The 72,089-nt window shown below is 32.5% G+C and overlaps 1 protein-coding gene across 1 annotated transcript; it reads left to right on the forward strand.

Moving 5' to 3' along the window:
* The first annotated feature begins 14,736 nt into the window (after nucleotides 1–14,736).
* LOC134686046 (dual specificity protein phosphatase 14-like) lies at nucleotides 14,737–15,510 on the forward strand. The gene has a single exon (XM_063545741.1). It carries the CDS (start codon nucleotides 14,780–14,782, stop codon nucleotides 15,305–15,307), a length of 528 nt encoding a protein of 175 aa, XP_063401811.1. The 5' UTR covers nucleotides 14,737–14,779; the 3' UTR covers nucleotides 15,308–15,510.
* Nucleotides 15,511–72,089: the final 56,579 nt, after the last annotated feature.

Genomic DNA, 72,089 nt, shown 5'->3' on the forward strand with positions numbered 1-72,089 from the left:
TGTAAGGCGTCAAAGGCTAGCTATTATATTTTTTTTTACATCGTCGATGAAAGGCGTCAAAGAAAAAAATTATAATAGCCTTCCAAGACGTCATAATTATTTGGACTAGGTTTGCCTTGACTGGAAGAATATATTTACAGATAGCTATAGTATAGATGAAGCAGCTGTATTTAGACATGGCATTTACCTGGGAATTCCCAAAATACAATGCTGACATGGAATTTACCATCAATTTGGAATAAGCATGATAGTCATACTGTCATACACATCAATATTTCTTTTTTTAAACCAATATTTATTTATATTAAATGCATAGAGTATGAAATGTATATAGTTTAGCAATGATTGTGTATGTACAAATGTATCCCTCCTGTAAATGTGCTTTAAATTTTGGTGTATCTATTTGGTATTATTCATTTATTTAAAAACATGATTTTATCATATTTTACAGAAACGTATCCTACAATTGTCATTTTTTTTGTTTATCTGTCTGTTTTGGTGTGATAAAATGGCAGCTCATAAATTGCCATGTTCAGTCATGCAGGGGACTTACTGAAATAAGTGATTTTTAAATCACTTTTTTAGTAGAAAATTCAATTTGCAAGGTTTAGTCACAAATTGGGATTTTGTAGTTTTTCAAAACTTAAAACAAATAGATTTAAATGATATTTTTTATTTAGTACATGTACATTAAAAAAAAAAAAAAAAAAACTTTTTGCTACTATTAAGAAGCAAGGTGTATGCCTTTGATGCTATCATTTAGCTGCATGAAAATTCTATTTTAGTTGAAAAAATGCTATAATAATGGCTTTACATATTGAACTGATACTTTTTTAAATGATTTTTCCCAGCATGGGAGTATTTTTCCTGTGAAGTTCAAGGTTTCATCTTTCAGATTATGTAATAAAATTCTACTGTTTGCGATAAAAATATTCACTGTTTAGGGGTGTTGAAATTAGGTCTTACATAGTTGATGCGTATCCGATCCGTGATTTGTATATATTTCAATGGTGCTCTCGGTAAGGCCAAAAAAATATATGTTTGTTTACGGGTACCTGACCGATCCTATTTTGAGCACCCACCCTAAGCCATTTTATTGCCGTCGTAAGAAATAATCCAATCATTATAAATAGGGGAACTCTCGCCCCATGGACAACTCGGACCATGCAAGACGGACCACACAATTCAAAATCATGGCGCAAAAAATAAAATGGACAAAATAATAAAAAGAATATACGACCCTACATATTTTGATGATGTAACCTTAAAAAGACATGTTAGTTTTCTCGTTTGAATTGTTTTACATTGTCTTATCAGGGCCTTTTATAGCTGACTGACGTATGGGCTTTGCTCATTGTAACATGTACAACAATCAAACATCAACCCACACTAAACTGAATGTAAATGAAAGACATCTAAAGGTTGATATCAGAGGTGGATTTAGGGGAGGGGGGGGCGTGCCCCTGCTTTTTGAGAAAAAATTTGGTTGCTTATATAGGGAATCACTGAATCGTGACTGGAGCGAGCCCCCTCTTAGGTCAGTCAGTGGGCCCCCACTTTAGAAAATTTCTGGATCCGCCACTGGATATACAGTATCGAACAGAAGATAAAAAAGGGAACAATATGGTGAATTTTAGAGATTAATATTTTATTTCATGTACATGTACATGCATTTGAAATATTTAAGATATATTGTTTCGATTTTTTAAAGCAATTGCTTTCATGCCGTCGCGTATGGCCATCTTTGTGACCCAGATCAGAGACTCCGCCCAGATCAAGCCATAGTATTTTGTTAAACAGGCTCCTGGTCTGTCATTCTTAAACACCTGTGTATGTTTTCTAATGCAATACATAGCTTGAAACTTTTGAAAAACGTTAGTGGATTTAAGAAGTTTCAGCATACGTTCTTGTAGATGTATTTTTGTATTTAGGGGGACAACCGTTTGACTATCAAAAAACATAGACGTCCGAGTGAAAAAAAAATGCATTTTTATACTTGCGATTCCGTTTTCCGTTCGTACGATGTTTCAACAAAATATGGAATCATTTCAGTTGTTGATTTAGTATTGAAAATTTGACTGAATTATCTTTTATAATATACGGTTTTATATGTTTAATTGGTGTTCTTTTAAGAAAGAGGTCAGGTGCTCTTGTTCATTCATAAAATTGTCGTTCATTCATAAATTTATCGTAAAATCAAAATTACTACACAGGTTATCAGGTTATACGTAGTGTCAAATAATTACCTGTAATCTAAAAATAGACAAAGTTAACTGACCTACTTTGTTGATTTGTTTGCGCAAATAATTTAGAGGAACGAAACCCTTGATAAAAACACACAACAATAAGTTTGTTTTCCTTTTTTGCCATAACTCTGTAAGATTTATCGATCACCTTACTAATGAAATGGACCCGTCCAAACGTGATAGATGCCAAGTCCAGATGAAGAGATATTTACAATTTGGAATTTTCTAGTTTCATAGATTAAAAAAAGTACATCCTTTTTGGATATCATATTCAAAACTGGGTATGCATGACAAATGATGAAACCATTATCCTAGTCTTTCCAATGAACGAGTCTACTACGTTTGTTGACCCTCTACGGTCCACCGTGTTTGCAATTTTATTTCACATGAATTCGAAATATTGAAGATCATTTTCACAATGTTTCCTGAAAATTGGATAAATATCAAAGCAACTTAGAGCTGTTTGTTCTTGTTCGTATAATGACGATTTAATGTCATGTTTGTCTGTGATGGCCCCTCTTTTCGGGATTGCACGATAATTATAGTTATCTCGTACCCCATGAGGATGACACATATCAACTGAGCAATAATGTTTGGGACTTAGTTTTTAAGAAATGATGACAAAGTAACATTATGAAAATATTTTTAGTCAGCTGAAATATATATTTATTTTTTACATGTTTATGCCTTGTAAAATATTTTGTTTCTTTCCAGTTTTTCAACATTTGCGTCTGGAAAGTTGAAATGTTTTAACTGAAGTGTTAAATTTAAATTAATTATGAAAATTAAATCAATAAAGGAAATTATTGTCCAGTTACAAACACTACTAGGGGATAATCCATAATAATTTCTCTTGGAGTTATATGTTTCAGCACATGTATATTTGACCCCAACTTTAGCCTGGTAAACGTCTCCTTGTGAAATATAAAACATATTAAAAATGACTTTCTGCTTAAGTCTTTAATTGATATAAAGTTAAAACCTTCTTAATTCTCACTAGAAAACACTCCTGTCATGTTTAATTCTTAAATATATGTGGATGAAAAAAAAGTCCCCAAAACATAAACATGGCAGCAATTGCTTTTACAGCCTTTCAGGCTTTGATTTAGTTCTAGGTTCCACGGTGACCTAGCTTCCATTTTCGAAAACTGTGATTTAAATGCTTGTCTATTAGAGGGATATTTCCTTTTCATTGGTTGTAGATATGGAATCTTATTTTACCATGAAGTCAGATTTGAAAATGACTTTGGGAATGAAGATATCATAAAGACTGAATGTCAGTTTTAGTCTTATATATGTACTTTATAATTTTAGTCTTGCATGTACATATATCACTGATTCAGTGGCAATGGTAAATAGACACTGACAAGTCTTAGATAATATTTTATAGTTTTGAATGTTTTGTCCGTTGACTAAAATTAGGTGGAGGTTTGTGTGTTCTTATTTCCAACAGAGGTAAACTCAACACATATCAATATGTGCATGAAGCAAATTGATACATGCTACATGTAGATAGGGAATGATTGTACCACAAGAAAGTTTTAACCTGTGTATATACTTAAAATATGATAAAAAAAATCATGTCTTTTTCAGGACTTCTGAATCCAACCATGTAGTATGGAATGTTTTTGAGATGTGGTTTTGGTCAATGGATGTTAATGAAGGACCTGTAGTACAAAGTATATCACTGAATTTAGCTCTTTGTCTAAGTGTATTATTGAATACTTTGCTTTGAGCTCAGTTCATTGTTATGCAAATCATTCTTTGTGAAATAAAGATTTGACAGAAAACTCTCATGTACAAGGATTTGTCAAAGTAGTATCACCTCTATTTACATACAACGTAAGTATTAGGGAGATAAAAGCATTCTATTTTGATTTGAACCAAACATATTATAAAAAAAAGAACAAATTTACCCGAAAATGCTACTACCACTACTAGCAATATGATGCTAGGTTGTTTTAATACATCTGTACTAGCTGCCTACTGTTGACTCGGTTCTGAGTGTAAATTAAATGGTCCTTCAACTATGCGGGGGAAAATTATAAGGCATATCTAGGCTTATCAATTTCTAAAACAATATTTCATTGTACATGTTTGAAATTTTTAAACAACCACAGAAATTTTTGCAGTTTAAATACATGTACATGTAGGTATCCTGTCGTCGTCTTCACAAGAAGGATGGTTTCCAGATAATAAATTCAGTATAAGTAAAAAGGAAGCCTTAAAATTATAACATACTGTGGATTCATTTATTTTCGTGGGTACCAATTTTCGTGGATTAAAGAAAATTTGCATTTTCGTGGATATTTAATTTCGTGGTTTTGCCGAAGTCTGCATACAAGCCGGTATAGAAAATTTGTTAATCGTTGAACATTTTATTTCGTGGATAGACTCTACCCACGAAAGCCTCGAAAATTGGTATCCAAAGAATAATAATGAATCCACAGTAATATTTATAATCATAAAAGGAAGCTTGGGATTGTTTGGGGGGGGGGGAGGGGGTATATATATAGTCTCTAAGGTTTAGGAATGAGGGTTCCAAAGGTGACCAAAACAAGCATTAATCTAGTGTCCATTCAAAAAGTCGTGTATAAGTATTTCAATTGTTCTGAAATTGTACCATAATATTGAATACCATAAGTTGAAAGTTGAGGTCTATTTCGTGGGTTATGGGGCAAACAGTCTAGGAATTAAGGGCCAAAAACAAACATTTTTGTAGATTCCAGACAATAAATTGGAGTTATTTCTTTGTCCAGAATGGTTGCTGAATTACCTAAAACCAATGCTTTATGAAATCTTCTTTAAAAATTGGAGTTTAGATTTCTCTGTCCAGAATAGTAGTTGAATCAACTTAAAATAATGCTATACATGTATATACAATATACAATGCAAAATTCACTTTACTACCAACTGATAAATTTAAGCAGTCTTTAATAGCCATTCAGTGATTACAAGCACTTTGATTATCATTCTAGGGTTATGCCCTTTCACAAATGGAAAAATTTCTCAAGTTTGTCTCAACTAAATTTAGTGAAATGTGTATATAATGCTTATTACCTCTTAACTCAGTTTAAGTTCAATTTTTGGCAGCTTCACTTTATGTACCTTTTTAACGTTATATGTTAGCGGGGGGCATCATCACCATGACTATGACATTTATATTTTAATACTTTATGTTTTATTAAAATGAGTAGTTGAATAATTATTGTTGCAAACTCCATTAGAAATTTGATTTGAGATCATTTTTATACGACCGCAAAAATGGAAAACTTTTTGGTTGCACATTGGTATCACGTTGGCGTCACCGTCTTCATCCAAAGACATTTGGTTTTCACACTCTAACTTAAGTAAAAGTCAATAGAAATATATGAAATTTAGACACAAGGTTTATGACCATGAAAGGAAGGCTGGGATTGATTTTGGGTATTTTGGTCTACAGTTTAGGAAAAAGGGCCCAAATTAGCATTGTTCTTGGTTTTTGCTCTATAACTCAAGTATAAGTAAACAGAAATCTATGATATTTTAACATAAGGTCTATGGCCACACAAGGAGGGTTGGAATAGATTTTGGTAGTTTTAGTCCCAACAGTGTAGGATTTAGGAACCAAAAAGAGGTCCCAAATAAGCATTTTTCTTGGTTTTTTTTAACAATACCTTTAGCATAAGTTAATAGAAATCTATTAAGGTTTATGACCACAAAAGGAAGGTTTGGATTATTTTTGGGAGTTTTGGTCCCAAGGAATAAGGGACCAAAATTAAACTTTGTTTGCTTTCATTAAAGAAATGAATAATTGTGCTTCTTTGATATGCCAAATCTAACCATGTTAAGATTCTTAATTTTTGGTCCTGTTTTTAAATTGATCTACATTAAGGTCCAAAGGGTCCAAAATTAAAATTAGCTTGATTTTAACAAAAAATGATTTTTTGAGGTTCTTTGATATGGTGAGTCTTAATATGTATTTAGATTTTTGATTATGGGCCCAGTTTTCAAGTTGGTCCCAATCGGGTTCAAAAATTATTTTACTAATAGTAAGTATTGTGCAATAGCAAGAAATTTTCAATTGCACAGTATTCTGCAATAGCAAGAAATCTTTTATTGCACAGTATTGTTCAATAGCAAGACATGCTCAATTGCACAGTATTGCACAATAGCGTGAAATCTCCAATTGCACAGTATTGTGCAATAGCAAGAAATTTGTAATTGCACTGAATTGCACAATAGTAAGAAATATCTAATAGTAAGTATTGCGCAATAGCAAGAAATTTTCAATTGCACAGTATTGCCAATAGCCAGGAATATTCAATTGCACTGTATTGTCCTGTTTTCAAATTGGTCTACATTAAGATCCAAAGGGTCAAAAATTGAACTTTGTTTCTTTTCAACAAACATTGAATATATGGGGTTCTTCAATATGCCGAATCTAACCGTGTATTTAGATTTTTAATATTTGGGCCCGGTTATCAAATTGGTCCACATGGAGGTCTAAAGGGTCTAAAATTAAACATTATTTGATTTCATTAAAAATTGAATTCTTCGGGTTCTATGATATTCTGAATTTAACCATGTATTTAGATTTTGGATATTGGACCAAAATAGGTAAATGTCCAATTTAAATTTTTTAAGTTGAAGTTCTAATAGACCACGTTCAATCTGTGTCAGAAACCTATGTTGTGTCAACTATTTAACCACAATCCAAATTCAGAGCTGTATCAGCCCCAACTGTTCAGGTTTCCACCTCTGCAGTCGTATAAAGCAGCACCCTGCGGAGTATCTGTTCCATTCATTTGTTATTTCTTAATTTGTGTGAATTAACATTGTTACAGTAAATGTTAATTACTACACTTGCATACCACAACAAATACTGTATTGGTACATGTATCACTTATATTTGTATCCATATAACAACAAAAAATGAAAAGGAATAATTTTGCAATACCTTTTGAGTACTAAATAGCTTTTTAGGTATTTGGACATATTAAGACTTATTAAGTAGATGTTGATGATATCTGCTTGACAATTTGACATGTTTCAAATTCGATCGGATTACTTTTGGAGCAGTTATGAGTCTTTGAAGCATGCTCACAAAGGTTCTTTTGGTGAAATCATTTTTATATTGGTCAAAACTTGTCTTTGCTTCGACCAGCTTTGGAGGAGATATAAAGAATTGAAATAAATCAGCACAGAGGTTCTTCCTATCTCATTTAGCCCCAATAATCATGTCAGACATAAGCCATTGTCATAACTTAAAACCAATAAATGTATTCTAATCTGAGGAAGAAATTCGACATTTTAACAAAATAATTTACTAATGATACTGACGATCCACCACAAAGTAATGTAAATAGAACCATACCAATAGTAAGCAAATACATAGAAAAAAGATGAGGTATGATTGCCAATGAGACAATTCTCCACAAGAGACCAAATCGACACAGAAATTAACAATTGCTCTCCCAGCTACAAAATGTATCCAAAACCAAAGATGTAGAACATGTTCTATCATAATCATTTGGTAACTAATGTAATTACTGTCTCCCCATGTCTGTATTGAACATAAAACAAATTTCAAATAAATAACACTTCTAATGCTCAGATCGGTTGTCACCCTGCAACACAGTTATTAACACAATATAGGAAAAACATAGAACTTTATTGTCATAAGACACTGTCAAACATCCAAACATACTATCCACACTCATCTGTGTCCACACTTGTATATAATTATAAAAAAAACCTGCCATTTCAAAATGCAAGATTTCACAAAGTAAGCTTGCATATATATGTGCAAGTCATATGTAGACGAAGACTATTTAAATTACCAGATTTGTTATAACATGAGCAACACGACGGGTGCCACATGTGGAGCAGGCCCTTCCGGAGCTCGTGAGATCACCACAAGTTTTTGGTGGGGTTCGTGTTGCTTATTCTTTAGTTTTCTATACATGTTGTGTCATGTTAATGGTTTGTCTGTCTGTCTGTTTGGTTTTTTTATTTTTATTTTTAGCCATGGCGTTGTCAGTTTATTCGATTTATGGGTTTGACTGTCCCTCTTGTATCGTTCGTCCCTCTTTTTTGTGTCATTGTCAGTTTTATAAAAATGAAAGAGATAAACCCAAAATCTACTGGAAACGTCACGGGGCTCGGGGACGAAAATATGTTGCTCGACTAGAACGTACAACTGTCGTACGACAGACAATCAATGTTGTGCGAGCATCGTACGAAATTTGATATTCGTGAGAAAATCGTGCGACTGTCTTGCGACAGTCGTGAGGTTGTCGTACGATAGTCGTACGATTGTTAAATATTAAAATGGTTTATTTTGGTACCCACAACAAAGTGTTTATCGCGCGACAGTCCCACGGCTGTGGTAAGACACTCTCACGACAGCCACAAGACAGTGACACAACAAAAAATCGTAGAACAAAAAAGGTGCATATCTAATTTTCGTCCCACGACACACGACAGCGCCACGATGCTCAAAATATCGTGCGACTGGCGTACGAAAATCACAGATGACTGACGATTTGACAAAAATTCCTGTCGTGGCGCTGCATAGATGTGTCGTGGATTTGTTGTGACCAGGGCTTAATAAATCAAAATTATCGTTCAATAGTGGGTCTTAACAAATACAAGATGTGTTCTGCATACATCAAGTTTTGATATATATTTATTAAGTTAGAAATGATCATTTACAAAGCTATTAATTATATATTTAATCCCTTTTCTTGTCTACAACCTATTGATAAATAGTTGTCGGTCATGTACTTTATTTTAATGTAATATCCTTTGTATTTAGCCTCTACCGATTTTAACCATTATTCCCGGACTGAAATGTATACTATCTGGATATTTTCCGCTTGGAATGATTTTCTATTGACACACTTAATGTTTTGATCGGCTTTCCTACAGAACAGTATTATTTATTATGTAAAGTGACAAAGTTAAAGGTAAGATTTGAACATTTATATTAATTGAAGTTTTACTTAGTTCTTACAGAATTATGAACCGTTTCACTTTGGTGCTTACAGATCAAGCAGTTCATTACATTATTTTTGTTTGATTATGTTACTGCGGTGTTGTACAGGTATAACGTCACTAAAATAGCACTGCAATACCAAATGAAAAATTATTATGAAAATCTAAAGGAGTATAACCTGTCGTAATGATTATGATTAAATATAATAATTTCATGATATGAAGTGAACATGGTATACTTTCTGATTCTTCTTATATTGTTTATATATATGTATTCATTGTTTTATTACTAGCTATACTATATTAAATATGAGAAAAAAAGTCTCGAGAATAAAGTATTTATTTTAAATTTTCACATATTCTTTATTAATTTTGCTGTGTCCAGTTTTCATTATGGAAAAAAAAAACCAGAACGTTGACAAAGTTGTAACACTGGAACTTCGAGACTACATGATGTTAGTATACTTGTAAGTCAACACAACTCGTAAACAAGTCATAAAATAAATGCCAAAAATAGCTCAGACTAAACGCGTTTTACAACCATAGGTTCTTTTTTTCATATTTTATTGGGATACAAAAAAATAATTGAAAAATACCGAAGTCCAAAACAATTCAAAAATGTTTCTACAAAAACTGACAAAATCTAACGTTAGATATTATCAACCAACGGAAGGAATGGGAAATAGGCCGATAACGTTCGGGATAAAATCTCGAAGGCCATGTAAAAATTTCCAACAAATCTATGGATCGTATGAATTATTTCTTCCAATTTTGCACAAATAGGAAAATGAGTCTAAATACTTTCGAAACCATACTTATAAAAAAAAATTATAAACACAGTCATACAAACCGAAAATAAGATGAAGGATGTTGTATTAAAAAATATTTCGGAACACCAAATGTCTTCGTCGCAGTAAATCTTTTCAAAATGCAACACTACAAATCAAAACAAAATTGTGTTGTCATGAATGTTGTAATATATTTGCTATGTAATAATACGGCATAATGTATTTTATGGAGTGGAGTGTTGGAGTGGAGTATTGGAGTGTCCAGTGTTGGAGTGAGATTTTGGAGTGAAATTTTTGGAGTGAGATTTTGGAGTGAAATTTTTGGTGTGAGATTTTGGAGTGATTTTTTTTGGTGAAATTTTAGAGTATATAGCTTTTCTTTGCTGCTAACCCGAAAAAAAAGCTATACTTTTTCAAACTGTCATTCGTTTTAAACCATGAAAATTGTGCAGTGGTATGAAAAGTAACAAATGACAGTTAATTTAAATTTTATGATTGTGGTGCAAATTTTAACATATTTTTGTTAACCCAGTTTAACAAAAATCTAAGGATCTTTGTTTTAAACAGAGTTACAGGGTGTCTGGTTGTAGCAGGGTCGACATATGACTAAAAGTTATCTTGCGCCATTTTCTGTGTCGTCGTCCTGCTTATTAGTCATATTTTTGGTTATCCGCAAGCTCTGTCTGAACTACCTGGTAAAAAAAAGGGTTGGAAATAATAGGATCAATATTTATTTTTGGCCAGTGAGGAGTTAAAACACATTTTCCAAAAAGCCCCAGATAATGAAATGGTTGGTGCTATATTTTATTTTTTTTATTTCGTTTCCCGTAGTCAAACATTGCCTTGAAAATGAGGCAGGGTCTGCAATTAACTAAATTTGTTCAATAAAGTCTACCATGATATATGATTACATCATCCAGTAACAGATACTATGCCCATTATCTTCTGAACTGCTATGAAAAAAGAGGGACAATAGAAAACAAACTTTTTGTTTTGTTCGACAGTCAAAATGTTGTTGGCTGATATGTTGAGAAGAGATCACTTGTTATGTTATTTTATTAACAAATAACCAAATCTGATAAGTTGATTATTGTAAAATATGAGATAATGACACTTTCCCCATTTTGCTGTTTTTATAACAAGAGAAAGATAAACTTTTTTTGTTACTTTCATTTAAATCCGATGTACATGTAAACCTCTCATATCTTCAGGGTTAACAACCCTCAGATATGAGACAGAGAGGCTTACATCTTTTAAAATAATCTGTGGGTGGGGTGGATAATAAAGAATGGAAATGGGGACTAAACTTAATACACGAGCATGTAAAATTCTCTTAATGAGGATGCTGCCAGATTTTTAAGAGATTGGGAAATCACAATGCTAAATAATTATAGAACTCTTAGTTATGCATTAGTAGATCAGGAGAATTTGAAATTGTTTATAAAGGACTGTTGATATGAGGTCGTTCACATTATTATTCGTAACATTATTATTCGAATACTTCACTGCATGCATTTTATTATTTCTATTTCAGTATAGTTTGTTTTTAAATTATTCACTACAAAATTTTTCATCAAATTTCACTCCAAAATCTCACTCCAAAAATTTCACTCCAAAATCTCACTCCAAAAATTTCACTCCAAAATCTCACTCCAAAAGTTCACTCCAACACTCCACTCCAATACTCCACTCCAACACTCCACTCCATACAATACATTATGCCTAATAATACAATCCAGTTTCTATAACTAATTTATTAACCAGTACATCGTTTGATGGTCAGACTACAGATCGAATGACAACATGTGTATAAGAACTTCAATTGATCTATTTAATTACATGTTTATCTAAGAATGTGCAGACATGTGAGATTTGCTGATCTGTCAATTATAATTACTGTAACAGATGATACGGTAATAAAGTGAGGTGAACTTTATAACAAATGTGAAGTTAGATGTCCCACAGACCTAAATGTGCATGCAAATATACGAGAATACAACTATCTATCATATGACCGGTACCATGTATATGTATTAAACAGTAGCTGTTTCTATAACATATAATTCCCCCCTACTGGGTATTTTAATTGAAATTAGGGGTCAAAATTATCTATTTTTTTTGGTGACTATATTCTGCCAAATTTGTTCTTCTTTGATTAAATTTTATACAATTATGCACTTCCCTAGGCATACAAATGTTTGCACCTGTCCTAAGTCAGGAATCTGATGTATAGTAGTCGTCTGTTAATGTAGTTCATAAGTGTTTCTCGTTTCTCGTTTTAATATAGATTAGGCCGTAGGTTTCCCCGTTTGAATGGTTTTACATTAGTAATTTTTGGGTCCCCTTTATAGCTTGCTGTTCGGTGTGAGCCAAGGCTCCGTGTTGAAGGCAGTACCTTGACCTATATTGGTTTACTTTTATAAATTGTTATTTGGATGGAGAGTTGTCTCATTGAAACTCATACCACATCTTCCTAAATCTACATAAAATATTTACACAATTTCAGAACCGTATAATAATTTTTAAGTTGTTACTAGCTTTTATAATTCTCTCTATCTTCCTGGAAAATTGAAATTTGAGTCAGATTTTCGATACAAGGTAGAATATTTTGCCCCATACCCATTTATCTTTTCATAAAAGGTAATTTGCCAACATTTTAGCAGCTTCTTGATTTCTTTTCTTTTGATTTGAGACCCTATTAATACCAATGCAAATATAAGGTTAAAGTTTGAGTCAGCTTTTCCCCGCCATATTTTAAAAATCAAATATATCGAAGGAGCTTTATAACCTATTGATATTTTCAGCTTATTTTGTTTCTTTACTAATGCTCTTCCGACTTATAGTATCACTTTTGAATTCTTGATTTTTAGCTCACCTGGCCAAAAGGCCAAGTGAGCTTTTCTCATCACTTGGCGTCCGGCGTCCGTCGTCCGTCGTCGTCCTGCGTCTGTCGTCGTCGTCGTCCTGCGTCCGTCGTCGTTAACTTTTACAAAAAGCTTCTCCTCTGAAACCACTTGGCCAAATTAAACCAAACTTGGCCACAATCATCATTGATGTATCTAGTTCAAAAATTGTTTTTTTTTTACCTGAACAACCAACGTAGATGGCCGCCACGGCTAAAAATAGAACATGGAGGTTAAATGCAGTTTTTGGTTATTACTCAAAAACCAAAGCATTTAGAGCAAATCTGACATTAAGTAAAATTGTTTATCTGGTCAAGATCTATCTGCCCTGAAATTTTTAGATGAATCGGACAACTCGTTGTTAGGTTGCTGACCCTAAATTGGTAATTTTAAGGAAATTTTGCTGTTTTTGGTTATTATCTTGAATATCTATATCTATAATACTAAAATTACGAGGTCCAATTTGTCAGCCGTCATCACGTAAAAACGACGAATCAAATAATTCAACTTTATATATAACTAATATTGTACAAAGGTGTAGATTAAAAATTACACCACTCCAGGCCCTTTTGTTTTCCACGTAATTAATATTGCCAATAATTAAGAAGTTCCGGGTCGAGTCCGATACCGATACCAATAGTATATTCATCTGTTACCTATTACCTTATCTGTATACGTTCCGCATCTGACAGGCGCACCGCACCACCAAATGGTGTATTCAGGATATGCTATATACACGGGTCATAATCACAGGGTTGACACTACCAAATTGTCAAATTGTTACCTATTGTAGTATTTTAATCAGTAAGACTTTATAAGATAACAATACGAATACTAAAAATAATTTGTTAGCGGGCATGACGTAAAACAGCGAATCAAAGAATTCAACTTTATTTATAACTAATCTAGGACAATGCTGTTGATTAAAAAAATACTCCATCCCAGGACCTTTTGTTTTCCAAACAATTAATATTACCAATAATTGAGAAGTTCCAGTTAGACGGGTTCAAACAGAAAGATTTGAAAGCAGAGAAAACTGTGATAACTATCTTATAATCGCCATGACTTTATCAGATGACAATACTAATACAAAAATAAGTCTTGCGCATAGTTCTATACTTTAATTCAGTCACGGACCCGCGATATCAAGGGTGTGTTCTAGTTATTATAGATAGAGATAAACTGTAAACAGCAATAACGTACAGCAATTTAAGACTCAAAAATAAGTTAAAATGACCAAAATGGTCAATTGACCCCTAAGAAGTTATTGTCCTTTATAATCAATTTTTAACAATTTTCATAAAATTTGTAAATTTTTACTAACATTTTCCACTGAAACTACACGGACAAGTTCATTATAGATAGAGATAATTGTAAGCAGCAAGAAGGTTCAGTAAAGTAAGATGTACAAACACATCACAATCACCTAAACACAATTTTGTCATGAACTGTCTGCTTCCTTTGTTTAATTCACATATACCAAGGTGAGCGACACAGACTCTTTAGAGCCTCTAGTTTATTATTTCACCAAAGTATATCCTTAAGTTAAAATTTGTTGACACTTATTATATCAAGCAAGTTTGCAGTTGCTGTTGCACCAGAAGCCATTTTCTATTACCAGTAAACAAAAGTAGTTTTTAATTGAAGTATTGTGAAACTGCACTTAGCAGGTGCGTATAGCTACGTTTACGTCAAAACGACCGGACATGCAACTGGACTTTGGAAGAAGAAAAAATGATCTAAAAAGACCAAAGGAATTGGTTAACTGGCACACGAGTCTCAAATAATTTTAATGACATCTTCATTGTTTTACAGAGGTTAACCAGTGTTTACAGATGAAGATACAACGTATTTCTGACAAGACATGCCGTTTTTAGCTAACCTAGCAAAGATTACCGAATGGTTGTATTTATGTGGAGCCAGTGGAGTTACAAACGAAAAATTAAGAGACGCCGGAATCACTGAAGTAATAAACTGTACTCTAGATGTTCCGAATGTTGACTTACCAGAAATAAAGACGACTCGAATAAAAATCGACGATTCGCCGCACGCTCCATTGCAAAAACATTTTGAAAGTGTGGCAGACCATATTGACTCTGTAAGGTCTAATGGCGGGAAAATTCTTGTCCATTGTGTGGCTGGGGTCAGTAGGTCAGTGACATTATGCATAGCTTACTTAATGAAATTCCAGAAATTGACTTTGGTCCAAGCACACAAAGAAGTTATTAACAGAAGGCCGATTATAAGACCAAACATGGGTTTCTGGAAACAGCTGATCGAATACGAGAAGATTTTACATGGAAAGAATACGGTGGAAATGGTACCATCGCCTATTGGTTTCATTCCGGATATTTATCAAGATCAAACGAGAAACATGTGGTCATTCATCTAACTGATAAGCGAATAATTATGGTGCAGATATATTTATTGGTGAATAATAATTCAGATTGCAATGTGCAAATGTTTTGAAAAGTTAATGAACAAAGACTATTGTCTGTTGAAAAAGATATATGTAATTTATTTTGTTAAGAGACCGTGTTTTGGTGTGCAATAGACAAGTTTGAATATGACCATGATTGAAATTATGCCCGAAAAGTTTCTAATCTCGATTTCGTGAAAAATGCCATCAACCTATATCTAGATATTTATATCTTTATTTTAGCATGTTTAAAGAACTTTGTTATTCTATATTAGGTATCCCCTAGAACACAGTGACAATGATGCTTCTTAATAGGTATCAAAGGTTTCTTATTCTTTTCTTTTTTTTTAGCTTACCAGATCCAAAGGGTTTGATCACTCTTTCGTCCGTCATTAACTTTTCATATTTTCTTATAAAATAACTGGCTAAATGTACTCAAACTTTGCCCCAAGTATCATTAGGGTATCTAGTTTTTAGAAATATGTCCGACGACCGCCCTTGCCAACCAATATGGTCAGCACGGCTAAAAATGACCATAGGGGAGGGATGCAAGTTTTGTCTATTCTCTCAATTACCGCTAGCCTACACTTTTAGAATATTGACATCTATCTGTTGTCCATTCACATCAAAACTGATAGACGACTTCTTATAGGACGACTTGCCCTTAAAATTTTTAATGTGTTGCCTGTAATCCTGAACATTATAAGATATAAGTAGAAAGAAACACCCAACAGAAAAACGGACCAATAAGACGAGATATATATCTGAAAAGAATACCATATTAGAAAGAAACATTAATAAGCAAAAATCATCAGCAAACTGTAAAATAACAAAAATACCGTACGAGTTATATGTTATAGTTATATGTGACATCATTAGGGTGTATGAAGGCAGTTTTTGTCTTGCCGGCGACGATCGTCAGAAGGCAGGATACAGGAGTGATAGGGAACATCAACACCAAAATTAGGATGGTGTATCCCGTTTTCAATAAGTTTTATAGGTACCCGAACTTCCAAATGTTTGCATCTTTGAAATAATTTTGAAATAATTTATATTTATCAAGATCAGACGAGAAACATGTGGGCGTTCACCTAACTGGTACATGAATTAACATGATGCAGACATATTATTGGTGATTCTGTTATGCACATATTTGGAGAAGTTAGTAAATAAGACTTTTAAAAGAAAAATATGTAAAAAAGGTTTTCAAAAAATTTACGGTTGTGATTGAAAATGTTGATAGCTGAACATCAGATTTGTGAATATGTCCATGACCATGACAGAAAAATAGTGTTCCGGAATCGTACATTTATTTCGGATACAATTACACCATTTTTAGTTTTGATTGAGTATCATGAAACAAGGAGAAAGGTGGGGATGAATGACCAGTCACTTTACTAATAGGTCTGTTAACAATTGATGGGAATTTTTCAGTACAATTTGATTAATAAAAGAGTATTGTATGGAACGCCACAACTGTAACACCAAAATATGTGGAACTCTGATATTACTTTATGTTGTTTGTCTTTACTTAATATGGTTTTGACATTACGTAATGACGTTTAAATATAACTCAATATGGAATAGTCATTACTTTTAAATGATATTTCGATATTACACGATATGGTTCCGTTTTGACTTGGTATAGTTTTGGCTTTTTTAAAACTTTTTTTTGGATTCGAGCGTCACTGATGAGTCTTTTGTAGACGAAACGCGCGCATGGCGTATATATAAAATTTAGTCCTGGTATCTATGATGAGTTTATTTGTCATTACTCAATATGGTTTTGTCATTACTCGATGTGGTTTCACCATTATTTAATATGGTTGTGTCATTAGTCAATCTGGTTTTAACATTACTTGATGTGTATGTGACTTAACGTAATGTAGTTGTTTCATTACACGATGTGGTTTTGTTATTTCGTAATGATGATTTGTCTATTCTTTATATGGTTTTAACATTACGTAATGATGTTTCAAAATTTGACGATTTTACGCTACTTGATGTGTTTGTTTCATCATTTGATGTGATCTTGTCATTCTTTAATGTGGTCCTGTCATTCTTTGATGTGGTTATCCCATTACTTGATGAGGTAAAACCACGTGACCAAATCGGAAAAAAACTGTTCTATTTTCAGATAGATTTTACATGTTGTATGTGCCTTGAATGATCTAATTAGTGTTCAAATTAAAGTTCGGGTTACTGTTTGAATTACACTTTTAGTTAGTTTTCGAATTCAAGTCATGCTTAGAATTAAAGTTCTAGTTAGCATTGAGTTTCGAGTTGGACTTCGAGAGTTTGAGTCACATTTAAAGACAGAGTTCTAGTTACAACTTTAAGTCAGTTCTGGAGGCAGAGTTTGAGTAAGATTGGAATGTAAAACTCATTTAGATTAATTAAGATTTTTAGTTGAAAATTGAGCTATTTTATATGTCTTTTTGAGTTCGTAATTACATTTTCTTTCGCGGAACAAGGGCTTTTGTCAACACTCCGTATAGTCAGCTACAAAAGGCCACCATGCACTATGTGAACAAAAAAATCTTTTTTTTAACAGATTTCAATATGTCGTTTGTGGAAAGTGCATTGGATGGGTATCACCAAAGTTAAAGTTCAAATAAAACTTCGAGTGGTTGTTCAGAGTTATTTGGTATGAAAAAGGGGAACGGCAGACAATAATAAAAAAATGAAATCCTGGTATTTCGGACATAATTGGAATATCCACTTGGTCCTGTTATTTGATCCGAAGTTCTCAAATAGAAGCAGCACTATAATAAATTTGTAAAATAGTCCACGGAACGCTGTGTCTCGCCTGATATTGCTGCTTTCAGTGTAAAAGCGTAAAGTTGATCGGCTGTTCATTCTTCGGTAAAACAAAATAATTAAAAAATGTTTTTATGTAGATGTTTTTTCTTGATATTGAGGGAAAACTCCTGAACAAGTTTTAAAACACTTCATGCAGGTAATAAATGTATCTTGTCAAAACAGTTTAATTCGGTTTTATTTAACTAAAACAAAGCTGTTTGGTTTTTAACAATGAGCAAAACCCATACCCGATAGTAAGCTATAAAAGGTCCCGAAATGACGCCACTTTCGACGACGTTATTGTGTCTCACTGCTGCTACATTGATGTCGCAGGCTCGACACAAATCAAAAGACTTATACTTTTTTGTTAACAAATGAGACACTAAAAATCAACTCACACTTAAGTCACAGGAAAATCGGGGGAGGGGGACTCGGACTAAGCGACAAAGCATCAATACTATAAAATAAGAATTCTCCGATTTATTTTTTAGCGTTAATGATCATTTGAACATATATACGAATATCAATCTTTTACTTTTAATTGATTGAATTCTCTGATCTACCTGGAATATCTGTTGCACCTGTGATGACGAACATGTTCCAGTTGTCGTAACCATAATACCTTCATCTTTTACTCGAATGTGAACTTCCAAATAAAACCAAATCATTCGGTTTGTAATTTCGCGAATAACACGACGGGTGCCACACGTTGAGCAGAACTTTACCGCAACTGAAAGTTGGGGGCATAGTGTTTAACTTCTGTCCGTCCGTCGGTCTTTACGTCCCATTATGGTTATATAGTTATTCCGAATAACTCCTCCAACAGTTTGAATCATAAGAAGTTTTCTCTTTACTTTCTGTTTGTACATATATTGAAGGTGTGCTGCATGTGGTCAGGGTTTAATTTTTATTTATATGTGCTCTTTTGGGAGAAAGTTGAACTTTGTCATTTTGTGGAAATTTACTTGCATAAGTAGGGCGTTTCCAGATAACTCCTCCTACAGTTTGAATGCTAGGAATTTATCACTCTTCTAGCTGTTTGTACATGTATCGAAGGTGTACATATGGTCAGGGTTTTTTCTTTTTATTATTTTCCTCCTTTTGGAGAAAATTTGAACTTTGTCCTTTTTGGGGTATAAGCGGTTAAATGAGTGGAGTGCCACTTTGTCTAGTTTACATTTTTTCTCGTGTTGTGCTGTTACACTACTGTTACAGTCCGATGTTCGATGTCCGATGTTAAACTCCGCCCCGTGCACTTTCTTTATGTTCCTCAAGTCGGGAGCATGAAGTTCAATTGTTATCGTTGTACACATATGTGTCATATGTTTTTTTTTTGTAAAATAGACCGGTAGTTTTTTCGTTTGATTTTTTTTTCACATGGTACATGTTGGCCTTCTGTAGCTGACTATGCGGAGTGTTGAAGGCTGTACGGTTGCCTATTTATAATTTCTTACACCCCCTGCATTTAAACTCTGGTTGATAGTTGACTCATTGGCATCACACCACATCTAACTTTATTTCAAATCATATGTTACGTTTTGTATACTGCAACATTGTTAATTTAGTACGCATATCCCGGATCCCTCTTTTCGGAAGCCCGAGCAAAAGCCCTTGTTCCGCGATAGAAAATTTAATTACGAACTCAAAAAGACATATAAAATAGCTCGATTTTCAACACTAAATCTTAATTAATCTAAATGAGACTTAAATTCGAATCTTTAATAGTCAAACTCTACCTCAAAAACTGACTCAAAACTCAAAGTTGTAACTAGAACTCTACCTTTAAATGTGACTCAAACTCGAAGTCGAACTCGAAACTCAATGCTAACTAGAACTTTTATTCTAAGCATGACTTAAGTTCGAAAACTAACTCAAGGTTTAACTCAAACAGTTACCCGAACTTTAATTTAAACACTAATCAGATGGATGGCCACACGCATTCAAGGCACATACAACATGGAAATCTATCTAGGACAGGTTTTTTTTCGATTTGGTCACGTGGTTTTACCTCATCAAGTAATGGGATAACCACATCAAAGAATGACAGGACCACATTAAAGAATGACAAGACCACATCAAATGATGAAACAAACACATCGAGTAGTGTAAAATCGTCAAATTTTGAAACATCATTACGTAATGTTAAAACCATATAAAGAATAAACAAATCATCATTACGAAATAGCAAAACCACATCATGTAATGAAACAACAACATTACGTTAAGTCACATACACATCAAGTAATGTGAAAACCATATTGACTAATGACACAACCATATTAAATAATGGTGAAACCACATCGAGTAATGATAAAACCATATTGAGTAATGACAAAACTATATCAAATCAATACGAAACCATATCGTGTAATATCGAAATATCATAAAGTAATGACTATTCCATATTGAGTTATATTAAAACATCATTACGTAATGTCAAAACCATATTTAGAAAAGACAAAATATCATTGAGTAATAATAAAACAACATAAAGTAATATCAGAGTTCCACATAAGACAGCTGTGTCGTTCCATAGTATTGTGTTATTTTATGATATTGTTATTTAGTGGTGATTTTGTTTTGGAACACTATTATTGTGATGCCATTGAATAGGTATCGAAGTTCGATCATTAATGAAAGTGAAATAGTGAAATAATAATTCGGCTTTAGCAACCATTATGGAAAATGGTTGTCAAAATAAGCTAAGAAAAATCGAAAATGAATTATTCACTTGCAAGTGAATTATTCGACATTATTGAATCCGTATTCATGTGAACCTCAGTTTAATCCCTTAGCTAGAGATGGGTAATGCATGAAGTACGCGTGTTCAATTTATTTAAAGGAAAAGAATGCCAACATTGAAAGTGAAACAAGGTTAAACTTGTTGATTGACTGATTCGAGCTACAAAGACTCACTCTTATACAGGTAAAAAGTATAAACACAAAAACACTGAACTCCGAGGAAAATTCAAAAGGGAAAGTCCCAAATCAAATGGCAAAATCAAAAGTTGACAGGTAAAAGCGATGATTAACAAATCATATATTTTTAACCTAAAATATCAAATCAAACAGACCGTGGGCCTACAAAAATCAAAAGTGCAAGAGTTCGTTATCTATTTATATCTATATTTCTGTTTATATCGGGTTATATGACCGTCGGCAGTCTTCAGAGGTCACTTCGATGGTTAATTAGAAGGCGTCTAGACTAAAATACACATGAAATGCTAATACATATTATCGAGCATATGCATTGTAAATTGTTTATTTTAGACTTTTTATAATTAAAATATATACGTTTAAGTATGTTAAACGAGTATGTAAAAAAGTTGTGATATATACACATCGTAAGATTGTGTCAAAAGGAACAAAGGCGTCCAAAAAAGGAAAATTAACAATTGAGAACGAAAAAATGTCCCTTTTGTGGTTAATTTTTGTGTCCAGTTTATCGTGTAAATCTGAAAACATCTAAAGCTCTTTAAAGTAAGTTCCTTTGTGTAATTTTCGAATATATACTCAGAGAATTATTGATCATTTAACGAAAAAGTATTATCAAGATAACGCAAAGGTTTGTTTTACGCCGAGTACAAAAAAGTTGATATTTTTCTGACATTGACCTAATATTGTATATTTTTAACTCAAACCTTTTCAGCAGCTAATTTGGAAATGCTATAATAAATATTTTAAATTTAGCAATATGTTTTAATAAAACATGTCAATGTTATTTTATTATTATCAATCCAGTATATCTTATTATAATCCTTCGAAATAAATTCGATTTTTCATGTGCAAAATATTTGGAGCTGATATATTCAGTGAAGGATAAATATTTCTTGTTAAAAAAGTTGTTATGGAATACTTTTTTCAGCATTTATTTTAATATTTTTTTTGAAATTCTCACTTGCAAGCTTGTAGTATATTTATTGTGTTTGTATTTTTAGAATAGAAATCAAGATTTGGTCTGTGCTTCTTATAATACTAAAGGAGGTGTTTTGGTTATGGTCATGTGAACCTAGACCTATCATCATCAGGTATCATTAACCTGTATGTTTCCAGGACCAATCCATATAATTATATATATATACAGTGTATATATATTCTGCATTTTTAGGTCAAAATATAACAAAATTCTATTCACGTGCAAATGTGGAGTGGACCCCCCCTCCTTTCCTTTTTATTTTCCACTGAATAGAGGGCAATGTGTATTATTGTTATATCGCATTAAAAACAGTGAGATCAAACGCTTAAAATAAGAGAAAATAAGTTGAACTTAATATGAAATAAAATTGAGAATGGAAATGGGGAATGTGTCAGAGACAACAACCCGACAAAAAAGCAGAAAACAGACGAAGGCCACCAATGAGTCTTCAACACAGCGAAAAAATCAAGCACTTGGAAATGTTTTAAAATGAAAAATAAACACAACAAGAATGTGTCGACAGTACACGGACTATCATTCGCTTAAAAGGGGAGGGGTGTTCTTACCCTAAATTGTCTTTGCTTCATGAATATTTTATTAAAAAATGTGTTCAAATATCAAGGAGATTTTGTTTTATCATTAAATAAAATTTATCCCAAAAATGTGAAAATTATAAGGTATATTCACTTCTTATCAAATTATTCTTCAAAATGACAACAATTATCAATCTATTCTACATTAAAAAAAAAATAAAAAAAATATTCATAACTTTATTTTATATTCCTTTAACTGTATATATCTGAACATGATTGATAAAAAAAACAGTGACTTGATTGTCAAAATCTTATGAGGAGTATTCATACATAGATAATATTACATGTAGTAGAAATATTTATTTTTCAAATAGAGACAGAAAATGCCAAAATGTTGACTTTCTTATCAGATAATCTATGTGTAACATCTGTGGTCAGTTTATTGGGAAGATAATAAGAATAAGAAATTTATTAGTTTAAAAACCATACAATAGGATTGTTACTAAATAAACAAAACAAAACTAAACAAACAAACAGATAGACAGGCATATTAATTACGAAACGATAGACATTAAACACTTCAAACATGTAGCATTGAGAAAAATAAAGATTATTAATATTAATTATAATACTATTTTTGACAGTATGCCTCCTCTTTAAAATTATCTATTCAAATATTATGATTACATATAACATTATAAGTTAAGCCACCAGTCACACACAGTTCATATATTGACATTATAATTGTTTCTCTTATTAAACATTTCACTTATATTGTTAACAATGATAAGTAAAATATCACATTCTTCACAGGAAAATATAAAATCAAATTTGTGTTCCTTACTCATTGAGTTAAAACTGGGGACAATACTAGAAATTTCATTAAACATTTTTGTCCTAGTTTTATTAATTTTTGAACATGTTATGATAACATGGAATTCATCTTTCACCTTTTTATGGCATAAAGGACATATTCTATTTTCCAAAGTCCATTTTGTATGAAGCGCCGAAGCGCTTCATTCTAAAAATGAGCGCACGATCAACGCTTTTACAACCCTATGAAGTTACAAAAAGAAGCATTCAATACTTATAATTACATTTTTTTAGCTAGGATCATGAAAACACGATTTTTATCAAGTTTTTATTTAATTTACCTGTGCACTTTATTGTAGGACCTCGTGTCATCAAGAATAATGAATTTTATTGTGTAATGGAATTGCTTAAGGAAAACGCGAGAATGCAGAGTAGCCAATCAGAATCACGAATTATAATGAAACATACATCTAATGTAATTATTTCATAAATATAATTAATTTTTCAAAGTAACATTGAATACTTTACACAAACCAGTATCAGTAAGCACCATTAGACGGTTGTTCTTTTTATCAAAATATACTGCGCTTGGAGTTAAATGCTGTGACTATGGAAATATCAAGTGTCGTTGTTTTCCGTTGTTCGATATAACTATGATATTTTTATACCTATCACTTAGTATATAACAATGACCCTAATTATCTACTGATATTTGTATACCAGTATCTGGTCTGCCGATACTCATATTATCTTGCCATAGTAGCTCACCATTCAGATTAAAACAACTAGCTACTGTTGATAAACATAAAATATTATTCGTATGAACAACAAATGATCTGTTACCTTGAACTTCAATTTCTAGATTAATGTTTTTTACCAAATGACCATCCATATTCAGCACAGCAATGTTTAAGTCTGAAGTTAAAAGATATAGTAATTCGTCACAACTAGATGATTTTAAATGTCTTTGAAATGAGAAATGCAGATTCTTTTTTATGTATTCTACACGAGTCGTTTTCAAATTAACACTTAAAATGTCATTTGTTCTCAAAACAGCAACACAGTTCTCATTAATAATCGTAACATCCTTAATCGTAACATCCTTAATCGAATTCGATCCTTTACCTAGGTTTAATGGACGGAAGAAGTTTACTGAAATATCAATGTTTTGTTCAAAAGAACCACTATTGATATTGTATAAACTAAGTTTTGTTCCTTGGATATCATAAATTATTGCCTTGTAAATGCTACTTCTAAACGGCAAAATGAATGAGCATAAATTAAACTTTACACTCAAATGTTAAACGATCTCTGTTTACGTACACAAAGAAATAAAATCCCGATCCAATATGCGGGATGTATACTTTTATGAGTTAGCTAACAGCTTCATTAAACTTCATATGACCTTAAACTATAACTTTATCACGAAAAATTGTCAACAGTTCAACATTTTAACAAATCTTTCATAGCAACAAGGAGCTCTAAATAAATTGAACACAAATACATTGAATATGCAAAAATTGTTAGAGTATATTAATCTAAGTTGGCTTTAAGAACCTGTTTATGAACTTTTAAGTAATTAACATGTATATAAAGACCTCTAAATAAACTACTTAGATCTGGTGCATAATATATTATGTTAGTATACTATATTATGAAATCGTGAAATAAAATGTACAACTAATACAATATGGTGTATTCTATTTTATATAATTTGACAGTAAGTGCTTGTATAATTAATTCTCTAAAGTAACATTAAATACTTTGCAAAAATCAACATCAGTTAGCACAATTAGACGGTTGTTCTTTTTATCAAAATATAATGCCCTTGGATCTAAATGTTGTGACTCTGGAAATATCAATTTTCGTTGTTTTCCGTCGTGTGATATAACAATGATATTTTTATTACCATCACTTGGAATATAACAATTACCCCAGTTATCTACTGCCATTTGTATACCAACATCTTGTCTGCCGATACTCATATCATTTTGCCATAGAAGCTTACCATTCAGATTAAAACAACTAGCTACTTTTGATAAACATAAAATCTTATTACTGTGAACAACAAATGATCTGATACCTTGAACATCAATTTCGAAATTAATGTTTTTTACCAAATCACCATCCATATTCAGCACATCAATGTTTGAGTCTGAAGTTAAAAGATATAGTAACTCGTCGAAACTAGATAATCTTAAATGTCTCTTAAATGAGGAATGCAGATTTGTTTTTATAAATTCTACATTATTCGTTTTCAGATTAACACTTACAATGTCATTTGTTCTCAAAACGGCAACACAGTTCTCGTTTATAATCGCAAAATCTTTTATCGAAACCGATAAATCTTTAGTTGAGGCGAATGCATGTGTGCGCCTTATTAAAATATCAATTTCTAGTTCATAAGAACCACTATTAATATTGTATAAAATAAGTCCTGTTCCTTGGGTATTAGAAATTATTAATTTCTCATTTACACATACAAAATTGGCACATGTCATATATAAATTATGTCTATCTCTTAAGGTAAAGGTAAATTCATTTGACAGCCTTATTTGATTAATATTGCCAACTTGAGCTGGAACTTGAACTTGAACTGGAACTTGAGCCTGTTTATTTTTTTCACTTTGAAACATAAAAGGTTCGGTATTCAATACGATTTTGAGTTTTTCTATTTTATCACCTTGAACGTAATTTTGTTCACCTGATTCACAATGCAGAAGTACTATTTTCATATCACTTAACGATGTTCTAAATGTTTTATCTGCCTTCATTATCCCTTTGACAACATCGTGCATGAACATGAACGCTTTTCGTTCAGAACAATATTCGTTAACTTGGTGTATCTGTATGTTAATTTCAGAAATATTCAATCTAATCGTTTCCATTTTTGATACATTCTTTTTTATTTCATTAATGCATTTTTCGTATTCTAATTTTAGATCATTTAATGTAGTATTCATGACTTTATTGCTTGTAGGAACCCCTCTATACGTATTTATTATTGCAGTTTTTATTCGAGTGTTTTCAAGCTCAATGTTTGATGACGTATTTCCTAGATCTGATAGAACGTGATTAACTTTATAAATCAGCTCTTGTGCGTTTGATACTAAATTTTCAAATATGATTGACGATGAAGTATTTATAGCAGCAAAACTAGGAGTAACAATGTCATCGCATTTAGTGTGATCCACCCTGACGCACTCAACGCAAATTATTTGTTGATGTGTTTTGCAATAGAAATTCAAATCGAAACTGTGTTCATTGCATTTGATTGTTTGTGAAATATTCGGTGGAAAATATTCCAGACTATTGTTTACCGATAATAGTGTGTGATTAACAAAGTTTGTGGTAGCAGAATGGTACATGGAACATGTATTGCAGTAAAGTTCCTCACAGTCTTTGCACCACTTTTCTGCTCCAGTAGTCAGGTGTCTATTACTACATGTTCGACAGGACCCAAAAGTGAAATCTTCTGAAACTTCTGTTCCTAGGGGAAAAAATGTAAGGAAGACTTAAAATGTTAACTGTTTGGCATAAAAAGTATGAACATCATATGGATTTTTGTAAAATTGTGTAAACATAACCTGATATTTATTCTTAAGAATACTATTGATTGAAAAAATTCTTTAGCAACATAGTTGTTGAAACTGTTGAATGGAGTGTTTAGAAAAGTATCAAATATATCTATTTGGTATGACATAATTTGTTTGATGCAAGTTATATGCATAGCTTTGATTTCTACCCTTGTCTGACTTAATTTTTGGTCCATTTTGGATTTGTCCGCTCTTTGTATTTTCAAAAATATGGTCGCGAAAATCACTGAGGGGACTTTATTTGTCAAAATGCCGTTTCTTTTATAATATCTATGTTTCTGTTGTTAATTATTCCATTGCTTATTAGAAATTTACGGAAAGTCTTGGTTCCAACTGTTGACTCCGACTCTGACAGCAAAAATTACCAGGGTCGTCTCAAACAATAATTTAGCGGCGCACTTGATTCATAAGGAGTAAACAAAAAGGAGCATACTATAATCACTCCACCGACAATAACAGCATATTTCAATCGGATAGTCGTCAAGCACATATACATGTATATGAAGCCAGATACGCTATTCATTCATCTATAATGTCGTAGTAATATGTAAATGTATGTACGCTTATCTCTGATAACAAATGCATTCTGTCATCTCAATCTTTCAATTGAAAACCTTTACACATTTAGAGTTTCAAAATTTTCTAACAATGCTTGTTACATTAGATTTTAGCAAGAGAAATTTATGTATTACTGAAAAATTTTTACACCAGGGTTTACGATATCACAAACTAGTCAACACAATAACTAAATTTTATCATCGGTACAAGGAAAAAATTCGTAAATATAACTCAACATTCAGACATCTTACACGTTCAGGTATTTCACATCCAATTTTTTATGGTAATATTCTTTACAAAGCACAAAAATATCAGTACTCATCCCAAAAGCTAACAAAACCTCTAAACAGACTTATTAAGGAGGGATATACTTACGATACTGTTGTCAGGTCATTATAAATTTCATATTTTGGGTTTAATATTGATTCACTTATAGGGTGTTTGCATCGGAATTAAACACATTTATTCTAAAACCAGTTGTTGGCATGACACGTATTATGTTCTTCTAATATATTTCATGATGGTAAAATACTAAACCCCTAACAGAAGGCATTGTGTCTGATATTCTAATCTTTTTTCTTTTGTTTCATATTCTGAAATCGGACTCGGACTTCTCTTAAACTGAGTTTTACTGTGCATATTGTTGTGCGTTTGTTTTTATACATTGGCTAGAGGTATAGGGGGAGGGTTGAGATCTTAAAAAACATGTTTAACCCCTCCGCAATTTTGCGCCTGTCCCAAGTCAGGAGTCTCTGGCCTTTGTTAGTCTGTTATGATTTTTAATATTAGTTTCTTGTGTATAATTCGGAGTTTAGTATGACGTCCATTATCACTGAACTAGTATGCATATTTGTTAAGGGACCAACCGAAGGACGCCTCTGGGTGCGGGAGTTTCTCTCTACATCGAAGATCCATTGGTGGCCTTCGGCTGTTGTCTGCTCTATGGTCGGGTTGTTGTCGCTTTGACACATTCCCCAATTCCATTCTCAATTTTATTAGATACAATAATTGTGAAAAAGATATTAAATAAGTTTCCTTTATCTGAATTACAAAAATATGACTTTACCAGAGACACAGTCTTCCATATTGATGATTAAGAGCGATAACACGGGGAAATGAATATTATAGATTTTTCAAGAGGCTCGATTATCATTCCTGATCTATGAAAACTAAAAACAAATCAAGTGGGCAAAAACAATATTTATATTATTTTTGGTAAATCATATTTCCAAAGGTTCAAAGCAAAATAGCATTTCCATAAGCTCGATTCGATTTTCGATTTTTAAAATTAAATTAACAGAAAAAGGAGCAGAGGCGGACTAAAAATGGGACCAGTGTGCCCAGGTCCCGTTGTCTGAAATTAAACAGATCTATCCCCTTTGAGAACAAACAAATATAGCCGGCCTTTTTTTTTCAAAATCCTTGATCCTTTATTCTAAAGTTAATTTCCATCATTTTGTTTGAGAACAATTGATCCTGTTAGAAAACAAATGTTTCTTGAGATTTTGTTGAGTTTTAAATCTTCACTCTCCAAATTCAACGGAGTATCTTCAACAAGTTCATTCTGTTAGTTATACGTCCTTCTTCGGATCCTTTAATGGATAAAATTTATCCAAATCAACACCCCATAATTAAGCCATTTACGTTTACAGAAACCCTGATTACCAGAAACGCAAGATTCTAAAGTTTAAAAGAATTATTGCAAAATATAGCATTCTTGTCTAACATGACATGGTGACCTTAAAAATTATAAAGTGATGAATACTTTGTGGGTGCACAAAAAAAAATAAAAAAAAAAAAAATTGTGGAGACTTGTGCAGGTTTTCTTAACATAAGACTTTATTTTATTAAATAAATCTTCGTGTAAAATTTAATGTATTTGAACAGCGGTATATTACTGTTGGCTTTATTTATAGTGCCTTTCATTATTTTGAGACGACCATCTTCATTTAACCTGTCAAAGTCGGTTCGTGCCAGAGGGTATCACCAGCCTAGTAGTCAGCACTTCGTTGTTGACATGAATATCAACTATATGGTCATTTTAATAAATTTCTTGTAACAAAACTTTGAATTTTCTGAAAAAATTGGGGCCTTTCTTAGCTAGACGTATTTGGCACAACCTTTTTCAACTTTTGATCCTCAGTGATGTACTTTTTTTTACCTTCGAACTTTTATATTTGGGCGTCACTTGTAAGTCTTGTGTAGACGAGGCGCGTTTTAGGCGTATTGAATTTTAAACCTGATGCCTTTGTTATCTATTATTCATGTGTTTCTTTGTCTAATATTTGCTCCTATTTATTTGTATTGTAGACCTGTAATATAATGTTGTCATTTTAATGTTATATTTAACATTGCCATTAAAGTGCGAGGTTTGGCATGCCACAAAACCAGGTTACACCCACCTTTTTTTCTTTAAAAAATGTCCTGTACCAAGTCAGAAAATGGCCATTGTTATATTATAGTTCGTTTCTGTGTGTGTAACATTTTAACGCTGTGTTTCCGTTGTATCGTTTGTTTTCTTTTATATTTCAGTGTGAATTCACATTACTATAAGACGTGTCTCGGTACTTTTCTATCCCAAATTCATGTATTTGGTTTTGAAGTTATATTTGTTATTCTCATCGGATTTTGTCTAATGCTTACTCCGTTTCTGATGTGTTTCATTTTAATTTTGTTTCGTTGTTCTCTTCTTATATGTAATGCGTTTCCCTCAGTTTTAGTTTGTTACCCCAATTTTGTTTTTTGTCCATAGATTTGCGAGTTTTGAACAGCGGTATACTACTGTTGCCTTTATTTATCCCATGAATAGATTACCTTAGCCGTATTTGGCATAACATTTTGGAATTTTTGGTCCTCAATGCTCTTCAACTTTGTACTTGATTGGCTTTATACCTATTTTGATCTGAGTTTCACTGATGGGTCTCATTTAGACGAAACGCGCGTCCGGCGTATTAAATTATAATCCTGGTACCTGATAACTATAAAATTTAACGGACGTCATTACGAGTTGGTTGACCGTGATGGAATAACCGTTTCACAAATGATATCGGATATGTTCCTTACGTCGTAACTACAATCCCCTTCCCTTTAAAAGAGGGACGAAAGACACCAAAGGGACAGTCAAACTCGCAAATCCAAAACAAACTGACAACGCCATGGCTAAAAATGAAAAAGACAAACAGAAAAACAATAGTACACATGACACAACATAGAAAACTAAAGAATAAACAACACGAACCCCACCAAAAACTAGGGGTGATCTCAGGTGCTCCGGAAGGGTAAGCAGATCCTGCTCCACATGCGGCACCCGTCGTGTTGCTTATGTGATTACAAATCCGGTACATAGTCTAATTCGGTATGTCAAATTCATGAAATGGAAGGGGATTGTAGTTACGACGTAAGGAACATATCCGATATCATTTGTGAAACGGTTATTCCCTAACGGTCAACCAACTCGTGATGGCGTCCGTAAAATTTACGAAGGGATGATTTCAACTTCACCATTTGGAACTCTTGGTTTAATAGCTTCCTTGTGAGCAGTAACCCTCTATCAAGAAAATCATGATAGGAAATGCAAGCACGGGAATATCGTATCAATTGGGAGATATATACCCCGTATACAGGTGCTGCTGGAATGTTGCTACTTAGAAATGGAAAGTTCACAATTGGAAAGCTGAAATCATCTCTTTTGTCGTAAAGTTTTGTCTTCAACCGAATATGGATGTGACCTACCGAATTAGACTATTTACCGGATTTGTAATCACATATGCAACACGACGGGTGCCCCATGTTGAACAGGATCTGCTTACCCTTCCGGAGCACCTGATATCACCCCTAGTTTTTGGTGGGGTACGTATTGTTCATTTTTTAGTTTTCTATGTTGTGTCATGTGAACTATGTTTGTCTGTTTGTCTTTTTCACTTTTAGCCATGGCTTTGTCAGATTATTTTCGATTTATGAGTTTGACTGTCTCTGTGGTATCTTTCGTCCCTCTTTTAAGGATGAACTCCTCTGAGGAGCCAACAATTCTAGAATTGAACTTTTTTTCTTTACCTGATCTTTGGGTTTATATGACTAAAAAAAGATAATTGGTGAAGAAAAATCATAAGGTGGTTCACTTCTTTTTTTTTGCAACGGCCCTTTGAAAGTACCCAATTTTGATGATTTTTCCATTTTTCATCAATTTTTAACCATATTTCAGCAATTATCGTGAAAAAATCACAGTTTCACAATTGAACTTTTTTTGATACTTTCAATAAGGATGATGTGGACCAATCAAAATAAATGTAACTTAAAAAGGTAGGGGCTAATATAAGAAAGATTTTTCATGTTTTGATGCTTTTTCGTGTCAAATTTACCATGCTGTCAATTTTGTAAATTTGTTATTGTCTCTGTTTTAAGAACAAAATATTATTTCAACTTTTTTGTTATAAATGATTGCAAAAATACATTTAAATTTAAAAGAAAAAAAATGATATGGGATGTACATGTTCCTTGTATAATCCTTTCTTGTATCTCTCACCCATTTTTACAAAATTTTGGCATTAAAGACTGACTTGATTGTATAGAAAACAAATAAAAAAATGACTCAAAAACTGTTAATTGTAAATATGTAATTTTTTCACAGAGTTTAGTTTGGATTCGAGCGTCACTGATGAGTCTTTTGTAGACGAAACGCGCGTTTAGCATTAATATGAAATTTAATCCTGGTATCTTCGATGAGTTTATTTGATTATAACATTTTTAAGAGTCGTTGTTATTTTCCACTTGTATCACATGTTTCGGAAATTATTCCAGAACGAGATTTCAACGATACAGAACCTTCAGAAGAATACATCCTTAAAAGTCGTTACCGAGAATTTCCGTAAATGTCTATTATCAACATGATTTATTTATTGATTAAAACTAGCCAATATGTTTCTTTTATGCTTTCAAGATAAGCAATACCCGTATTTCATCTATACAAAAAACTTCTGATGCCTTTTCTGAACTGATTAAATTGCACGTTCTTCTTAAATATGTTTCGGTATCTAATACTGTAAGTGTCGACCAAGTTTACCTTATAGACTGGCGAAAAAAAAAAAAATTCTTTCAATAAAGTAAATTGCCTTTGGTTAAGATTAACGATAGTGTTTTAAATTAAGAGAATTTTTTTTAGCTAAAAATTACAAAAAATAAAATATCGGAGGATTCAACTAAATTTGAAAATATTTATTTTAGGTGTCCTATAAGCGCGGTTTACCTTCTAGTATCAATAATTTCAGTATGAGGTCACTTAAAAAGGAACCACTAGTCAATATTAGCATCAGAATATCTAATTCCCAAAATATTAATTGATCCTGTCCCCTTAGAACTGCCCAATTTTCTGACTTATGAATTTCTTAAATAGGATGCGTATAAAAGTATGTAATCAGACACTTACAACTTTCAGAAGAACCATTTATATTAAGTCATTGAGATTCATTAGGAATATGTTTTAGCATTTGCCCGTCTCATTTCCACAAAGAATGATTGGCAACCCTCAACCATGGTCCTTCAGCTATGCAACTTTCACATAGTTTACATGTTTAAGTATTGCAAACTTGATGACACCATTTGTATTTTTAAAACTATCGAAATTACACACCGACGGGACATTTATTTGTGTCAACGGTATAAGGTAGATTCGACTCTCCCGAACAAAAAGATAATATCAACTATGTTGGGATACAAAATTACAAATGTCGAAATTAATCTTATACTATGCATATGCAAATTTACCAAAAGATACTTTCAAATCAATTGGGCTCAAATTATAAAATACGATATTTGTAAACGTCAAATCATAATCTGCAAAAAAAAAAATACAGATTAGAAAACAACAAGTAATACAAAAAGCAGCCTTTACCAGCCGACACAAATAATGTATGGAATTTTAAACATTCAGTGGCACAAATTTCAATTTAAGAATTTATATTTATGAAAACATAGTGTTTAACACAATAGCGTACCCAATCAAAATGCTCGAGATGCACGTTTCGACAGTAAATTTTTCTCAATTATTTGATAATCCAAAACCTAGTACAATCGCTTTAAATAAAAATGAAGAATATAGTGTAAAGGATGGAGAAGTCACACTTTTAAATGAAAGAAGAGGTGTTTTTACTTTGACATACTTTAAAAGTTTTTCCATCTTTATCCCTTTTGGTAATATATCTTTTCAGCTGCTTTGGTTTTATACAATCTTTGCCCTAATATTTGTCTTAAGCGTTCCTGATGAATGTAAATCCAGAAAAGCGCTTTAGAGACATTACATTTATAACGTGTCGTTTTTATTTTTTATCGTAAGATAAACAAATAAAATAAGTGTTTGACGGACAACATTATTTTTGCTGTTGTTCTCAAGTCTGGATTTCAATGTGTATTGAAAACGTCTTTTATATTTAAAGTGATCGATGAAAAATTGGCAGATTTATAACTGGGGTATCCAGGGGAATAAAAGAAGATAACGTTTCTTCGTCTAAGGTTGAAATTCAAAGGACAGTACAATTTGCATGAAGCAGATAAACTAATGTTTTGACACTAAAACCTATATATTTTTTTGGAATTTAGCATAATGGGCAGCAATATATTTTTCAATGGAGTATGTCAGATGTCCTGAACATGTTCTTTAAAGATGCATCTTGCAAGAGTCTGCATATAATCGTTACGTTTGCGTAAATTAATGTTTGGTTTAAATTCACTTACCCATATACGGTACAAAAGATGCTAAAATATTTACATCAACGCTATAAGAAACTGTGGTATCAATCTCACATAACCGAACAAAACTCCGTAGAAATTCTAGGGAAGCTATACTAAATCTCTCCGGAACTGTGATCATAACCATGGACACTGACGTGTCTATTATGAGTGATCCGGTATACACAAATTCAATTGTAAAGTTTGTTAATTCTGTTACGGATTTGAGCTTCCGTTTGATATCTTCAACACACCAGCTACTTGGAGTTGAAAGTGTCCATCGAACAAAGCACTTTGTAGAATCTTCTAAAGTAGAAAATGATATCTAATAATTTTAGATTAGAACTATGTAGACAATGGTGGATAGCCCTTTGTTTTATACCTATCTTAACATCTCCCTTGTACGACAGTCGCGAATAATTTCATTTTACTGACAATAACGTGTGAGCAAAACAAACAGACATGTAGATAAAAATATCTATAATTGGGTAACAGCGAGCAACATTTTGTTAAAATCTGAATCACTATAAAACTATATCTTATTGAAAAACAAAATGGCATATAAACATTCAATAGACAAAACACATAAGCAAAATAAAGTTGATGATATATTCTTTAATCAACAATAATGTGTTCAATCTCCAAACCCGACTCCAAAGTTAGAAAATGAGTGCCGCCCATTTATTCTACTTATTTCTTTTAAAATTACTCTATACGTCTAAGCATTTTCGTTGTATATTTATATGTTGGATAAGCATTATTTCATTTGTATCCTGATACACATAATTTGAATAGGCCTAACAGTTTCAGGGAAATTGACAAGAATCTAAAGGTTTGCATTATTGAAACAAGTCACAGAGCAATAACGTCATCGCTGAGCAATATCCTCATCATTAATAAATTCGCTCGAAAATCCATCTTTATTTCATTTAAGATCAGTCTTTTTCTATCATTTTGTATACCTATATCTATAGCAAACCCATTTCGGCTAAAATTTCATATTACAAAAACATGTGTGGGATTGCAATATTGACTTCTCCAAGTTATAACCTCCCGATTGCACCGGTGCTAGTTCCCAAGTCATAAATAATGTATCTGGAAACGTTATTACTGGTGACCTCAATTTTGCCAATAACAAAATGAGTAATTCAAATACCCGAAATATTGACTGAGGCGAAAGAAAAATGTATATACTTCTTTCGAAAGGGTTAAGAGGCGGAGAGGCAAATATATGGTTGTCCTTGCCGATAAAACACAAACTAACATCATGTGTGTGTGTAATTTACATTACATAAATATCTCGTGCAATCACCCCCGGTTTTTGGTCTTTGTTTTCTGTGTTGTGTTTTGTGTGCTGCTGTTTTTCTTTTTTTCTTTTTCTTATTTTGCCATGACTTAGTAATTTTTTAATGAGTATGAATATCCATTTGATTATCGACTCCTAGGAGTCGACATTAAGAATTCAACGATGGACAGTAAGTGCGTGAATTTTTCTTGCTACCTGATTGGAAGATATTACGAGACGTGAATAATCAAAGTTTATTGATTGATTAGGACAATCCAAACCTAGTAAATGTCCTTCAATCCCGTAGAGTATCGGATTTGTCCTCTCTATTTTAGCAATTAGATTTTGCCTGGTCATTAATCATTAATACACAGGTAAATTTTATCTATAAATAGTCGAATCTTCTGGAGTTTCGTAAACAACAACGTTAAACGATATATACTACTTCATAACGTGTGACCTCACGTGTGTGGAAAAAAATGTTGATTGATGCACGTGGCTATTCTAGTAAATGAATTAATCTACAAAGCGAGAGCACTTTCCATTTTCATCAGCTAAGAGTCGAATATAGCCCTTTTTGAAAGGATAATGCTTGTGTCTTTTAACATTGATAAATCAATTGAAAACTCCTTTGGATTTTCAACCAAAGATACAGAACTTAATTACAAAAAATAAATTTTTACTACTAGTACCTTTATAATATAGTTCAATCCAAGCTAGATATTCATATTCTCTGAGCCTGAGTAAACCTTCAACGATTTTTGCTGCTCTGTTTCGGCAATTTGGGAGATGTGTCTATAGTTTTCTACTCAACCTCAAATAATATGGTTTTTGTTTTTATCAGAAACTTATAGAACGCCGTGGTGTTATGGTTAGTGCATCGGACTACAAACACAAAGGTACCTGGTTCGATTCTTGTGCGGGTGAAAATTTCAGGGACTAAATTTTCGGCTCTCCCTTGAAACCATTTGCGAATATGGTCTTGAGGAAACGATGATAGTCAGTCGGAAGGGGACGATAAATGACTGACCCGTGTTAAGAGAGAGCCATATCTCTTGCACGTTAAAGACACCCGTGTGAATTTTGAAAAAGAGTAGGCTAGTGCCGCTTCAAGGCAGCACTCGCACCCGCAAAGTGGAAAGGGATTAATATTTCCCAATCCACTATAAATAAATATGTTTAAACTAAGTTCTGCGCACTGAAATAGTTTTAAATAGTTAAAACAGTAATGTAAACGATCCTGTAAAATATTCAGCCTTGTACGAGTTTGTGTTGAAGGTTTCACTATATTTCACTCACTATCGGTTTGAAAATACTTAAATTTTTACCTTTTTGTTCATTTTCAATGACGTCTGATTTTCTTTTCGTGGAAATTTTAACCTCAAGGTCTGTAATCTTAAACAGGAGCTGGTCTATGAAATTAAAAACAATAGATTTACCTTTGTTTTTAAGGCATCTACAAAAACACGCAATAAAAAATATCAGAAAGCTAAATGAAGAAGAACATAGAACTTACTTGATCAGTTTACTACATTTTTCTACTGCTTATCCGATCTGTGCATTTGATAAGTTCCCTGTACATGTAAGCGCCATCGTCCTTGTTATGAAGTTTATAGCAAATGTTTTAAAGTTTTCATAGATATCACATAAATGAGAATTAGAATATATCTTTTTATATAATCTTATTCTTCTAACTAATTAAAAGAAATTATTTATAGATAACTCATTGGAGATACCAGTCATAAATTTTTGTACAATAAATGAGCGTTTAGTCTACAAAAGACTCATCAGTAAGGCGCGAGTTAAAGGTTGCAAATAAAGTTCGTTGTTGAAGAGCTGCAATGATGACATGATAGTAATTATTCATAAAACAACGATCTGCTATGTGAAGATAACTTTTGCAATAGAAAGGTAACACAATCGGATAACCATAAGTTAATTTATTCTTGGTTATTCCTAAAAGTATTGCATCTTAAGTTGACAAAAGATATACGAATGATAAAACATTAAGTTATTTTTAGTAAAGCAGATACATATTAACATCCAAAATCTCAAAATCTTACATAGATCGATATAGTTCCATACGTTATTGCTAAAGCATCTTTAGATTAGTTTACAATTAATTATTATGTATCTATTTTGATAATGTGAAAGAATTCATATGACATGATATTAATTTGGATTACATTAACCGGCAATTATAAATTGACGATTTTATGGAAATGAATAAAAATACTGTAAACCAACTTATATTTTCGCGGATACTCTATTTTTTTTTCTAACTGACCTCGCCGCGATTTGTTTTTCGCGATTTTCATGATGTTTTTCTATAGGGAAACGGTCAATTAAACATATGCGCGACAATTGATATTTAATCAATTCGCAAAAGAATTTTAAATTAAAGAGCATATTTAATAAACTTATTAAACAATATGAAACATTTCAATAAAACTAAAAAGCTATACAGCACTTCTTATTGCCGTTGAATGCATTTTGATGCGAACATGCAATTTTTACATGTTTTTGTTTAATTATACATAATTGTTAACTATAATTTTAATCTTAGAGCCAATGCATACAGCTATACTGCTAACGAAATTTGATTTTGGTTAACGATTAAATTTCATTCTTTTTTATTCTGCTTCTAATTAGCTGCAACCCTGTACTCTTTCAATGTTTCCTCGATTAAGTTATCACCGAATGTGAATTTTTTCTTACCATACGCTACGCCGCGATAGGTGCACCTTTCGAATAGGATCTGTTAAAATGTCGATTTGCCAGCGATTTCCAGTGTTGTTGCTTTTCAGTCTTTGTTTCTCTTGTGTAGTTTTGGGGATCTCTGATGGTTTTTCCCATTTTATCTTTTTGGCCATGCTACTGTTTTTTTTTTCTTAAATCGTTTTTTTAATTTTTAGTTAATTTTTTTCTCCTTAGCATTTATTATACCCCATGCAATTTATTGCGTCGGGTAAAGTGTCTTGAACTTAGGCATCTAATGAGATTTTGTTTGTCCAGTGGCAATGTGGGGTGAGGGTATGTGAGAGGACCAATAAATGGTGGTTTTTAATTGCTTTCTCATGTAGCTTTGAGGTTTTTTTTGTATTGTTTTTTTTTTTGCATATTGCAATATCTTTCGTTAAATTTACTTTTGGTAAATAATTCAGGATTTAACAGAGTGTTAATATGGTTTGGATCTATCAAGCAAAGAGTCGTTTAGATATCGTTCTTGACATTAAGCACAAAAGATATATTGTTCATGTTCATAATAAAATATACATACCCAACTGATAACTAATTTGTCCAATTTTATCTTGATTAACACCTGGGTGATTTCTCAACGCGTTTAAAATATCCTAAAAAACATTTAAATGTATAAGCATTTTTTCTGTGGCATTTAATAAACACGTTAGATAACAAGATATTTGGTACTAATTAAAGCAAAAGAAAAGCAGACATTCCTCAATTGTATTTGTCGTTTTTGTTTTTTGTTTGTTTGTTAACTTGAGAGATCAAATAGTCCTAAAGGCTTTCCGACTTTTCTGACTTTATATCAAATGATACATTCTACCTCAGGAATGGATTACCTTAGTTGTATTTGGCAAAACTTTTAGGAATTTTTGGTCCTCAATGCTCTTCAACTTCCACCTTTATTTTGGCATTTTTAACATTTTTTTTATTCGAGAGTCACTGATGAGTCTTTTGTAGACGAAACGCGCGTCTGGCATAAATATAAAATTTCAGTTCTGGTATCTATGATGAGTTTATTTCGAACCGGTTTTTTTTCTTCAAAAAGTGTCTGGTACTAAGTCAGATATATGGCAGTTGTTATCAAATAGTCCGTTTCTATGTTGGTTGGTGTTTGTTGTTTTTTAACAGTTCAGTGTTTCTCTTTTTCCGTTGTTTTCCTGTTATAGTTGATGTACTTCCCTCGGTTTTAATTTGTAACCCAGATTTGCTTTCTCTTAATTGATTTATGACTTTTGAACAGCGGAATGCTACCGTTGCCCTTATTCATCTATCTGTCAGTATAGTGAATCTGGCATTGCATGAAACACTTGATGTAAATAACACAGAAAAGATACTAACTTAATTAACAAAATCCCGGTAAACTCATATGCTCTGAAAGGGTAAACTGTTTCTGCTACATAAGTGGTACCCATCATTTTGATAAGTGAAAAAGTGATGATAAAAAGCGAGGTGATGTCACAATCGATGTAAATTGGAAAATTACACTTATATGCTACAACTTGAAAAGCTGCTAGAGGAGTCCCCTGAGCTGTGATGCAAACCTTGGGTAAATGGAAGCCTAATGCCTTTAATCATTATATAAGAAATTATAATTATGTATGCAAGTAAATAACATTCTGTCCTCTTTGTAGTAAAAATTAAAATTTTATTTAGTCAAACATTCTAGAACAACAAGTATAGTTCAACATGGGGATTTGTGGCATTTTCTTAATCCCACTTTTGATTTTTAATTTTATTGTCATTTATTTGCCACTATTTATCTTTTTATTTCTTAATAAATTATTAATTTGAATAACTAAAATTTTACTCAACTTCGGCAAACTAATTACTAGAAGCCCCTCTTTAGGTTTGTTAGACATCATTTTAGGATATCTTTCTTCGCTGCCAAAATACTTTTTACCTTTTTCAAATTATCATTTGCCTTTTCAGTCGCTTCTTGTATGACTGATGTGGTATTGTGAACTGATTTAAGACTTTGTATCTGCATCTGTATCAAGCGCCGAAAAGAGTTTCCAGTCATGGTCGCTAAGTGTAAAGTGTTTACCTCGAGTGTGCTCCATTTTTCGTCAAAGTCCGATTTTAATATCCTTGAAGAGTTTCCAATGTGATTGATATAATTTCTAACGTCCTTAATTTCTTTAAGCCACGATGGGTTACCAGGAGGAGTTCGCTTACAACATGTTTTTATCACTGCGAGAATCAGTATAATATCAAGGTCTGCTACTTCTACTCTATTAGGATTTATATTGCAAATACAATATTGTTGAATCGTTTGTCCCCTTTTAATCTCGTGGTTAGTTACTGCACATTCCGAACGATCAAACAAAAGATCAAACTGAAATTCAATCAAACAACCTGTCTTAGAAGTTGATGCTATTGAATTCGACTGTAAACATTCACAGCATGGAATTTTGGGAATTAATTCATGAAATAATTCATGTTTGTATTTGCCAAGAAACAAGAAAAACGTAGTTTTGTCTAATACTTCTCTTTCAAAAAAGTGGTGTACTACATTCATCACAACATCTCCATAAAACTGTTGAAGTCGCTTTAAAAAATCGTCTTGTCCTCCATAAGCCATGTTTGGTTAGAACATATCTAAGCTTCTCTAGAAAAATAAGTGTAATAACATATCATGCTCAATAGGTAAAACTTTTCAATTTTATATAAAAAATATATCAATTAGATTGCTAATGATACAACTATATGTTTTTTTAAGTTTCCCTAACATAATAACACTTTCCAAACTACAGATTAAAGATTGCAGATATTTTTGGATAAGCAAACTTATAACATCAAGAGGCCACTTATTATACGCGTATATTGTTGTTTTATAGCGTCTATTGTTAAAATAAAAAGGCTTATACTTTATTCCGATTCATTTATTATATACGCGCATGTATCCGCGTTAATATATCATTTATTTGCGTGAATTAACGCATATGAAATCATTACATACGCGTTAGTATCCATTCGTTTGTCTAATTGTATTAGCCAATAAAAACTGCGTTTTGAAACTGTTTTATAAACGATAAATGATGCCGTATCACGAATTACGCTGCCAATTATAGCGAAAACGTGGACAGAGAGGTTTGTGCTAAGAATTAAATAGACTGTTGATTGTTTATAATTTCAAAATTTCAAAATTTATAAACACACAATTTTAGAAATGTTTGTTATTAACCATAGCGATACAAGCGCCTTTGGTAATACCCGCCTAACAAATTATGCTCCCTTGGTGAAAGTAAACCCACAGAAATGCTGATATCCGAGATAACTTCAATGAAAAGTCCGTAATCAAATGGCAAAATCATAAGCTCAAAATCATCAAAGGAATGGATAACAACTATCATATTCCCGACTATATACATACATTTTATTATGTAGAATCTGGTTTTATAGCTAGCTAAATCCATCACTTGTATGCCAGTCGCATAAAATTCCGTTATATTGACAACGATGTGTGAACAAAACAAACAGACATGATAGGTAAAAATGTCAAAAATAGGGATACAGCAGTCAACATTGTGTTACAATCTTCATCCCTATACAAACAAACAAATATATATGTAGAACTCAAATCTATGTCGGGCTCCAAATCCATGGCAGATTCCTAATTTATGGCAGATTCCTAATCTATGACAAATGTGACGTTACAAACACCAAACAACTCAAATCTATGTCAGATTCTTGTTTACTCCAAATATATGGCAGATCTTGGGGAGAGAGTACCGTATAACGTCACAATTGACTATAACGCCAAATTACATCTTCGCCGCCGTTTACGATGTCGGAGCCCATAGATTTGAACACCATTCAAGATAAAGATATTTCCCTGACAAAAACTTGCGGGTGGTTTAAAGGAAGATGTGACATATTATCCCGAAGATGGACCAAATGTGCTGTACTGGCCGAAACCCGCGATGAATTATGGCGCCGCTATTTTCAGTACCACATATTTTAGGAAAAGGATTTTTTTTTTGGGTCTTTATAGCTTGCTGATCGGTGTGAGCCAAAGCTCTGTGTTGAAGGCCGTACCTTTACCTATACTGGTTTACTTTTATATATTGTAACTTGGATGGAGAGTTATCTCATTGGCACTCATACCACATCTTCCTATGTCTAATTAGTAGTAGTTTACTGTCTTCGGCTGGCAAAGTTTATTAAATGATGTATGAAATTACCGGATACAAAATTGATTTAAATCGTCATCAAATAAAAAAAAGATGTATAAACGATATCGCTGAAATAAATATTATTTGAAAATTCAAACTGTTCATTTTCATTTGGTACTTGTTTTATTTTTTTTATAAAAAGCGGCCTTATTGTTTGTTAGAGGTCTTATTAGTTGCTTTAATGAATTGGTTAAACATGTACCATGCACAGATTATAAAATGTTTATTTTGTACAGCGCACATCATTTAATCTTGAAGACTGTATTAAGGCATATGAATTTATCATTTATGATTTTTGTTTTGGTTGACCATTTTGGAATGTTTATTTGACAAACGTTTATAGTCATGCTCCCGTTGTCGTATTTTTCCACTTGCATTGGTCCAAAATATACTGCATTGTTTTCCATTTGCACAAAACTTGCCATAGATTTGGAAACAACACAAATCCGCCATAGATTAGGAAATTACAAAACTTGCCTAAGATTTGGGATGGCATGACGTCACATTTACCACAGATTAAGAATCTGCCATAGATTTGGAACCCACCATGGATTTGAGACCTACATATAGCAAAGAAACACAAAAAAAGATATTAAGACAAATCACATTAGCAAACATTAATAGTACGGTGACCAGACCCAATATTTTTTTAGATTTAATCGTCAAACATACTATATGGCTATATTATATATCATTGGATTCGGAAAAATGAGTACTATTGAAATATCGATGTCGTCAAAAAGAAATATGGTAACAGTTTTGCATAAATTGAGGTCAAAGATCAAATTCTGTTTTTTTTTCCATACTTTCAAAATTTGAAGAAATATTTATCAATGTAGGTTAAATTCTAGATACAGACATTTTTTTTTTATCAATTATCAATGAATTATCTCGAAAATGTTAAAAAAAATAAATAATAAGAAGTCGATTTTTTTCTGAAAATTGGCGTTTTTCAAATACTTGTATTATTTTAACCTGCATCCTACTGACATGAAGGCATATTTTGCATAAAATCATTCATGAAATTCATTAAAACTAAAAAGCACCCAATACTTCGAAAATAGTTACAATTCAACATTCCAATAAAAGAGATCCACACAACAGAATTATATCTGCTAGTTAATTGCCAAGGAGCATGATTTGAAATTTTCTACATAATTCTGACCCTTTACAGGAACAAAGCCCCGGACATGTAAGGTTTTGAAGTGAACAAACACATGACTCTTTCACATGCAGATTTTCCTTTCAATGAAGACACAAGATCCTGCCAGAATTCTGCTGAAATGTGCCCTTTAAAATTCACGGGGTGTAATGCATCATTTTACTCTCGTCAACCGTATTCTAAAGGTGTCCGGATAGGGGTGTAGCAATGTGTAATGCGGTCCAAGTTTTTAGTTTGAAACCAAGTACGTAAAATATACTGTTTCAGTGCCGTCTCGAGCTCGCAGGATGGTAACCTGACTAAACTCACACATCTTTACTAGCGACAAACTTGAATAATTATTATGATGGAGTGGTTTTAAAGAGATAGTTCTGATCATAAACCTTTGAAATTATCTTTCATGCCAAAACAAGGGTTTCATCATTGTCAATATTACCGAAACTCTAAAAACAACTGAAATTGTCGTGCGTGTCCTTCGAAGTCTTGTAGACAGTTTGTATACCTACTCCAAACAGAGACGAAGTTGCGTCGCATACGGTAAGTACATGAGCAGCAGGCAATAGTTTACAAATTGTTGGGGAAAGACAGACACATAGTTATTGAAAGGCTGAACATCTCCGCCCATCATTTACACTGCTAATGTTCCACATCTGCAACCTCAACTCGCTTGTATGTGACCTATTATTTTTTTTATAGTAGCGAACACACAGAACAATTACAATTGTATAAGAGGTTCGTATGATTGTTCTTCCACGCTTTCACATTTCCCTAAACTCCGTGTCAAAGTTTAAGACATTGGGTATAGACCTTCTCTTGAGTGCTGAACTAGCTACGACTGCCATGAAAAGTGTTGGTATAAATAACTTTGACAATTTCGGAATTAACAAACGTTTAGACGATGTAAAGTTCACGTCAGGTGGAATCTTATGGGATTTTAACAAAGTTTTCCAGTCAGGAATACTTCTCCGCTCTATAATCTGATACACTTTGATGGAAGCTGCATGTAGTCTCTGTGCGGCGTTCTCTTTGGGCAGACTTTATAGAGTTGTTCGTGTCGTAGCGTTAAAAAAACATGTGCTACTATGTGCGCCATAGAAATTCATTGGGACATATTTTTTTAATAGTAAGCTGCAAGGTCGCTGTAAGTTTTACCTTTTTTTTTTTAGCATTAATGAATTGAACCAATGCCCTACCATCTCCTATGTAAGTTGTGAGTGATGGTATAAATGAAGGTAGGGAAAGTGCACATGAGACTTAAGATTCGAATCGCTTCTCAAAATCTGACTTGCATGATCTTCTCATGGTGTCGTCATTTTGAAAAGGGGATAATGGAATGGGTGCGACAACACATGTTCTATGATAACATCATCTCTACATTTTGCCGAAATCAGTGCACGTCTATTCACAAGTTATGGATTTATGCGACCTGAAAGCATTTCTCCCGATTTATATTTAAGGTGTTTGACTTTGATATTGGACTATAAAAAACTCCTTGTGATCTTAAGAAAGAGCACTAGTGATAAAATGTTTTGATATGTTCCAGCCTTCCTCGACAACTGTGAGCAAAGAACGAATATGTCTTGAAGCATGCATTTAAGAAGAGATATTGATAAGACATTGAGGGTGGGATTCCACACCAAAGGGACCAGTCATGGATCATTTAGATGGTTCACAATGGCAATAACATGCTCTTCATCTCTTCATTGCTGTTGGCTTTGTTTCTTTGCATAATTTGCAGCAAGTCCATCCCTTTTCAGCATTACACGACTAATGGGTTCTATGAAATGTCTTGTAAGGGTCCATCTAACAAGCGCAGACTTTTGATTTGTTATGCCTACAGTGCCACCTAATCCCCTTGAGGCTTTTATACAGGTATTTTCTGTTGCCATGTCATAGTACTGTTAAAATGTCAAGAAATCTGTCTAAAAAACAAAGTAGCCATCTATAAAAGGTGATCCAATGTTCTCAGAAAATTCAAGCATATCGAGTAAACACCTTCGTGCGGTACGGTTGGTTACAAAAATATGACGATCTCAAGGAAGAGACAAATTTCCCTCTCACTCTGCTCTAACATTTGACAGCTAAATGTATACTGCTTCGAGGAACATATCCCCGTATGTAAATGTAAGTAATACATCACATCCCAATTGCGTACATGTATCTATAAGAGGCTGTATATGAGCTTCGAATAGCTCCGTCATATGAGCGTTATGAATTTTGTCTGGCTTGAATTGCTGAAATAGTGCTTCTGAGACAAATGAATTTAATTTTATTGATTAATAAAGAAACAAATGTATGAAATATCATATCAATGTTAATTATTTTACATTTTGCGTTAAAAAAAATTATGAAATTAAATACGAACGAACGTACTCTATTAAATGCAAAGTATTCGTAGTGTTTAACTTTTACAAAAACTCTTCAATAACGAACTTATTTTGCTAAACTGTATTTGAAATCGTAAAAAATAACATGAATAAGGTGTAACAACACTGTATATAATAACAGAAATCATATATCGGATGTTTATTTACAATGTTGACCTCAAAACTTTTCTTAGTCGATTTTTCGTTCAAGTAAACTAAAGTACTTTAAAGCCCATTTTACGAAAATTGCACCGTACGATTTTTTGACGACAAGTCAAAATGTTAAGTTTAACCCTTGAACTACCAATACTGTGATTTATAGCCGTATAGTCCGAATGACAATTAAACTCCTTAAATGAGCGACTTTTCCTTACTCGGTCACCGTACTATAAAGACAAGAATACAAAAATTTACCATAACACAATAGCACAAGGATGGCATGAATAAGTACCGATTGTCAGGTTGTTTGCTTACTGATATCGTAAAGTTTCAGCGGCGAATCGAAATATTTGTCAAGTGAGCAAACGAGTTCAAAAGAGCTTGATATTGTGTCCAGTAGATGATCTTATACAATATCAATATGACGACAACCAGATAATTGATTTAAAACCTTTAAACTTCTGTGAAAATTATCACAAACGTTTTGTAAATCATATTTGTATAACTCTATCATACAAAAAAATAATCTTATTTCAGTTTGATTGCTACAAATTGTTAACTTCCGTTTATGGCGACCCGAAAAACAAGATTAACAACGTCAGTGGTTTTATTGGAGAAGTTGATGTATACGGAATATTTATAACAAATGTCTGGGTACCTTTCGATAATTTTTGTTTTTTAGAAAAAGGATGAGACGTTCTTTGACTTACCTGGTTAATCAACTTTCTGCTCAGAAACTGGTGGCTTTTTACATAGTCTAAGTTGGAATTATAAGCTCTTTAAAACCGAATAAGTTTGGAAAAGTATATTTCATATTTCATGTGAAGTTGGTATATTGCTACAAAGTAAACTCATCATAGATACCAGGAATAGAATTTTGTAATTAAACCAGACGCTCGTTTCGTCTTCGTCTACTAAAGATTCGGCAGTGACGATCGAATCAAAAAGAGGTTAAAATACGGTGGGTAAGGTTGTCCTGCGAGAGAAGGTTCTGTGCCGGTGAATCGCTCCTGACTGGTGCTTGTGGGTCCTGATTCTGTGCTGGTGGGTTTGTTTACATTATATCAAAACATCAAACAAAAAACGTTGCTTATTTTTTTCTTTGATATGGCATACGTACCATGCAAAGGATATTACACTTTTTTTAATTGCAACTGCAAGTTTCCCAAACGAAATTGCCCTGATGACGTGATGGTGATTAGAAAAACGGTTCTGGTTCTGTGCTCCTATGTCCTGGTTCTGTGCCTTTATATTTTAGTTAAAAGTGGCAAATATTCAAGATCATTGATGCGTAACGGTTATTGACTAATAAGGTGTTATCTGTTTTCTTAAAATTGACAGTGTTTTGAATCTGTTAACTGTTATTATGAAAAAAAACCTATTTTTTGAATTTACTGTTTTCTCTTTTCTCATTTAAGATGATTTAAAACACTGTTATCGTTTATTAATATGTTAAATTAACTATTATTTTATTTATTGACCTGTTAATGGAACCCCTCTTGTCCCCTTTGAAGATTAGAAAAAATGTTTACGATTTTCGGAATAACGATCCTTTTGCATGATCACCAAAATATGGTGTAAAATACACAATACCTACTTTAGTATATAAAAAGTGATGTGAGATGTTTGTCAATGGACAAATTTCCATCAGAAACCAAAGGAAGTATGTGTTAATAACCATACGTCAACGTACGACCTTTAACAATGACTCAAAAATCAAAATGCAAAAGGTTTTGCATAAAAATTGAGAGCATGAATATAGAACACTGGGCTTTTTTCTAATAAAATTGAGAATGGTAATAGGGAATGTATCAGAGACATCAACCTGACCAGACAGCAGATAACAGCCAACGCCCACCAATGGAATTGAACTGCATAACATATAAATGAACTAAAAAAATACAAGAGTAACAAAGGCGAGAGGCTCCTGACTTGAACCAGGCACTGACATGTGTTGGATTTTGTAAGAATCGGGCACAAACAAGGTTGAGCAAAGCAAACAATCAGGTGAGCCTGGACACTTCTTCGATGAGTTTAGATGATAAATTCAGTGTAACATAAGCATCCTGAATATTGCTTTTCTTACAAATTTGTACGATACTGTAGATGCTTTTCTTTTTATTCAACCAAATGAAACTCAGCCTTGTTTCTGCGCATAAGAATCATGTGTCTTCAGCAGCTGAAATGAGATTTCTTTGTGAACAATTTAGTGCTGACAAAAAGGATGACAATAGTATTACGGATTTTTTTTAAGGGATAAGGAAGAGGGAGGTCACAGCGAAAGCTTGTAAGCTTGAAATAGATTTGAAATTCTAAAATTTTTGATAAAAAATAATCTCATGCCATTTCCATCCCTTAATAATCATTAGATTTAACTGTAAAATACTCCTTGGTATCTTCCAAATGCCTCTATAAGTCTGGTGTCTAAATAATTATGACAGTAACTGTTGTGAGCACAAGATTCGCTGCACACTTTTTTAAGTTTTGCTTCATCAAACATCAAAATGTAAACTTAAGTTTTGTTTTTTGCGATTTTTTTTTATTGATAGGATTGAAATTTTTGATCTAAGAAAACATGGTTTATCTTTCAGTTGAAAGTTCGGCTTTGAACTATAGATTCTAGTAGCTGCGAGTATTCGTTGTTCAATTATTTGTGTATTTATGTTATTATTCTATGTGCTAAATTGTTGTATTCTTACACAACTGTACCAAATAGGGTAAAAAGGATTAAGGGTTGGTTGGGTGGTGGTGTGGAGGGGTGTGTGAAACGCCAACAAACATGTTAATGGCTATTTGCTATGGGCTTTGTTCACTGTTGAAGGCCGTATGGTGACCTATAGTTGCCAATTTATGTGTCATTTGATCTTTTGTGGAGATTTGTCTCATTGGCAATCATATCACATCTTCTATTTTTATATGTTAAACCTTTCAAGAGTGCCCAAAACAATTGGTTGTCGATGGTTGCTTTCTGTCATATTTGTATTTTGTTCTCAAAATTGTAGTTAAAATCCAGCCGAATCAAGGTACCAGTAGTTAGAGCATCTTATCTCGTATATTTAACTGAAATAAACCAGTCAAACCTTTATTGTCGCTTTATTGTAATCACCAAATGGATGCTTAAAAGTTAAAAGAGGAGTCACAGATCCGATTCAATACAATTATCTGCCCAATTTTAGTGATTTTGTAACATTTCAACTTTTTATCCATTATCACCAGCACCGTATCAGGACCCAACAGCACAATCACATGACCCACCAGCACAGTATCAGGACATGAATAAACTGAGAAAATGCAAAATTTTAATTAATCGTACTGTTTTTTCACAAATAATTTGGGTATTGAAAGCAGACTCCAGGGGCATTTAAATATAAGTTTACTTTTTTCAGATCTAGATTTTCTTAAAATGAGTACTTTTGTGTTACGCTTTCTGAAACAGTTTAGAGGGTCACATTTTTAAAGGCTTGCCTATGAACCCATAAGAAACAAAATTGAAAAAAAATCAATTGTTTCCTTTCATTTTTTATGAGAGAAAACGTCAAAAATCATAATTTTCGCCTGTGTTTACAGCGTCACTGATGAGTCTTATGTAGACGAAACGCGCGTCTGGCGTATGGAATTATAATCCTGGTACTTATGATAACTATTTACATATTTTCATCAGCACCAGTCAGGACCGAATCACCAATACAGAACGTTTTCTTACAGAACAGCCTTACCCACTGTGTAAAAGGCTAAATAAAGTACGAAGTTAAGGAGCATTTATAAGGATAAAAAATTCCTTAAAGTTTTGCCAATTACAGGTAAAGTTATCTATTCCTGAGGAAGAAAAGTCGTAGTTATTCAAATATTCAAAGTTTTATAAACAGTACATTCATAATTAAGACCATATCAATGGTAATTCAGGTCAACGCAAAAGTGCTTACTACTGGGATGGGGACACCCTCGGGGAATAAAAACTCCAGCAGAAGTGGCATCGACCCAGTGGTTGTAAATAAACTAATCATAGATACCAGGATTAAATTTTGTATTTACGCCAGACGCGCGTTTCGTCTTCAAAAGACTCATCAGTAACGCTCGAATTGGAGGGAATTGAAAATTTCAAACTGAAAATCGTCTCGTTTGTCATAGATTTTGTTACTGAGATGACTGTGTATGTCAAATTCGAGATATAAGTCTAAAAATGAGGCGGGAGAAACGTGTCTGTTATTTCTCTAATTTCTAGTTCTTGGGGATATATTAATCGAACGCAGGCAGAAAAGTCTGGATTTTTAATGGAAAGAACATCATGAACAAATCTGATTGCGATTTTAAATGATCTATCTCTGAAGGCACTACGATTCATATGAAAATAAGAAAAGGTCAGCAAGGTGAAGCGCTCAGTTCGTTTCCATAGGGATGCCGACAATTTAAAAATGTATGTCTAACTCCAAATTCAACAAATATGTAAGCAAATGAAACACCATCATACTGAACACTTGTTCCTCTGTGTAGCATGTTTTACCTTTTAGTTTACTATTTAGATCTTCCATCACTGTATTTGATACTTAAACTACATAAGTGTTCTTATAAACAACGGTATATTGCTGGGTCTGCCAAGTGCTCCACGAAACCTCTTTCTAAATTATTAACATCTTTTTTATCACCAATCAAAGCCGGGCTTCAAAGTTATTGTGAAACTGCTTTTTCTAGAGGTGGCGTGAATCAGATGTGGATACTAAAAAAATTCCAAAGATATTTTAGAGTACATACAATCTAAGACTCTCTCATCTTATAATGAAGACAAAACTTTACGACAAAAGAGATGATTTCAGCTTTCCAATTGTGAACTTTCCATTTCTAAGTAGCAACATTCCAGCAGCACCTGCATACGGGGTATATATCTCCCAATTGATACGATATTCCCGTGCTTGCATTTCCTATCATGATTTTCTTGATAGAGGGTTACTGCTCACAAGGAAGCTATTAAACCAAGAGTTCCAAATGGTGAAGTTGAAATCATCCCTTCGTAAATTTTACGGACGCCATCACGAGTCGGTTGACCGTTATGGAATAACCGTTTCACAAATGATATCGGATATGTTCCTTACGTCGTAACTACAATCCCCTTCCCTTTCATGAATTTGACCTACCGAATTAGACTATTTACCGGATTTGTTTTCATATAAGCAACACGACGGGTGCCGCATGTGGAGCAGGATCTGCTTACCCTTCCGGAGCACCTGAGATCACCCCTAGTTTTTGGTGGGGTTCGTGTTGTTTATTCTTTAGTTTTCTATGTTGTGTCATGTGTACTATTGTTTTTCTGTTTTTCTGTTTGTCTTTTTCATTTTTAGCCATGGCGTTGTCAGTTTGTTTTAGATTTACGAGTTTGACTGTCCCTTTGGTGTCTTTCGTCCCTCTTTTATAATAGTATTAAACCATTTGACTTTTCTACACTTTACACAAGTATTCGCCATTCCAAACTAAAAGACAAATTGAAACAGTTGGTATTACTTTGTTTCATTAAAAAGAATGGCGAACGTAGATATAAGTATCTTGTCTTGGGGAAGGATGTATCCTACTTTGTAAAAATTCACTCTGATTCCAACAAAAAATTCTCTGAATCTGACATTATCAATATGCTAGATTTCTTGATTGACAACATATTTGTTACGTTTGGAGGACGTGTTTTTCAACAGACCTTCTGAATTTCAATGGAAACCAATTGTGTCCCTCTTCTTGCAGACTTGTTTCTTTGTTATTTTGAGGCTGACTTCATTCAAGAACTTCTGATGAAGAAAGATAAGAATCTAGCAATATTCTTTAACTTTACGTTCCGCTATATAGATGATGCTTTTTCACTAAATATACAAATTTTTGGGGGAACTTTGACACCTAATTTTGACATGAAATTTTCATTGCCGGTTAGAAATTTTAAATAGTTACAAAGTCCTACCTTTTTATGCTTATTGGTGTAAAATATTTCAAGTAAAATAATAATCTTTACTTGCAAAACGAACAAAAACCAATTTTGATTATGGCAAATACATAGACAAAACAAACATAATGAAAACTCCACAAAATTATAATATACATGATAAAAACAGTTATTGGTCTCCTTTCCTCAGTTCTAATGACTCTTTAATAAAAGAAACAACTGCTTTTACATCATTTGGTGTTGATGGATTTAGTATTATCAAGAGTTTATCAGTAAAGTAAAGTGTATTAAAATTAACATATTTTTGTGTATAATAATTTAGAAAGATTTCTCTTTTATTTTCATTTATTTTATAGCTAAAGAAAAAATGGAATTCATCGTCTAAGATATTACATATTTTCTTTCATTTCGTGGTATTTTTGTATTTCGTAGAGTTTCTATTAAGAGACAATGACCGCTTATTCTAAATTTGGTTAACATTTTTCTTGTTTCTTTATTTGGATGCGATAGGTAGTATTTCATTTGGTCATTTATATTAGATTTCAAAATTTATATAGATATATTTTATTATTTTCGTTCAAGTAATTTAATCCAAAAGAAATGATAAAATAAGATACGATTCCATTTGAGGTGGGCAAATATTTATTTTGTTTCAATCTTCCGGAACGTTCGATTGACATTATCCGGAAATTGGGGTCTGTCAAATTTTACCGGTTTTAGAATTTTATATTCACCGGAAGTGACGTTTCTGTAGTAGTTGTGGGAAATTGTTTTGAAACAAAATAAATATTTGCCCACCTCAAGTTTGAATGTCCCTCTGGTATCTTTCGTCCCTCTTTTACTCAAAAAGTAGCACATGAAGGTATATTTTTTATTACACATTTGATTTAATCAGGTAAAGAATAGCCTAGATGGATGTTTATCAAAAAAGTGTATCGTATGCCCTTAAATCGGATAACGTGTTGTTTATATTTTACAACATTGGGTTGATACCTCTGTTATTGGACCATAAGTTCCATAGGTTATCATCATCTCAGTAGTCAGTATTTTGGTACTAACATGCTTTATATTAATAAAGGCAATAGTAGCAAACCGCTGTTCAATAGTCATGCATGGATTTAACTAAAACAAATCCAGTACCCAAACAAAAACTGAGGAAAAAATATCAACTATAAGAGGAAACAAAACTGAACTGCTACAAAATCAAACGTCAACATACATTGAAATGGACTATGGGATAACAATTGTTATATCTCTGACTTTTTTAATTTATAAAGAAACTGCTGATGTTTCAACTCCCTCAAGCAAAGTTCATCGTGGATTGATTTGTATATTTTCATGTCCTATTTATCCATACAGCCCAACTGTTTCGTTTCTTATAAGGGATGTCAACAAGTACTCGAGTACTCGGATATCGCTCGTTAGTAACGAGTTTTGATTTTATACTAAAAGATACTCGACTAATCTGTTTAATGTTACTAGGATGTTTTTATTTTCTAAGTCTTAAACAAGACTATTTTTCTATTGAGAGCGCCTCACGGAGAATTAGATATTATATAAAAATTAATAAAAATTAAAATACGATTCGAATGTTTGCGTGAAACTGTTATTTAAATTTTCCGAACAAAGTTTGAATACATGAACAAGAGCGTTTTTTTACCAAGGCCTACACTTTCAGCTTATCATAGTCCCTCAATCACCTCTGTGCCGTCAGAACATATATTTTTATCAGCAGGACTGTTGTTAACTTACAAAGGAGTAGGTTCAGTAAGTCCACTTTTTGGCCCGAAAATCGGCCCTTACCGGACCTACTCCTTTTACAAATCTCCAGAAAAAGGTGACAAGACAATATATTCTTAAATAAGCAAAAATTGTTTGCACCTTGTTTTGACCCTCAGAAAATTAATTAAACTGATTAATACAATCAGAAAGTTCTATTCATCACTCCTTTGTTGATCACTTAAAGTGTTTATTTACTGTTTCCAAATTACTGTTGTTCGAGTAATATTTTTTTTTTCTAAAGATATTAACTTATTTATACTTTATCAGTTTATTGCCAGTTTGCATAATTTGTACTAGTAGTAAATGAGCTTTAAATTTATGACATAAAATTCCCCGGACTGCTAATCCTAGGTAATAATGTTAAGGGATTAATGATCATAAAACAACGACCTGAAATATATATAAAATAGTTATAATTTTGTGTTTCAATTGTATAAATGTTATACCGAGCGAGTACTCGAGTATCGCATGGTACATCAAACGAGTAATCGATTAGTATAAATCTTTACCGAGTTGAAATCCCTAGTTCTAAATATATTTACCTATTGGGGGGTCTCATTGGGGGGTTCCGATCCCGGATCCCGCTTACTGTTTTGTCAGATTCCCGTATCCCGCTTAAACTATGTACGTAAGCAATTCTCGTTTTTTTTGGTCATTTCCCGGGTCCCGCAAGACCTCATTTCCCGTTTTCACGCCACAATAATTTGACTTTCACGTGTCACGCTTTCATAAAATCGGCAATCCCGCGTCACGCTTAGACCCCAATGAGACCAACTTATTACTTTATCAGTTTATTGACATGTACATAATTTGTACTTGTAGTAAATGAGCTTTAAATTTATGACATAAAATTCCTTGGACTGTTATCTTTTCCTAGGTAAAAATGTTGAGGGTTTAACGATTATAAAACAACGACCTGAAATAAATAAAATGGTTATAATTTTGTGTTTCAATTGTATAAATGTTATACCGAGCGAGTACTCGAGTATCGCATGGTAAATCAAACTAGTAATCGATAAGTTTAAATTGTTAACGAGTTGAAATCCCTAGTTTTTATACATGCTTAGGTTCAAATAATCTACTTTTCGCGTTCCTGTTGAAGGTCAATTCAGAAAAGCGGGTCGGACGCATAAAATTCATAACGGATTGTGTTAATTTTTTAGGAACATTAACCAAAATAACTTGCCAAGAAGGTGTATAGATCGAAATCACTTCTACCACTGCTTAAGTGTAATACGAAATTTTAAATGGTGACCAAAAAAAATCAAATATTCAAAATTTAACTGTCGAAGGTGGAAATATCAAAATGAGAATTTACAAGATTGAGAACCTAAAATTACAAAATGTTTCGCCTAATGCAGTTTTGTAGACGGTTAGCTAATTATTAATGTGATTATAAAGAGAATATATATATAATTGTTAGTGACTTCATCAGTATTTGACGACATTTTAATTGGTCATAATCGAAATTCACAGGAAAGCAAGAACATTTTACGTCATAATTGAATTTTAACAAATGAAAAAATGAGATCAAACAAAACACACTTTGACTGAATAAAAAATATTATCTATTCAAGAAAAACTCTGCAATGAATTACCTTAAATGATGGTTAATTAACATATCCGCACTTAAAAAATGTAATATACCTGATCAGCAGTTGTGTATTCATTGATATAAATTATCCGACGCAAAGAGTTCTGTGAACTTACTTGTCTTGTTGAATGAGGAAGCACCAATGTGTGTTTTCAAGGTTATTATGAAACAGTCGATGCCCTACAAATGAAGTCCCTTCATATATCTTAAATATGTGTTCAGTGATTTCGCAACAAAGTCAACAAAAGATATAAAGATACTTAAATATTTATATCGTCTCTCTAACAATTATTTGAAACAAGCATTTTCCATGAATTTTGTATGAATCTTAAATATATATGGTGGAAGATTATCTGAGTAAATCGTTCAAGTTGTTTTAAAATCTTAACCAGGTAGTAAATAAAACAACCCGTCTACACATTTAAAACAATGTAGGACGTTTTCAACTTAGTAATTAATTTGCCTACTTTTTTTTTAAACGTGTACATTTCCAATTAGGAAAATAAAATCACAAAAAATACTGAACTCCGAGGAAAATTAAAAAAACGGAAAGTCTCTAACCAAAAGGCAAATCAAAAGCTCAAACACATAAAAAGAATGAAAAATGGTGCCATCGTATATATGACCTGTTGTCATGATAACTTTTGAAAACTCTTTACCAATGTTTCTTTTTTAACCGAGCATCATTTATACGCTTTGTGAACTTATTCTGCTTTGAATAATTGTCTGCTTGAACACGCCTTTCAAATCTCAACCAAATGGTTAAGCGAGGAGAAAAATTGCTGGCACTTCCCTCCTTTGGTACAAAATTCAAAAATATAGATAGGGTAGGTCGACTTTTCGTCATTTTATTGTCAATCTGTAAACATTTTGTTAAATAGGAAAATGTCATGTCATATATAGCTAAAACTATGGTTAAACTAACTGATAATCGAAAAGTCTTAGGTCATCGCAAACCCATGCAGGTACATAAATGTAAATTTCAAAACAAGGGTATTCAGTTCAGTCAGTGCTTCGGTACTGATATGATTTATTAATATCACATTTTCTAGCATTTTTTGTTCATGTATATATTTTAGGAAATACTTAAGAAATCAATTGATGCAAATAAACTCATCATAGATACCAGGACTAAATTAAGTATATACGCCAGACGCGCGTTTCGTCTACAAAAAACTCATCAGTGACGCTCGAATCCAAAAAAGTTAAAGAGGCCAAACAAAGTACGAAGTTGAAGAGCATTGAGAAGCTATACTTTATTGAAGCTTTAACATGGGTAGACATTATATTCGTGATTATTTTTGCCCGAGCGATAGTAAACTCCAAATTGTACACAAGAAACTGACTTGGGACAGGCGCAAAAATGCGGCGGGGTTAAACATGTTTATGAGATCTCAACCCTCCCCCTATACCTCATGCAGAAAAGTATAAGCATAACAACACGCACATTAAAAGTCAGTTCAAGAGAAGTCCGAGTCTGATTTCAGAAGATGTAACCAAAGAAAATTAACAAAATGACAATACTACATAAAAAAAAAACCAGACTACTAGCAGTTAACATACATGCTAGCTCCAGACTTCAACTAAACTAATTGAAAGATTATGTCTTCATCATATGAATATCAGGCATAATCCTTCCCGTTAGGGGTTTAGTATCATACCATCATAACATATATGCGAAGAACATAACCCGTGTCATGCCAACAACTGTTTTTTTTAAATAAATGTGTTTAGTTCCGATGCAAAGACCCTATAAGTGAATCAATATTAACGCCAAAATATGCAATCTTTAATGACCTGACAACAGTATCGTAACTATATCCCTCCTGAATAAGTCTATTTAAAGATTTTGTTAGCTTATGAGATGAATACTGACATTTTTGTGCATTGTAAGAATATTTCCATAAGAAATTGGATGTGAAATACCAGACCGTATAAGAAGTCTGCATGTTGAGCTATATTTCAGAATGATGTCCTTGTACCGACGATAATTTAGTAAATGTTATGACTAGTTTGTGATATCGAAAACCCTGGTGTAATAACAGGTCTGGTTCTGATTGATATAAAACATACATTGAAATGCAAAACAAACGTGTATTGATTTTGAAGAACTTCCAAATTTCCCTCGTTTTTTGAATGAAAACAACTTCCTACTTTTATATTGTATATAAACAGCAAAGAAGAAGCTATGCGTGTCAATTTTAAGTCTTTTTTCTAACTGTTAATTCATACCTTTAAGAAGTTTATTAAAAAACAGCGGTCGTATCTTCTTGCAAGTAAAAACTATTTCACATATTCAAATCCGGTTAAGAGTCATATTTTCCAATCAGCTACCTCAACATACCATACATACTCTTTTGTGGATAGTTGTTTCATTGGCAATCATACCACATCTTCTTCTGTATATACTAGTAAACTGTGTGTTAGAGTATCAATCTACTCACCTCCACATACCATACATACTAGTAACCTGTGTAACAGTATCCAAAACTGCCTTGGATGTCAATGTTCTTGTCCTTTCCGAACAATACAAAAAAACGATTTTGTGAACTATAATACTGAGGAGGTGTTATATGGTCGCCAAAAAGACGACTTTCCACCAAAGTTCAAATGCAGTGAATGTAAGCATGTAAAGGCAACCGTGCGGTCATCAACAATCAGAAAAAAACTTTATCATATAGTTGGCTATAAAACGCTCAAACATGAAAAATGTGAAACAATTCAAACGAGAACCCGATAGCGTAAAATGTAACAAAGCAATATACGAAAGACAAATCGACCGACATGAACCAACGACAACTACTGAAATACAGGCTCTGAATTAGGACAGTCACAGGAAGAATGTGGCGAAGTTAAAAATAGAAATCAACCCTCTCCCTAAGGGACAGTGGTGTAACACTACAACAGAAAAAAACCCGGTAAAAATTGGTAGCAATTGTTTATTCAAAAGATCGGTACACGGCGCAAAACCAACTAACATAAGCACAATATAAACTAGCACGGATATAAGATTACTTGCAGTTACTTAAAGCTAGTCCAAAGCCAATTACATCTATTGAATAAATCATGTTTTCCAAGTCTAAAGTTTCAATCAGTACAGATCCAACGGTTTTATTGTAAGAAGGTCATGAACAGTCGGTATATGATAGTTTATATAATATCTTAAAACCCTACCAATTTGTATGAACTTATATTTTTTAACATTGTCAGTTAATTCTCATATCTATTGGGGTTGACGGAATCTGTACTGCATGTATGGATACAAGAATTGTGCAAATCAATCCAGATTGGGGATATTCTTTTCAAAAGGTCAAACGAGAATTAAGTTAACAACTACTTTTGTTCAATATTGGATGCTTCGTTCATTCAGAGAAATTGTTTTAGAACCGCAGTTATAATTCAAAAGGAAAAGAATAGCTCCAACCAAGTCCAAGAATGTTTAAAAAATAGGAAATTGCCTCAATGCAAGATAAATTGTTACTGTATCTTGAGAGTATTATTAATCAAATCATAGATGCCAGGATTGAAAGCTCATATTTACGCCAGACGCGCGTTTTGTCTACAAAAGACTCATCAGTGACGCTGAAAAAAAGGCCAAATAAAGTACGAAGTTGAAGAGCATTGAGGACCAAAAATTCATAAAGTTTGCCAAATACAGCTAAGATAATCTGTTCCTGAGGTAGAAAAGCCTTAGTATTTCAAAAATTCAAAGTTTTGTTAACAGTCAAATGTTATTTAGTCATTTATACCAAAACACAACCGAGTATAAAAAAGAAGTAACGTAGGTATAGTGTACATGGAGGCAGACCTCCAAGTCAGATGAACGTGATTTTATATAAGTTTTCTTTTAAGGTGGTATGGGAGTCTAAAATAAAAATGATAGAATTTGTTCATACTTTGCCAAAACGTAGTATCTATTGATATATGTTCAAAAATATAATAAAAATGATAGGTCACCGCGCATTTTCTCAAGTTGTAGGTTGTGTATAAATTATACAGTAAAAAACACCATTTTGTAATTAAAACTAAAAAAAATGATAGAATTGTAAAATAAATTAGGAAAAGATAGCTTTCAGATATTGATTTGAGAATATCAAAAGAAAAGATAGGGTGACCGTACGTTTTTTTCGGCTAAAATACAAAATAGGAAAATTCCATGTAGATTCCTTCAGAAAACGCACTGTTTTAGAGTTACCTCCTATTACAATGCCAATTCAAAAACATTTAAAAACAACCAAAAATAATCTACACTTGTAAAAATATTAATATTTATAAGTTATATTCTTATAAATTGGTTCTTTTAAATGAAAATTCACATTAAATATCAGAATTCCTCCATCAAATTTTGCTAACTTGGTAGAAAATCTCGACCTTAGTTTCTCTGTTTTTTACAATCCAAGATGGCGGAAGACACCCATATCACCTCAATAATGCTGGAAAATAAAGGATAATATCAATATTATTACAAAACAAAAAGTATGTTCTGTAGTATAGAAGACTAGCTAGATCCCCCCCTCGAAAACACAGATTAGTACGTTCTTTATTAAATGTATGGACCATTTGGTTACTATAGTAGATCTTAGCACATGCTTTAATTTAATCAATCTTGATGAAAGAAAACCTTTGTTATATTCGGACGTGTCTAGAAGAGATTATATTTCTCTCTTGGACCAATGATTCATTTTTTTTAACAAGTTGAATAACCGCCAGTGCATTATAGATCAAAACAAGCAGGAACAAAATTTAATAAAGAAATATTCTGAAAATGATGAGTTTTTTTCTTAATATTTCGAAAATAGTGGAACTTTAAACTTATGTTGATCAGCTGACGATGAAATTTGATCAACATATATATATATACCTTCATGAAGACTTAGCGATGATAACCTTGAAATTGATAAAGGAAAACATATATATAATAAATTTAAAAAAAATGTCGTTTTAAAATGAAAGATTTCGCAAAGTATGTTTGCATATGTATGGCAAGTCAGTAAGTTAAATATGTAGATGCGCATGTGTGAAACAAAATGTCGTGTTTTTTTTCTCTCCTACAAAGAATAATTTACTAGTGAAATATGAAGTGTTTTCAATTGAACTTACAGTGATAGAATATGACATTTTACAAAAGGAATATTAGTTATTCTTTGTGAATTCAAAAGAAGGAGAAAAGAAGGTTAGAAAAAGGAAAAAATCAAGTACACAGAATGTGAGTGGTGAGAAACCAAACAAAAATGCAGTCACTTATACTCAAAAGTCCTCGTCAAACGTAAACAAAACGAAGAGAAATGGAAACAAAAACAAAACGAAGAGAAATGTAAACAAAAACAAAACAAATGAAGACTCGACCAATACTGTAAATATGGCAACTTTTAATGTTCCCGTCTACGATACCCCAGTTACTCAAAATAGACAACAATTTCAACCTTTCTCAATGACGCAACCAATCCAGAATCCAAATTTTACACAGTCTCCAAATTCCCGGCCGTTGGTTTTTAAACCAGTTCTCCACAGAATATAAACTCTGTTATGCAGCCAATGGTGAATCCTTATTGAGACACAAATTTTAAACTAGACGATCTTACTCAAAAAGTTAATATGATATTTGACAAAATGTCAACACTTGATGAACTTTCAAAAAAGATTTCTACATTTGACAGAACAGTCCAAAATTTATTCAAAACTGTAGAAAAAGTGTTCAAAAGAGTTGATGATGTTGAGCAGGGTATGAATTTCATAAATGATAAATTTGAAGATGCAAAAAAGGATGTGTCAGATGTCAAAGGTGCATGTGCGGGAATTCGAGAAGATGCTGATTCTGCGAACGATGCTATATTTTGCCTACAAAAAGATCTCGATGAACTGTATACAAGACACATTGACTTACAGACGAGATCAATGCGAGAAAATTTAATTTTTACCGGAATCCTGATTACCGATGCATGATAAGTTTGAAGAATCAGAGACCACTGAAAAAGTTCTCGAGAAATTTATGACTGAACCATTTAGAATTATGTCGAATAGCTGAATACGACCGCCCCGACCGTTTTGGTAAGGAATATGTCTAACGGTTCCCCGATGGATCAGTGAAATTCATGACAAAGCCAATAGTTTGCACCTTCCGAAATTTTAAAGAAAGAGAATTCGTAAGAAAAGCAGCAAGGGAATTGAGGGACACCCACTTCGGTATCAGTGAGCAATTTTCTAAAGAAGTTAACGATAAGCGCAAAGAACTTTGGTCACACTTTCAAGAAGCCCGTACACAACGGGAAAAGGCATTTTTCAAACAAGACCGCCTATTCATCGAAAGTGTTGAATATTTCCCATCCAAGAAAGATGGATAGAAGAGAGATGATGATGTACCTCGACGACAGTACAACAAATAATGCGCACGACAAAAAAGTTCAACGACCCCGGACGACGACAAAGGCGCAGTTCACCGCATTAGGATAACCGTGGAGGAATAGAACACGAAACCGCTAAATCAGACAAATTATTTGACCCTTGTGACTTTCATTCAAATTGTAATAGTTTTGCTGTAGATAAACCCTCTAGCAATTGTATAAACTAATTGATAGTTATCCCACAAGGACGCGTTGTGTCAGTGTAAGATCACCCCAATGGACGGAGGCCAGAGGGTGATCTAACACTGACATACCAAGTCCGAGTGGGATAACTATTTTACATCCCAGCTGTTTCAGATTAGACGACAAACCATTTACAATTCATAAAATCTGGTTTAGAACACCACACAACCATTACAATATACCTTATGTATTACTATATGATGTATACCCTTTATGACCACCAAACACGATGTTTAGATATCAAACAATGTCAACTCGCCCACTTGCCAATCGGCCCACACTATATCGCCACTTTATAAAAAAAAATCGCCCCCCCCTTCCCCTTTGTTTACCAACTCGTCCCACTTTTGAAAAAATGTAAAATCAAATTGAACAATCAGTCTGAAAATTCACTTATTAACGAAAAAGGTTTAAACACCACTGAATAAAGGTCTGACAACTCGCCCCACTTATAAAAAGATCTTGCTTCCTTTAAGTATGGCAAATTACTATTAGTTCGTATCCAGTCATCCTGGAGTAGTGGTATGTGTCGTGGCTTGATATGCTAAAGGTCTTGAGTTCGAATCCCAGCATATACACTGGATTTTTTCTACGTGAATTTTGATAGATAGTCTTTACCGTATAATTAATTATAAGTTTTATAGTGGATTTGACATTCCCGTCAAAATGTTACAGAACAAAGGAAAGCATGCATAACAAAGAATCTCAAACTGGGTGAGCCGGATCACCCCTGTTAGAACAAAAGGAGCTGGGATGTAATAATTATCCTTAAATGTTTGTGGTATAAAAATCGATTACTATACCCTGAATTTAAATCACTGCTGAACACTTATGATATTGTCTGTTTTACAGAAACTAAATTGGATGATTGTGATGTTATAAACTGTGACGAATTTATTTTTAGTTTTAAAAATAGACATAAAATTACAAGCCTTAGGTCTGGTGGTATTGCTCTAGGCTACCGGAAGTGCTTGGATAAATGTATTAAAACTTTTGATACCGAATGCAAATTTGTGTATTGGTTTTCTGTTGACAAAAAAGTTTTTGATCTTGATGAAAATATTGTATTTGGCATTGTTTACATACCACCTGTTAATACAAATTACACATCAGAAGAAGCTTTTAACGAGATTGATGTTGAATTTCAAAGATTTTCTCAAAATAGTAAATATATTGTACTTCTTGGTGACTTCAATAGTCGAACTACTAATTTGTCCGATTTTTATGATGAAAGTTCTCTCGATGAGTTTATTGTTCCACATTTTACTGATCAATTTGATTATACTGATGTCGTATACTAGATAATTTGAATAAACCTAGAGAAAGAAACTCTCCAGATAATGTAGTTAATGGCTTTGGTAGAAAATTGTTAGACTTTTGTAAATCTAACAAAGTATTTATACTAAATGGAAAGTTGGTCAAGATGTTAATGCAAAACCTACAAGTAGAAACAGTAGTGTTATTGATTATATTATATGTACCTCACATTTTTGTAAGGAATTTTGAAATTGGTGAGTTTTCCAAACTTTTTTCTGATGTGCACTCACCTTTATCATTACATATAGATTGTCAATCCTTGATTAAAAATAATGAAATTGATAACAATTCTGTACAGCAAAATATGATTGGAAAATGGAAAATGGAAACTAGAGGCTCTAAAGAGCCTGTGTCGCTCACCTTGGTCTATGTTAATATTAAACATTGTACACAAATGAATTCATGACAAAATTGTGTTTTGGTGATGGTGATGTTTTTGAAGATCTTACTTTAATAAACATTTTTGCTGCTTACAATTATCTCTATCTATAACAGTAGTTTCTGTGGAAAATGTTAGTGAAAATCTACAAATTTTGTGTAAATTGTTAAAAAATGACTATGAAGGGCAATAACTCCTCAGGGGGTCATTTGACTATTTTGGTCATGTTGACTTATTTTTAGTTCCTACTTTACTGTACATTATTGCTGTTTACAGTTTATCTCTATCTATAATAATATTCAAGATAATAACAAAAAAACAGCAAAATTTCCTCAAAATTACCAATTTAGGGGCAGCAACCTAACAACCGATGATTCAATTCATCTGAAAATTTTACAGCAGATAGATCTTAACCTGATAAACAATTTCACCTTTTGTCAAGTTTGCTCTAAATGCTTTGGTTTTTGAGTTATAAGCCAAAAACTGTATTTTACCCCTTTGTTCTATTTTTAGCCATGGCGGCCATCTTGGTTGGTTGGCAGGGTCAGCGGACACAATTTTAAAACTAGATACCTCAATGATGATTGTGGCCATGTTTGGTTAAATTTGGCCCAGTAGTTTCAGAGGAGAAGATTTTTCTAAAAGATAACTAAGTTTTACGAAAAATGGTTAAAAATTGACTATAAAGGGCAATAACTCCTACAGTGGTCAACTGACCATTTTGGTCATGTTGACTTATTTGTAGATCTTACTTTGCTGAACATTATTGCTGTTTACAGTTTTTCTCTATCTATAATAATATTCAAGATAATAACCAAAAACAGCAAAATTTCCTTAAAATTACCGATTCAGGGGCAGCAACCTAACAACGGAATGTCAGATTCATTTGAAAATTTGAAAGCAGATAGATCTTAACCTGATAAACAATTTCACCATCGTCAGATTTGCTCTAAATGCTTTGGTTTTTGAGTTATAAGCCAAAAACTGCATTTTACCCCTATGTTCTATTTTTAGCCATGGCGGCCATCTTGGTTGGTTGGCAGCGTCACCGGACACAATTTTCGAACTAAATACCTCAATGATGATTGTGGCCAAGTTTGGTTAAATTTGGCCCAGTAGTTTCAGAGGAGAAGATTTTTGTAAAAGTTAACGCCGGACGCAGGACGACGACGACGGACGACGACGGACGCCAAGTGATGAAAAAAGCTCACTTGGCCCTTCGGGCCAGGTGAGCTAAAAATGAATGAATATAGAAAAAATATTGATACAGATATAGTTGATTGTGTTATAAGCAAGCTGAATACTTATGGTGATAAAGAAAATATCTAAAAAAAATTATATGAATAATTTGGTAAATGAGGTTTCTGATATCTTGATTGATTCTGCAAAACTTACTTTTGGTACAAATGGGTATGCTAAAACTATGTTGCGTAATTCTAAGAAAAAACCCAATAAACAATGGTATGATAAAGATTGTAACAAAGCAAAGAAAGAATTACGAAAATCACAAAGATTTTATAAACAGTATGGGTCAAATATTTTTAAAGAAAGATAACGAAAGAGTGAGATATATTATAAGAAAGTGATGGATGGAAATATTAAGAAATGAAATGCAGATATGAGTGACAACATGAAAAATATGAAAAATAAAAATCCTAAAGAATTTTGGAAATTATTTAATAAGGGACGTCAAAGAGAAAAGACAATCTATTGGAACATTTTTTATTTGATTTCTTTTAAAGATTTGAATAAGAACAAGTTTGAAGATGAATTTATTATTGAGAATGGTGTGAGCTCATCTTGTGACGATGACACACTTAATTGTGTAATTACACGAGAAGAAATTTTAAAAGCTGTTAAAAAGGCGAAAAATAATAAATCGCATGGGGCAGATCAAATCATTAATGAATACATTGCTTTATCTCTAGACAGTTTGATTGATATATACACAAAATTGTTTAATCTTATTTTTGATACCGGTATATTGCCGGAGGCCTGGCTTAATGGTAATGTGATACCAATATTTAAGAACAAGGGGTGTAAATTAGATCCAAAAAACTACTGACCTAAAACTTTATTGTCGTGCTTGGGGAAAATATTTACATCTATTCTTAACGACAGGTTGGGGTTTTTCGTTGATGAATTGAATATATTAGATGAAAATCAAGCCGGCTTCCGACATGGGTACTCTACAACAGATCATATTTTTTCTTTATATGCACTTTTTGAACTTCTCAGTGTTAAAAAGAAAAAGCGTGTTTGTCCTTTTGTAGATTTTGAAAAGGCTTTTGATTTTGTACACCGAAATTCTTTATTATATAAACTCCTTTTGAATAATGTAAAAGGAAAGTTTCTTAGAGTTGTTAAAAATATGTATGATGATGTTAAATCACGTATTGTACATAATAATAATTTATCTGACATGTTTGCTAGTGAAATTGATGTTAGCCAAGGGGAAAATCTTTCTCCTCTCTTATGTTCTCTATATTTGAACGATTTACAGCATTATTTAGAAAATGTAAACATAAGTGGTGTACAATCTTTAACATAAGATATGGAAAATGAACTTAATATATACCTAAAACTGTTTGTATTATTATATGGCAATGCTGATGATACTATTTTACTTGCTGAATCAAGTTCAGATTTACAGTTACTTTTAAATAATTTTTCACAGTATTGAAATAATTGGAAATTAAGAATCAATGTTAGCAAAACCAAAATGATGGTTTTTACAAGAGGAAGAATATCCAATAATTTGAAATTTTGTATTGAAAATGAAGAAATAGAGAAAGTTAAACATTATAAATACCTTGGTGTTATTTTTTCTAGAAATGCATTTTTTTTTCGAAACTAGGAAATACTTACGAGACCAAGCAACTAAGGCTATGTATAGTGTTATCAAGAAGAGCAGATTGAATCACTTATCGATTGAATGCCAACTAGAAATGTTTGATAAAGCTGTTGTACCCATTCTTCTATACGGGGCTGAAATTTGGAGATACGAAAATTTTGATAAACTTGAGCGAGTTCATTTGAAATTCTGTAAGCACATTTTAAAACTAAAAAACTCGACTCCAAATTTTATGATTTATGGAGAACTTCGGAGATACCCCATTTCTTTATATGCAAAACTACGAATGATCAATTTTTGGTGTCGCCTTCTTCATAATACAAATGAAGATAAATTATCCTGTATACTATATAAATTACTATACATTAATTATAACAATTATGGTATTGGAAATAAATGGATTTTATGTATTAAGAAAATTTTTGATGAATGTGGCATGTCAAATGTATGGCATTGCAAAGATTATTTTAACAAAAAAAGGATAAAATTAAGTATTGAGCAAAAGCTCAAAGATCAATTTCGACAAGAGTGGTGTGCAGATTTACACCAGTCTTCAAAAGGTTTATGTTATAGAATTTTCAAGACTGAATTTAAATTTGAAAAGTATTTATCGATTTTGCCTTTTAATTTTTTATATACTTTGTGTAAATTTAGATGCGGAAATCATCGTTTGCCAGTGGAGATAGGAAGGTGGCAAACTATTCCGAGATCGGAAAGGTCTTGTAATCTCTGTAGCTCTAAAGATATTGGCGATGAATTTCACTACATTATGTCATGCAATTTTTTTTAACATAGAAAGAGAAAAATATTTACCACACTATTGTAACAAAAATGCAAACACTATTAAATTTTAAAATGTATTCTCATCTGAAAATGATGTAGAACTAAAAAAATTGTGTAGATTTATACGATATATATCATTGAAAATCTGTCCTCCTGGTTAGAGGAACTGTAATATTATTATATTGTTATTTATTTTCACACATGCGAAACAAAACTATCTATTATATATGAACTGTTATTATCTCTGTAGCTGTGTACTAGTTTATGAGAATAAATTCATTCATTCATTCAAGAACATATCATGGTCAGAATTATAAAAATGAAAGAGATAAAATCAAAATTTACTTGAAAACTATTAATGATAACAGTATTACTAGTAAATCAAATATAGTTATTGACAAGCAAGTCGGTATATACGATTTAATCTGTACGGCTCTGGTGACCCTAATTAACTAATTAATTAAATTAAAGGGTCATTCAGAGCGTGCAGATTAAATAGTATATACCGATTTGATTAGCCAATAACTGTTTTTTTAAAACACATGACGCAGTCAATTTACGTGAACGTTTTAGAAATGTTGACGATATTCTGCAATACACGGATCATAGGAAAGTTTCTTGTATGGTAAAGAAAGGGGGGAAATACGACTTTGGTAAGTTTTAAATTAATAACTTTTTTAATATTTAGACTTATTCGAAAATTGCGATTTAATGGTAGTTTTTTTTAATCATTTCTGTTAAATTCATTCCCAATCTTTATTTTTAAAATTAGTGACGATTAAGACTTTGACAAATTGTGTACTTTCAAATCGGTGTATGAAAAAAATCATAACTGAAAAGGTTATTGAGTTTGGATTAATTGCTTTTGAATTTCTTTCCCTCAATGATATGCTTAGTAAATTTAAAGACACGTCCATCTAAATGAAGTCTGATTGATCTACAACTAATCCCCCCCTGTTTTGAAAAAAACTTATAAATATGATCCTCATTAAATTTGATCCAAAAATAGTCACTTTATAGGAATAGATATTAAAAAAGTCGTTATAAATTCCATTGAGTCTAAAACTAATCCAAACCAGATTCCTGTTATTCGGATATACTAAGATACATCTTGTTTGGCAGAAATAACCAAAAATTGCTTTAACTATCTTTCTGACTTTAAAACACTAATTTAAGATTTACGCTGTACATAAAATATGATGAAATATTTTATGTCCAGGCTGAGATAAAAAAAAAAAAAAAAAAAAAGGAATGACTCGGGAACCTTTCTTTTTTCCTATTTTGAAACTACGATGTTTGTACAAAGTTCAACTTTGTCGTAATTTCAAGGCATTGCAGTCGGAAACCCGGTTGAAATTAAACAAAAGAATCGAAGCTCTTTGTTAGAGAAGGCGATAAATGTGTACTGCAATGTTTACTATAGTGACAAAAAAATTAAAAGTTAATAGAAACAAGCAAAATTACAATTTTCTTCTCAATTACGAGGTGTTTTATTTTAAAAACACCATTTGCATAAGTTTTCAATTTATCTATTTCATAGTTAAGCAGAACAATTAGATATCAAGTCGACGACATGGGTATCTTTCAAGTTGGATGAGGAAAATGCATAACCTCCGATTTTTTTTGAAAAAACTACCACGGACGGAAAACATATCAATTTATCAGTTTCAGTAATTTTCGTGTCTGCCCTTCCATTATGTGACTCAAGAAAAAAATCCAAAAAATGGGTAAAAATTGTATCGAAAAGAGAAAATCGAGTGCATCTTTTTTTATGTTAGGGCGTGTACGAGTTGAATATTTTGTCTTGATATCGTACAAAGTAAGAATATTGCATACATCGTCTCGCTTCAGATTCTATCATTTTTATATATCAAAGCTACAGGTTGACTTAATAACCCAAAAAAATCACAGTACTAAAAAATGAAATATATGGGTCAAGTGAAATACCTATCTAATGAGTAACAAAAACAGAGAAGGTGTGTTGGAATAGCTATTTTTTACTGAAAGTACTTGACGACAGTATTTCAAGTTGGATGATGAAAATGCATATCTTCGAAAAATTATAATTGTTTGTGTGTGATAACTAGGGTTTGTAGTCTTCATACACTAAAAAAATCGAGTCTGCCCTTCCACGAAATATTTAATTAGAATTTTTTTAAATGTTTATGAATTTTCAAAAATTCCACCTGACAACCGAGCAGACAATAGTTTTAAATTGAATCAATGCAGACAAGATCATTAACTGATGCTCATTAGCTAGTTGATACATTTTTCTTTTAAAATACAACTGACATATAACGATCGTAATGGTGCAATGTGAATAAAATTATCGGTTTCGAAGAGCAAAATTTGTAGCGCGTCATCCTACAATGGCTTCCATTTCTACGATTGTAAAAATGAACTGGCATCATGGGGAGATAAATTTGACGAAGTAGAATCCTGACTGATTGAATTCGGGGTGGGGCGAATAAGTCGTTCACCCTTGGATTGGAGAAGGTATCGTGTTTGAGCATAAAACCGTCAATATTGTTTTAGTCTCGCTACACTCGGTGATATATTTTTTGTTTTAAATTTTAACGAATAACGCCCCTTCATAATCGAGGACCCCCCCTTTTAAAGGTAAAAATAGATTTGAACTGTGCAGTATATCTGAGATTCAGATCTGATGTAGTTAATGCACACCTTTGCTGTGCATTATCCAGATTATAGCACAGTAAGAAAAATAGTGGGTCTTAACAAATACAAGATATGTGTTCTGCATACTTAAAGTTTTGATATTTTTAAAGTTAGAAACGATAATTTACAAAATTCTTAATTATATATTTAATCACTATAACCTATTAATAAAATAGTTGTCGGTTATGTACTTTATTTTAATGTAATATACTTTGTATTGAGCCTTTGTCGATTTAAGGTAGCACAATACAAAGATTTTATAACTCCAACTCCCAAGTTTTAAAATGCTGTAACTTTCTTAATAATGCTTGAAAATTTATAAAAGAGGTAGTTTTGGATAGCTAACAGATTATTCTTTCAAATTAATGCAATGTTAGTATTATGAAAACAATTATGTAACCAATTATAATGTTAACTGTGTCTAAAATATTTTTCACCAAATTTCCACTTTCAAATGAAATTAGCTTCTGCATAGGTATCCCTAGAGGGTTGATTTTATTACATGTTGTTCCTATGGCCATTATCTACAAAAGGTTGTCTCAGATTTCAGATAGAATGTATAGAACAAATTTTACACCTAATTAAACATTATCTTCTTTTATGTGGTTAGGATGTTTAAACTAATTAGAGATTTATGAGAGAATGGAATACCATAGAGACAATCTGAGACACCCTTTTGAAGCCCATGATGTGTTGATTAAGATTTCGTTAAAATTTTCTGTATAGTACAAGAGATGATAGAGCTAAATTCATTCAAGTGAACTTACCTAGATTTTGCCACTAATTACGTAATAATTAATTACATAATGATTGCACAATAAAAATATTGCATTCATTTAAAAGATTAATCTTTTATCTATCTATATATACCTCTGTTATTATTTTCTATGCATTCATAAGAAAGTTACAGCATTTCAAAGGTTAGTGATTGGAAGTAAAAAAATCTTTGTATTGTGCTACCTTAAACCATTATTCCCGGACTAAAATGTATACTATCTGGATATTTTCCACTTGGAATGATTTTCTATTGACACACTGAATGTTTTGATCGGCTTTCCTACATTATGATTTATTATGTAAAGGGACAGAGTTAAAGGTAAGATTTGAACATTTATATTTACTGAAGTTTTACTTAGTTCTTACAGAATTATGAACCGTTTGGTGCTTACAGATCAAGCAGTTCATTACATTATTTTTGTTTGATTATGTTACTGCGGTGTTGTACAGGTATAACTTCAACTAAAATAGCACTGCAATATCAAATGAAACCAGTCCGATATGCGGTTTAAGGTTCATGTGGACCCTATGCCTAAAATGGCCGTATTTTCACCTCAAAAGGACAAGGTATGATAAGGGCAATTTTTGACCCCTCTCCAAATAAGTTTAAATTGATATCAATGATGGTCTTAGTGTAGACACTTGAAAAAATAATGATTTTATTGTGTTCCGGTGGAAGGAAGGTTGCCTAGCAACGGTTTTTATGAAGAATGAAAATTATCACATATTAATTGTTTTATCAGTAAAAATTTAAATATTTACAAATGATATTGTTTGTCCAAGAAGAACTTGAAGTCACAAATGAAAATACCCTTTGATTTTGTTTATTATATGCTTAAAAACAACCTTGGCAACAGAAATGTTGCCTAGCAACGGTTAAAAAATTGGTGCTTGTGTAGGATTGAATAGTTTCCCCCATGAAATGATGTCCCATGGACAAAATTTCACAGATAAGACCTATGAAATTTCGTCCAGGACATAATTTTATTATAAAATATTGTCCACTTCTATGTAAAAGTGTCCCTTGACAAGAGATTATATTGTGCCCTTCGTTGGACTTTTTTTCATAGTGAAATCATGTCCATATTGCATAAAAGTTTTGTCTAATACCAAAAAAAAAATATTTAACAAAAATAATAAGACTAAATTGGCATTTGTTTTTAAATATAATAGGAATCTATGAATTGTTTTAACATCTTTGAATTGTCCTTTTTAACAAGATCAATAATGTCACGAATAATAATCCTAAATGCGTGATT

This window comes from Mytilus trossulus, chromosome 10 (genome assembly GCF_036588685.1).
Source record: "Mytilus trossulus isolate FHL-02 chromosome 10, PNRI_Mtr1.1.1.hap1, whole genome shotgun sequence".
NCBI lineage: Eukaryota > Metazoa > Mollusca > Bivalvia > Mytilida > Mytilidae > Mytilus > Mytilus trossulus.

Excerpts from the sequence above, each read along its gene's own strand:
- LOC134686046 (XM_063545741.1), top strand. The coding sequence starts at position 14,780 with ATGCCGTTTTTAGCTAACCTAGCAAAGATTACCGAATGGTTGTATTTA.